Below are 72,089 nucleotides of genomic sequence, written 5' to 3'. Positions count from 1 at the left end.
AAGCTTTTTCACGCAGTGAGTGGTTCGGGTCTGGAATGCACTGCCTGGAAGTGTGGTGGAGGCAGGTCCAATCGAGGCATTCAAGAGAGCATTAGATGGTTATTTGAACAGAAACAATGTGCAAGGCTATGGGGAAAAGGCAGGAGAATGGCACTATGTCATGATGCTTATTCGGAGAGCCAGCACAGACACGATGGGCTGAATGGCCTCCTTCTGCACTGTAACAAATCTGATTCTGTGCATGCGAGATGTGTGTGGTGTTTGTTTGTTTGTGTTGAGTGCCGGGCATCCGTTTGTGTTTGTTTGAGCGTGGATGTACTGTGTATTTGTGCTGTTTATGTGCTGGGTGCCTCTGTTTATGCTGCATATGCATGTGCTGCATTTGGACAGTGTGCAGTTGACACTTGCCTAGCCTGCCCAGATTCACATGGGGAAAACTGATTGATCAGGCAAAATACTCTAGGGATAAAAGCAAAATACTGTAGATGCTGGAAATCTGAAATAAGAACAGAAAATGCTGGAAAAACTCAGCAGGTCTGGCTGCATCTGTGGAGAGAGAAACAGAGTTAACATTTTGTGTCAGTATGAGTCATATGGACACAAAACATTAACTCTGTTTCTCTCTCCACAGATGCTGTCAGACCTGCTGAGCTTTTGCAACATTTTCTGTCCTTATTTGAGATTCTCTAAGGAATTTGGCAGCCACTGAGCAGGGCTTTCTGCTTATTAAAGAAAGAAAACTGATTCACGGAAATGGAAAATGATTCTGCATTTTGCACTTTGTGTCAACATTAAGCATTGTAATAGCGGATGTAAGATACAAAATAATATCTGCCACTGTAACAGTCCTTGACTCTTGCCTCAGAACAGTAGCTGAAATGCATCAGTAAATTTTCCATTTTTCAATCCAGCTTCTCTAACTGAGCCTGTCAATTTAGTACAAATTCATGGTGATAGGGAATATTTTTATCCTGGGCTAACTAGGGTTTGGATTATGATTGGCGTGTTTATTTCTTGCAGGACATCTGCAGCCAGCAAAGAGAGGGAGAATTTATTTCATTCTCTTTCAACGAGCTCCTCGAGATGAAAGCCTCACATTTTAACACAACGCACCACTCAGTGAAGGAAACCATTTGGCTGTTTGTATCATCTGTATTGATTTCTGCCAACTGAATGAATATTTGAAAACTGTAGTACGTTAATGCTAATCTCTTTAGGATACATATTTCATCCTGTTTACTTCCCAGATCAGTGAGTGGCCATTGATAACACTACATCACACATGCTGCTCTCCAAACAAATAGGATCAGCAGAAAATTTGTATCTTAATAAGGGCTTGAGCCTTAGGCATTTAAATAGGGAAAATACATCGATTTCTAATGGCTAGTTTTCTTTTCTGTTATCAGCTCAAATTTCTTCAACAAACACACGCATGTAAGTAATAAATATGTGTGTATCTATGTATTATTTAGGAAGCGTAGGTGCTCTCAGGGCTTTCTTAAAGAGCACAAGCTTTGAGTGCATTTGACAAACCTTACAGACAAATGTAGTAAATGCAGATAAATACATTTAGGGTGAGGAGGGCTAAGTGACAGGTCTGGGTTGGCCTGTGATTAGGGGCATGCTGGAGGTTTGTGAGATCGGGAAAACGTGTTACACTAGGTTACAATACTATCAGGTCCCTGACTGTGCAATGTTAGGTCCATCTCCTCAGCGATTCCAATTCAATGTGAGATGCAAGGGCGGCTGGAAGGCTGGCAAGTGGGAATGGGCCCATATCTTCTGGCGTTCCTTCAGATCCATGCTGAACCATCCACAGTAATATTTGTATTAGATTATTTATCTGTATCCTGTCATACTGTGTGGTTTATATGGGCTGTTTCTGCAACATAAGAGTAAATGCAGGTTTCATGATGACAGATGAAGTTCAAATAAGGCATATCTGGATTGTGATTTGCTGTGGCCTGAATTTGAAGTCCGTTGCGTGCATGACCCGGATGCATGTGAAATTGAGCGAAATGACACCAGGCAGGCGATTTCATTGTGCACATGCACAATATTGAGGTCAGTGGGCGCGCGTGGGAGTTGGAGCTGTGCCCGCTGACAATTAAAGGGCCAATTAAGGTCACTAAAAATCCTATTCTCTACAATTTTACATTGTCCATGTGATTTCGCGCTCGTTGCATGGGCAAAACAGGGAGGCGAGCAGCCTGTTTTTGACAAACTGTCATCCAAAGGCAGGATAAAAAGGGTGTGGAGCATTTTGAGTAGTGAGGAGTTTCGGAGATAGTTTGCTGCGGGTTGCTTATTGATACTTGACAGCTTTATCTCTGTTTTGAGCTTCAGTCTTTGCATTGCTAGCCTTCATTTCAGGACTCATTGGTGTTTCCAAGGCCCCTGGAGGATTTTTACTGATTGGACTCTTCCAGTCACCAGACAGCCTTCTGTTTCTCTGGGAATGGGGATTGTGGTCTCTGCTGGTGGCCCTTCCTCTGAGGAGGAAGAGAGGGGCTAGGCTGCCGGGGCTGCTGCCCCCTTACCAGATGTTTGCAATGATCTGTTCCATTGAACATGAAGTCTACTCAGTACCAGTACAATAAGGATTAAAGCTCCTCACGTCCAGCATGAGATACTGGTGTGCCCTGCATCTACAAAACAAGTGAAGCACACTCAAGTCATTAACAAAAAAGCAAACTTTATATGACTTGGCACTGACAGACAGGGAAGATAACATTACACGGTGTTAACAGTCACACCACTGAACAATTTAACAAATAATGGCAGTACAGAAGATCACCCATGAACAGACACTCTTCTGCTGATGGTGACTTAAATAAACGTTTGCAAGTACTGCGTCTTAGTGCTCCACCCCCTCCCCCACCTCCCCCTTGCTGCCAGTGGCATTGGAGGCAGCAATGCTGACTCAGGTGTCATGTCAGCCCTGATGATCTTGGCAGTGGTCCTCTGGCCAGCGGAGCCTGTACAGCCACTGCCTGTGAGGGTGCGTCCAGTGCCATGGCTGGACATTCCTTAGACATTGTGGCCTCATCAGATGCCACGGTCACTGGCAGAGGGGAGGAAGAGCGGCTGCTGCCATCCAGAGCACCCTGTGAACCCACAGAGACGATACGAAGCTCGTGCACCAGTGTGAGGTCAGTCTGGACGTCCCTGCTCGCCATTGATGGACGGGCACCTAGCAGAGATACTAGGTGCCTTATCCATCTCTCACATTGGCAGTGACCATGTGAGGTCAGTGCCCGTGTGAGGGCTGCAGGACTGAGTGCAACTCCCGAGACCACTGACTCTGTTCCTGGAGCTGCCTCTCCATGAGAGTGCCACTCTCTCAATGGAGGAGGCGGTGCGCTTGGAGCTGAGGGTCAAAGGAGTACTCATGGTCTGCATGGAATCCTCCATCACAAAGATCATGGCACTCAAACCCTCAGGAATCTCTGCCAGATCCTCCTGTCCATATCGCTGGACATCCAGCATCTGCTGCCTAATAGGCGACTCCAGAGGCTCATCATCTGTCTCGGACTCAGCATGGTCCTGGTATCCAGCAGTCCTCCAACTGGCAGCATCCTGGGCACTCTCTGCCTCCACCAGCTCCTCAGGTGAGTGTGCTGTGACATCCCCACTGTGCACAGACATTGTAGTCAATGATCTAATGCCCATCGAGAGGGAGTTTGTAACTGTGATGGTGCCTGGTGCGGAGAGGGGGTGTGGTGCAGGTGCCTCTGACGGGCACTGGTCCTCTGGTGTCAAGGGAGATTCCTCAGGGTCCTGCAATCATTTGCTAGGTGGCGATTCTAGGGGAGAAAAACAACATGTCAGTAGTATAAGTCATCACACTGTCACTGTGCATGTTAGGTGGGCTGGTGAGACAATGGAGACCTGCATCATGGTGCCATCAACTTCCAATAAACAATGGGAACTCCAGGTTTGTGGTTTCCATTTCAGACGAGATGACACAACATTGTTTAAACATTCCAACACTCTCACATCTGTGCACTGCACCCTTACCTTTGTCAGAGACTCTTGCCTCTCCATGACTGGTGAACCGAGTTGGGCATCAGTGCTCCATCTGCAGGGCATCCATCTCATACCTCGCCAGGATCATCAGGATTGAGGGCCTCTGCCTGTCCTTGACCTTTCAATGGTGTTATAGCTTTTCCTCTCTTGAAAGGACTGAGGAACATTGGTTAGCCCACCACCCTCTATCTTCAGCACCATTGCAGCCTGGCCAGCCACACCTGAGGAACACTTTGAAGGGCACATCCGAGTTGTGGCCCTCGAGCCGCAAAGCAAGCAGCCAGAGCTCAGCACCTTGGCAGGCACCAATGTCAGTGGCAGTTGGCACTCAGACTCTTACACCCCTGAGCACCTTGAGGGGACACTTCTCCACACAGATCCATGCCAACTCGGTACTCATCATTGCCGAGAACAGCAGATCATTGAACCTTTGATGGCGCTGCACACATGTGCACTGACCTGGGCTGCCAACTCTACCCATGCATTCTTGGTAAGGTGCAGTGGCCTCCTCTTGCCATCCCTGGGTATCGAGATGTCCCGCCTGGCACTGACTTCCTCTACAAGCATTTCCAGGCAATCATCTGAGAACCACCAGACTTACCCTCCCACCTGCCATGCCCAGCAGCTGCAGATGCCATTTCTGTTCCACACAAATCTTTCTTCACCAACCTTGACAGCTCCCTCTGTGTCCCCCGGCAGCCTTCAAGAATCTGCCTCTGCTGCTTTTGAATCCCCCACCAGGTTGCCATCGGACCCGGTGCCCAACAGGCTCCCCCTTCCCCCCCTCCCCCTCCCCTCAGCCAGCCTTTGCGGAAAGACGCATCTCACATTGGGTGGGCCTTAATTGGCCGCTCGCCATGAAATCTGGGCTCACCGACTTCATGTGTGAAATTCAGTCCTGTGTTTATATACGATGCATTGAGTGGGGCCTGTTTTACAGTATCTTTAATAGCTGGATGGGAAAAATGTTTTAATTTCAGTTGTTACAGATATACCAACAAGAGAACAAATATCCTGAGCTATTGTCAGAGAATGTTGATCCCAGCTTCAGTAATCAACACTGGTCCCGAATCAGGGGGCAAAATTTTACAGCCCCTCCCCACTCGGGGATCTTACGGCCCCTCCCACCAGCGGGATCTTACAGTACCTCCTACCGGTGGGATCTTACAGCCCCTCCCACTAGGGGGATCTTATGGCCCCTCCCACTGAGGGGATCTTACAGCCCCTCCCACCAGGGGGATCTTATGGCCCCTCCCACCGAGGGGATCTTACAGCCCCTCCCACCGGGGGGATCTTACAGTCCCATCAAAGTCAATGGATTTTTGAATGGCTGGTGGCATTTTCCAGCCTTGTCCCCACGGTGTCTGAGGCGCACACGGACTGTAAGTCAGTCAGGAGAGCAGCAATGGTTGAGCGCAGGTAATTCTCAACCTGGGGTCTGTGGTCCTTTAGGAGTCCACAAGAGGGCTTCAAGGATGTGACAATGTGTAGGTAAAAAATAATGCATTTTATTTTCCCTAACGCAACATGGTGGCAGCCACTCTGAATTCAGCAGAGTCCCATGGTCTGCATGTATTATAGTCTGCTCACTGGCTAGTGGATGGCAAGTGGAAGCTATTACTAGCAGTGCAATTTGTGAAGAAAGGCTCATCATTATAAAGCAGTGCATGGAGGTGAAGGACACATCGAGAGAGACAGACAGTGACGTGCTGTCATATCCTACCAACTCACCTGGAGACAGTAAGGCCGTGGCCTCTAGTTAAGTGACAGTTCCCCTCTGGGGTGACTGGGGTGGGGGGGGGGTGGGGTTGATGTTGACAGGTTGCAGCCATGGCCCCTTCCTCACCTGCTCCGTGGATCTGGTCTTTGCCACAGGCTCTGCCTTTCCCCCCTCAGAGTCTCATAGGCTTATACAGTGGGATTTTCTACACCCACCCATTGCCACGATCTTCCAGTCCCCTCGCAAGTCAACAAACCTCTGGCTGAGGCTCTGCCTCGCCCTCCCTCGCCATTGGCTTATAGACGCCTACAGCACAGAGGGAGGCCATTCAGCCCATTGTGTCTGCGCCGGTCAACAAAGATCTGACTGCACTAATCCCATTTTCCAGTGCTTGGCCATAGCCCTGGAGGCTATGCAAGTGAATATCTAAATACTTCATAAATGGTACAAGAGTTTCTGACTCAACCACCCTTTCAGGCAGTGAGCTCCAGACTCCTCCCACCTTCTGGTTGAAAAAATTCCTCCTTAACTCCCCTCTTAGTCTTCTACTTCTTACCTTAAATCTATGCCCTCTGACTGTTGACCCCTCCACTAATGGAAAATGTTCCTTACTATCCACCCTATCTATGCCCCTCATAACCTTATCCACCTCTATCAGGTCCCCTCTCAACCTTCGCTGCTCCAAGGAAAACAACCCCAGCCTATCCAATCTTTCCTCATAGCTCCGACCCTCCAGCCCAGGCAGCATCCTGGTAAATCTCCTCTGCACCCTCTCCAGTGCAATCACATCCTTCCTATAATGTGGTGACCAGAACTGCACGCAGTACTCCAGTTGTGACCTAACCAGCGTTTTATACAGTTCCAGCATAACCTCCCTGCTCTTGTATTCTATGCTTTGGCTAATAAAGGCAAATATCCCATATGCCTTCTTAACCTTATCTCCCTGCCCTGCCACCTTCAGGGATCTATGGATGTGCACATCATGGTCCCTCTGGTCTTCAGTACTTTCCAGTGTCCTACCATTCATAGTGTAATCCCTTGCCTTGTTAGCCCTCCCCAAGTGCATTACTTCACACTTTTCTGGCTTGAATTCCATTTGCCGCTGCTGTGCCCACCTGACCAGTCCATTACCTCCTGCAGTTTATGACTATCCTCCTCACTATTTACCACCCTACCAATTTTCGTGTCACCCGCGAACTTCTTGATCATACCCCCTACATTTAAGTCCAAATCATTTATCTACAACACAAACAACAAGGGCCCCAGCACCGAGCCCTGCAGAACCCAGCTGGAAACAGACTTCCAGTCACAGAAACGTCCCTCTATCATCACCCTCTGCTTCCTGCCTCTCAGCCAATTTTGGATCCAGTGTGCCACTTTGCCTTGGATCCCATGGGCTCTTAACTTTCTTAACCAGTCTGCCATGAGGGACCTTATCAAAAGCCTTACTAAAGTCCATTTAGACCACATCAAATGCATTACCCTCATCAACACTCCTGGTTACCTCCTCAAAAATTTTGATCAAATTTGTCGAACATGACCTTCCCTTAACAAATCCATGCTGACTATCCCTGATTAATCCATGGGCAAGATTTACCCCCATCGATGGGGAAGTTGAAATGCGCGTGCGCGAAGGCGCGCCTCTGATCAGCGCCCCCGATTGGGGGTGTGCCGCCATTTTACATGGGCGGGCCAATTAAGGCCCACCCAGTGTGATGTCTGCAGGGAAGCGTTATGTGCTCCCTGTGTGGGCAGGGGAGGGGGGGTGGTGGTGGTGGAATCCCTAAACCTGAGAGTGCACTTTTTCTCATATGTGCACAAAAGAGCGAATCATCTCCCTGAGGCTAAGTGACATCCAGAGTTCTCTGGACTTGGTCCGCTCCTTTGTCTTCACAGGAACATATTTGCCCTGTACTCTTGCCATTTCATTCTTGAATGTCTCCCACTGATCTGACATAGTTTTACCTGCAAGTAGCTGCTCCCAGTCCACTTGGGCCAAATTGCACCTCATCTTAGTAAAATTTACCCTTCCCCAGTTTAGAACTTTTATTCCCAGCCCAACCTTATCCTTTTCCATAACTATCCTAAATCTAACTGAGTTGTGGTCACTATCTCCAAATTGTTCCCCTACTGATATGCCTTCCACCTGCCCAGGCTCATATCCAAATATTAGGTCCAGAACTGCCCCCTCCCTTGTTGGGCTTTCTACGTACTGGCTAAAAAAGTTCTCCTGGATGCAACTTAAAAGTTTTGCTCCCTCCCTACCTTGCACACTAAACTATCCCAGTTAATACCTCGGTAGTTAAAATCCCCTATTATTACTGCCCTATTATTCTTACACTTCTCTGAAATTTGATACATATTTGATCCTCTATCTCTCCCTGACTGTTTGGGGGCCTATAGTACACACCCAATGGTGTCTTCGTCCCTTTTGTGTTTTTTTTTTCTACCCACATGGCTTCATTTGATGGTCCTTCCAAGATATCGTCCTTCCTCACTGCTATAATTCATTCCTTGATCAATATTGTAATTCCCCCTCCTCTTCTAATTCCATCTCTATCTCGTCTAAATCCCCTATAACCAGGAATGTTAAGCTGCTAATCCTGTCTTTCTTTTAGCCAAGTCTCGATATGATATCATACTCCCACATGCCTATCTGTGCCTTCAGCTTGTGTGTCTTATTCCTCAGGCTCCTTGCATTAAAATATACTCCATTTAGCCTTGCTAAACTCACTTCTTTCTTATCTAGACTTTGTTTCCTCTGCCTACCAGACTCATTTACTAGCATTTTAACTTCTAATTCCATCTCAGCTTCTCTCCCCTCTGGACTACTTTTCAGGATCCCACCCCCTGCCGATTTAGTTTAAATCCGACCCAACAGCATTAGACAAACCTCCCCACGTGTCCTGCTGGTGGGCTTGCTTTTTAGTTAGTTAACTGCTGTGGACACTCCAATAACCTGTGAGGTGGGTGGTTGGGTCTGACACCTCATTGTGCAGTAAGTGCCACCATTGGACTGGGAATTAATAGAGTGTAGATTTGCAATGTTACTTATCAGATTGCCCACTTTACAGTGAAGTAAAAAGCAAATTCCTGGAACAAGGGTGTTTTAAAAAATATATTTTGATTCTTTAGATGTGGGCAAAGGGCTGACATTTATGCTCATCTGTAGTTGGTGCATGCTTATTACATGCCGTAGGGACAGAAATTAACACATTCTCAAGCTATTTAATCAACTCTCCCTTTATGTAAGGTATAATAGAGCTATTTCAATGAGAACAGGATAAATGACAACAAACAGGAAAAATAATTTTAAAAACATAAAATAAATACCAGATGTAGATAAATTTTTAATTTGACAGTCAGCTTCAAAACAACAAGCTTCACAGGCGGAGGCTGAGCGTCAACTCGCAGACACTTCCTCCTACCTCTCCCTGGACCATGACCCCACCACTGAACATCAAGCCACTGTTTCCAGGACTGTCACTGACCTCATCTCCTCTGGGGATCTCCCTCCCACAGCTTCCAACCTGATAGTTGCCCAACCTCGGACGGCCCGCTTCTATCTCCTACCCAAAATCCACAAACAGAACTGCCCCGGTAGACCGATCGTCTCAGCTTGCTCCTGCCCCACAGAACTCATTTCTCGTTATCTTGACTCCCTTCTCTCTCCCCTTGTCCAGTCCCTTCCCACCTACATCCGTGATTCCTCTGACACCTTACGTCACATCAACAATTTCCAGTTCCCTGGCCCCTACCGCTTCCTCTTCACCATGGACGTCCAATCCCTCTACACCTCCATCCCCCACCAGGATGGTCTGAGGGCCCTTAGCTTCTTCCTCGAACAGAGGCCCGAACAATCCCCATCCACCACTACTCTCCTCCGTCTGGCTGAACTTGTTCTCACGCTGAACAATTTCTCCTTCAACTCCTCTCACTTCCTCCAAATAAAAGGTGTGGCTATGGGTACCCGCATGGGCCCCAGCTATGCCTGTCTCTTTATGGGGTATGTGGAACATTCCTTGTTGCAGTCCTACTCCGGCCCCCTTCCACAACTCTTTCTCCGGTACATCGATGATTACTTTGGTGCTGCTTCATGCTCTCGTCAGGACTTGGAAAAATTTATTAATTTTGCTTCCAATCTCCACCCCTCCATCATTTTCACGTGGTCCATCTCTGACACTTCCCTTCCCTTCCTTGACCTCTCTGTCTCAATCTCTGGTGATAGACTGTCCACCAATATCCATTACAAACCCACCGACACCCACAGCTATCTCGACTACAGCTCCTCACACCCCACTTCCTGTAAGGACTCCATCCCATTCTCTCAGTTCCTTCGCCTCCGTCGCATCTGTTCCGATGATGCTACATTCAAAAACAGTTCCTCTGACATGTCCTCCTTCTTCCTTAACCGAGGTTTTCCACCCACGGTCGTTGACAGGGCCCTCAACCGTGTCCGGCCCATCTCCCGCGCATCCGCCCTCACTCCTTCTCCTCCCTCCCAGAAACATGATAGGGTCCCCCTTGTCCTCACTTATCACCCCACCAGCCTCCGCATTCAAAGGATCATCCTCCGCCATTTCCGCCAACTCCAGCATGATGCCACTACCAAACACATCTTCCCTTCACCCCCCTTATCGGCATTCCGTAGGGATCGCTCCCTCCGGGACACCCTGGTCCACTCCTCCATCACCCCCTACTCCTCAACCCCCTCCTATGGCACAACCCCTTGCCCACGCAAAAGATGCAACACCTGCCCCTTCACTTCCTCTCTCCTCACCGTCCAAGGACCCAAACACTCCTTTCAAGTGAAGCAGCATTTCACTTGCATTTCTCCCAACTTAGTCTACTGCATTCGTTGCTCCCAGTGTGGTCTCCTCTACATTGGAGAGACCAAACATAAACTGGGCGACCGCTTTGCAGAACACCTGCGGTCTGTCCGCAAGAATGACCCAAACCTCCCTGTCGCTTGCCATTTTAACACTCCACCCTGCTCTCTTGCCCACATGTCTGTCCTTGGCTTGCTGCATTGTTCCAGTGAAGCCCAACGCAAACTGGAGGAACAACACCTCATCTTCCGACTAGGGACTTTACAGCCTTCCGGACTGAATATTGAATTCAACAACTTTAGGTCGTGAGTCCCCTCCCCCATCCCCACCCCCTTTCTGTTTCCCCCTTCTTTTTTTTTCCCAATAAATTATAAAGATTTTCCTTTTCCCACCTATTTCCATTATATAAAATAAAAAAAAACCCACTAGAGCTATACCTTGAGTGCCCTACCATCCATTCTTAATTAGCACATTCGTTTAGATAATATCACCAACTTTAACTTTAACACCTATGTGTTCTATTGTACTATTGTTGTTGACATCTTTTGATGATCTGCTTCTATCACTGCTTGTTTGTCGCTACAACCACACCAACCCCCTCCACCTCTCTGTCTCTCTATCTCTCCGCCCCCCACACACACACCTTAAACCAGCTTATATTTCAGCTCTTTCCTGGACTCGAACTCAAGTTCTGTCGAAGGGTCATGAGGACTCGAAACGTCAACTCTTTTCTTCTCCGCCGATGCTGCCAGACCTGCTGAGTTTTTCCAGGTAATTCTGTTTTTGTTTAAGTTTCACAGGTTGATGATATAGAACTCGTTCATCGAGTTTAACCATCAGAGTAGATGAACACCGAGGAGGTGGAGTTGTGAGTAAAAAAACATAAAGTCAACACTAACTCTACAAAATTAAGCAAATATGAAGACAGCCACTTTAATTTTGGTTTTATTTACACTGGAAGTGGATGTGTGCCTTATCCACAGCATATAATTTGTGCATAAGTAGTGTCTGAAAGAATCTTTGAAATTCTCCAGATTTAAAAGACATTTAGTTACCAAGTATGAATTATATAAGGGCAAGCAATGTTTGTTTTTTTGAGAATATAAGAGCATAAGAAATAGCAGGTCTTGAACCTGCTCCTTCATTCAATATGATCATGACTGATCTTCTGCCTCAACTTGTCTTTTCTACCTATTCCCCATTTCCCTTAATGATTCCCTGAGAGATCAAAAGTGTAGCTATCATTAGAGAGCAAGCTGCCATGTCACTCCCCAGCCCAGATTGATGGTTCACCCCATGTATAACTAACTTTTATACGGAATAAACTCTTGGAATGTTTTACAGGAAGTGTGTGGATTTTTTATAACATGGGAGGGGGGGGGTGCCTCAGGACCAAGATGGTTGAGAACCACTGGGTGAGGAAATTGTTCAGAACCCTAAATACGCTGCCAGATATTTTCCTGCTCGGTCCTTTTTCAAAAGACATTGATCAGTTCAGAGACACAGTGATAATGATTACATCTCAATGCCATCCAATTTCAATGCTTTTGCTAGCTATAAACATGAGTGGTCTGTTGCCTCCTCAGGGGCAGGGGCTTCTAAGGAAATCTCCGTACAATGCAGAGGCACAGCATTGCACACTCCACCTCTCCGATTTGCACTATCAAATATATACTTCCAGTGTAAAGTCGGAGAAAATTAGCCTAGATGAATCTTTTGTCAATGCAGCTAATTGAGAGAGTGAAGAAGCTGAGATGCAATGCGAAAATCAGAACAGGCAGTTTGTGCTGAAAATTGGCAGCACTGTGAAAAGGCAGAGACTTCATCAGCCTAAACAAAATCAGAAGAGCAGATAATTCAGCATCGGGAACTTGGCTGCAATCACTCTGAGGACAACTAATTAAGGTAGAGTGACATTGAATCACTTCACAGTTTTTAAATATTGAGTCATGGATTGTGGCTATCACTGGAAAGAGCAGCATTTATTGCCTATCTCTAGTAGAAGGTGCTGAAGTCATTTGATACGTACTAAATAGATTACTAGAACACTTCAGAGTGGTAGTTTGGAGTCAATCACATCAGAGTGTGGCTGGAGTCACAGTCAGGCCAAACCGAGTAACGATGGCAGATATTCTTCCCTAAAAGACACAAGTGAACCTGGTGGGTCATTACCAGTTTGTTTATTTCCAGATTTTGTAAACTGAAATGAAATTTTTAAACTGCCATAATGACATTTCTTCCATGTTCCCTGGATTGTTAATTCAGGTCTTCAGGTTACTAGTCCAACATGGCAACTAGACGACGGAAACATGTGTATCATTCATAGTACCATCAGGGGCTACCTTGGGTAGAGTGGGCCAACAGTAATTGAAGTATCATCACAAATAGTCCCAGGGCTATTATTATAGCTAGCAAATAGTCCCAGTTTAACATAGACTGCTTGAAACAAGGCCTCTAGGAATGTTTTCAAACATTTATTAACAATATAAAACTATTTACATAGAAATAGATAAGCACGAGACTCCTGCCAGAACCATCTCTTTCTGAGCTTTAGTCACATGTGGTCTGACATCACTGATGATGTATATTAGCTATTAGCACAAAAGCTATTGACCCTTTATACTACATTTCCCCCGAGTCTTTAATGCTACTATTAAGCATTTACACATTATCCTACAACCCTCTCCAACCGCCCACCCCACCCCCCCCCCCACCACCCCACCCACACCACACAATCTCTTGTGGCAATGGTATTAATTTCCAACTATGTTGCTGGGTCTCTTGGAGGGCATATGGGGTGTATGCTCGCCATATTCTCCCTGAAACACAGTTAAATCAGTAGACTTCTGGCTCGCTGTAGACAATTGAGGAATGGACATTCTCACTACTTCCTTTTCTTTATGGAACTCCCTTTTGACATTAAGCTACTAGCTGCTCCTTCTCAAAGGACTAAGACTTTGTCACCTTCTCCTGATGTTTGTCCAGCTATAATAGGTCTGCAATCTTCTAATCCAGCAAATCCATTGCTTAGCAAAAGTATCAGCTGCTTAAACATGTTTGATGATTCCTGTCCCTGGGATGAAATGCTGAGTGATTCTGATGTCACATTCATGAATGAATCAGATGGATAAACAGGAGAATGAAGATAATTCTCAAGCAAGGTTGATGGTACTGAAGGAGTTCATGTAATATGCACATATTCTGCTCTCACGCCAGTATGTTTCTTCCTGTCACCTCAACACCTCAGGCGCTTTGGCAATCAAATAAACATCTGGGGTAGAGCTGGACTTCACCTCAGTTTCTGTTGCTAGGCAGTGTTTGACCTGATTAGGTTGTTGTTCTATTGTTTCTCTTCCTTGTACATCTGAAATGTGTGTGAAATCAGTAGGTGGGGTTTCAGCAATTACTACATCTTCAGTTTGGAGATCAGGTTTTCCTAAATCAGGTTTATTTGCTGGGCATTCTGGGAGCTTATTTTGTTCCATTTTTATCTTCAGGCAAGTCAGTTCCTGCATCAGGTTTTTCTATGTCACTGGTATCCCCACCAGAATAGTTTTTTAAAATTCATTGATGGGATGTGGGTGTCACTGGCTAAGCCAGCGTTTATTGCCCATCCCTAATTGCCCTTGGGAAGGTGGTGGTGAGCTGCCTTCTTGAATTGCTGCAGCCCATGTTGTGTAGCTCCACCCACAGTGGTGTTAGAGAGAGAGTTCCAGGTGGATTGATATCCTGGTCGCCTTTCTCAGTGTCATTGAGTGTATTTAAGACTGAGATAGATAGGTTCTTGATTGGTAAGGGGATCAAAGGTTACGGGGAGAAGGTGGGAGAATGGGGTTGAGAAACTTATCAGCCATGATTGAATGGCGGAGCAGACTCGATGGGCCGATTGGCCTAATTTCTGCTCCTATGTCTTGTGGTCTTATGGTCTGGTGGCCTTGGCTGACAGCTTTGCACACACATTGCTGCCTGCTGCCCTTGTCTCTATGACCATTAATTACATGGACCAACTCCCCTAGCTTACCAAGAAACTTGTCCTAATCTTAGGTCATGCTTCAATTAGGTGATCCCCTACATTCTCCCTGAAGGAAAAGGCACATGAGCTGCCTTGTCATGGAGAAAGTGTCTGTGCTACATCAGAAGCTCCTGATAAAATGATCTTAGGGTCTCGGATTGTGCTATGAGATCACTGTTCTACATCTTCTTCCACATAGTTTTAATTATAAGATTAGTGTGTTGAATCACCGCCATAACTTTCCTTCTTGCTAGGCTCATCTCCCAGTCAATTCTGTCCGGCTCCTCCCTCATGCCTCTGTAGTTGCCTTTATTCAACTGTAATACTGTTACATCGGATTCCAGCTTTTTCCTCTCAAATTGCAGGGTAAATTCTATCAAATTATGGTCACTTCCTCCTAAGGGTTCCTTCACCTTAAGCTCCCTTATCAAATCTGCCTCATTACACATCACTAAATCTAGAATTGCCTGTTCCCTAGTGGCTCCACCACAAGCTGCTCCAAAAAGCCATCTCGTAGACATTCCACAAATTCCTTTTCTTGGGATCCACTACCAACCTGATTTTCCCGGTCTATCTGCATATTGAAATCCCACATGATCACTGTAACCTTGCCTTTCTTACACGCCTTTTCTATCTCCTGGCGTATCTTGTGCCCCACATCCTGACTACTGTTTGGAGGCCTGTACGTAACCCCCATTATGGTTTTTTTTACCTTTGCGGTTCCTCAACTCTACCCACACAGATTCTACATCATCTGACCCTATGTCATTTCTTGATATCGATTTAATTTCATTTCCTACTAACAGAGCAACCCCGCCCCCTCTGCCAACCTGCCTATCTTTTCGATAGGATGTATATCCTTGGATATTTAGCTCCCAGTCCTGATCCCCTTGCAGCCATGTCTCCGTGATGCCCACCACATCATACCTGCCATTTTCAATCTGCGCCACAAGCTCATTTACCTTATTTCGTATACTGTGTGTATTCAGATACAACACCTTCAGTCCTGTATTTCCTGTCCCCTTTCTCATTGTCGTCTCTTTATCTGATGTGGTTGAAGTTAGATTCCTAGCCCTTTCCAAACACTCTGTCCTATTGTGTGTTCTGGAGACTTTAATAGCCTCTTCTGGGCTCTCCTTTCTTTTCAGTTTTTTCATAATTTTCCATGAAGTTGAATCTACCCCTGACACGCTAACCTGCTGCTTTGTTTCCCATTAGTCATACTTATTGGAGTTTTACCCTTCCCTCACCCCCCACCCCACTTTCTAGTTTTATGACATTTATGCAATAAAGCAATTCACCTGAAAAGCAAACAGGGAAGTTGATGCTAGTCATGCAACATGATGATGTCCCAATTCCCATCATGTCCACGACCATATGAACATAAAATGCAGCAGGTGATTATTGCAAGAAAACCATTTCCATGAAATTCTTTAACTGGAAAAATTTACTGGTATTCTTCTGGGGACAAGGACAAGAAGTCAGATACGATCTCAGAGGCAACATGCAAGAGACACCAGTGAATAACTATACTCTTGAAAACTAAAATAACATGATCAGCAAAGACTCAAAAACATGCTTTGATCAGTAATATTTTCTCTTTTTAAATTTGCCTTTAAAATAAAATTCATTTCAGGTAACTGTGAAGAAGTAATGAATACACTAAATAATCTACATTTTTATGGGAAGTTATCTGGGCCAATTAGTTTACTGGGCACAAGTTTATTCACAAGTTTAATTGCATGAGAGATTCCTCTGTGTCTTGAAATGTCAAATGCATATTTCAGGGAAAAAAATAATAGCCACTTGGACGAGCATGGAGTAATAAAGGACAGCAGTGTGGATTCGTTAAGTAAATTCATTTTTGACCAACTCGATTGAGTTTTTTGATGAGATAACAGAGAGGGAGGATGAGGGCAGTGTAGCTGGACTTTTCAAGGACATTTGGTAAAGTATCACATATTAGACTTGTTAGCATAATTGAAGCTTGTTGAATAAAAGTGCAATAGCATCATGGATTAGCTAGTCGAGCATTTGGGATCCTAGGCTTTATAAATTGACGGGTGAGTACAAAGGGCAGGAAGTTGTGCTAAGCCGATATAAAACACAGTCCCGCCTGTGGAGGGAATCATCATGGGCAGGACAGCAAATCTGACAGGCCAGCCAAAGGTCCATTGACTTCAGGCGGTGGAACCAGAAAACCCTGCCCATATTTTTGGTCCCAGCTGGGGTATTATGTCCATAGTGGGCAAGACATGGGAAGGACATGAATATTCTGGAGAGGGTATAGGAGAGATTTACTAGAACGGTTTCAGAGAAAAGGAATTGCAATTATGTGGACTGGAGAAGCTGACATTGTTTTCCTTAGATCAGAGGAGAGTAAGAGGTTTGATAGAAGTGTCTAAAATCATGATGGGTTTAGGTAGCATAAACAAAATCAGCTATTTCCAGTGGCTGAAGGGTAACTAGAGGGCAACACACCAGAGGCAACATGGGGAAAAGCTTTGTTATGCAATAAACTGTTGGGATTTGGAGAGCACTGCTTAATAGTCTACATAAATTCAGTAGTAGCCTTCAAAAGGAAATTGGATAAATATTTGATGGAGAAAAATTGCAGAGATATGGAGAAAGAATGGGGGAGTGGGATTAACTGGATTTATCTTTGAAAGGGAGACCAGACTTGATGGGTCGAATGACCTCCTCCTGTGCTATACTGTTCTATTATTCATTTCCACCTTGTAGACACGTGTCAGATTATCCTCAGAGCCAAGCTATTTGATATAGAAATCAGGTGTCAAAAGTAACTGAAGCCTACCAGAATTTCCTGAAGTCAGCTGCTCACACTCTGTCTCTGTAAAGCAATATTCCTGAAATAATATTCCAGTCTGTAAAGTATATCCAAAAATACACTTTATTTATAAAATTTGTAAAGGTACATTGAAATACAATTCAAATGTGGCAGTAATCATGGTGAGGTATAAATATAGTGAGATATCTCCAGTTAAGTACACTTTAGGTTACCTCACTCCACTTACAATGTAGATTGCACCCATATTTATAAAACATTTAAACAGTTTCTGATATAAATGGCCTGAGGTGTTCCTGCTCCTTTGTGTAGTATGGTGTGAGGGCCCTAAACAAACACCAAGGCGTAACTTGGCTGGTTATATGAAGGCCCCTCCCTGTCAGATCCTTTATGCATACCCAACACCTCAGGACAACCACACCTTGTCCTTGAGGATTGTAGTGGGAAAGAAACCATCACCTCCCTCTTGGAATGTGCATTGCGAAGGACATCTGAGACGACAAGCATTGTTTCTTTCTGCTGCACTTCAAACTGAGCAGCTCCATAATGCTCTATGGATGCACATTGAGACAAACACCGACTGCTGCTCGAAGGCCTTTCCCTATTGAGGTTTTGAGGTGGCTGCCCCAAACTTCAGTGTGTTTATCAGCGCGTAGTCGTAAAACTCACATACCAGTCTGCAAAACTCGGTTGTGACAGCTACTTGCACTGGAACAGCAGCAAGTTTCAGGCTGATTAAAGAATATCTTTCAGTAAGTTGAAGGCCTTTGAGCAGCAGTCGGTGTTTGTCTCAATGTGCATCCATAGAGCATTATGGAGCTGCTCAGTTTGAAGTGCAGCAGAAAGAAACAATGCTTATTGTCTCAGATGTCCTTCGCAATGCACATTCCAGGAGGGAGGTGATGGTTTCTTTCCCACTACAATCCTCAAGGACAAGGTGTGGTTGTCCTGAGGTGTTGGGTATGCATAAAGGATCTGACAGGGAGGGGCCTTCATATAACCAGCCAAGCTACGCCTTGGTGTTTGTTTGAGAATTCTGGCAGTGAGGCATTCTGCCAATTGACCTAGACAGTCTGCTTGGGGAACAAGCTGACAGGATCCATCATCTTTTGCATGGTAATTACATTGCAGCTACATGCAGACTACTGCCTGAGTGACTTGAAATCGAAGGTGTTACTCCATGCAAACCTTTCACCAAGGGATGGATGGTACGGTAGCATGTAACTGAGTAGAGTACTCTGAGATAACATGGCCAGAGCCGTCCCCAGTAACACTGTGGGTAGTTAGAGGACAGAAGTTGCCATGCCTGCTGGCGCCAGCCTTTCACAGCAGCATGAGAGGACAATATGGCGAGAAGGCCAAAAACCAATTTCACAATGTCGTAAAAGCAGTTTGTGACCATCTGCTCTGCCTGTCAATGGCAAGCCGCATGTCAGGAGCCTCATTGTAATACATTTTCATATCATTATAAGGCCAGCCCGCCGGAATCATCCCCCACACTGGACCGTCCACCAACCTCAGTGGGAAGATACATCTGTGCAGAACACGTCCTGACAATTGAGACGTGCAGAAGTCGGGACTTACCACCAGGGCCTTGCTCGCAATGACATCCGAGGAGCAGAAGGTGCTGGAGACGGACAGCAACAGGATCTTAGAGGAACGTCCATGGCACACGGGGTGGATCCTCATGGACGTGGCTCTGTCAGGAAGCAGCCCACAGAAGGTGGAAAGTCACCGTTGAGGGTCTGCTCACAACGGATGATGGTCCAGGGGGCGGAGAGAAAGGTCCAGCTGTGTTTGGGAGAGGAAGATGCACCGGGGGCTGGGAGAGGAAGGTCTAGGATCAACTGGGAGAGGAAGAAGTGTCAGGGAGGGAAGGGGGGGGTTAGGTTGGGAGGAGAAATGAAGGTGTCGGGGGGGGAGACGTTGGAGGGGAGGGACTATGGGGGGGAGAAGGGGGTAAAGGGGAGAAGACGGCAACTGGGGAGGTAGATGTAAAGTGGGTGGAAGGGGTAAGGGAAGGAGTTTGGAGGAGGGAAGGAGTGTGGAGAGAGGAAGGAGTCCAGGGAGAAGAAGGAGTCTGGGGGGGAGAAAGGAGTCAGGAAGGAGGGAGGAGTAAGGGTGGAGGAAGAAGTAAGGGTGTCTAAAGGAGTCAGGAAGGAGTGCAGAGAGGGCAGGGGTCCAGGGGGTGTAAGGAATGTGGAGAGGGGAGTAAAGGTGGAGGAAGAAGTAGGGGTGAAGGAAGGAGTCGGGAAGGGAGAAGAGGTAAGGCTGGAGGAAGAAGTAAGGGCATCTGAAGGATTCAGGAAGGGTCAAGGAGTAAGGGGACATGGAAATTCGGGGTTGGGGGAGTGGGTTTTGCGAAGGAGTTTTGGGGGGAGGGGAAGGAGTTCCAAGGGGGGAAGAAGTCTGGATGGGGGATGTCCAGGTAAAGGTGCAAGGGAGGGCTCTGATGAATCCATGGCTGTCTCCTGGGGAACGAACAGGGTGGGCAGGGTATGGGGGAATGGTGGGAATGACTGAGGGCAGAGTGAGGGGGTAGGGTGGGAGGGTGATGGTTTGACGGTGTAGGTAGGAGGGGTGGCGGGGGTGTTTGGTGGGAAGGAGGAGGTCGGGGAGGTCAATGTGTATGGGGCTGGGAATTTCAGGAGGAAGGGAATGTTCATGTTCACCAGGACGTCCCTGAAAGCAGAGAGTTGGGCTGGTAGGTCACAGGGGGGGAGGTGGAAGGTGCTGCAGGGGGTGGGGGGAAAGGAAATGGGTGACTGGGGGAGGGGAAAGGACAGGGGAGTGAAAGAAAAGCTGTTGCACTACCATGCTGGCTAAAGCGAAAGTGAAACAGGAGTCGTGGTGGGTGAGGTCAGGTGCTGTATGGGAGTCTGACCAGTGGGTGGGCGGAGATGCAGCTCAGCTCAGATGGACAACTGAAAGTGAACCCCAGCAGGCAGCATCGAATATGCCCAGGACATTGAGATGAGTGTGTTGGGGGAAGGATCCGCGTATGTGGGAAAGGCTCCAAAAAGCCCTGCCACTCACACACTCTCCGTCCAGAATCACTTATGGGCCGGCTGTGTGCAGCTGATCCGCTAGTGGAGGCAGTGCGGGGGAGGACTGGCAACACCTGTCAATGGAGCTGAAAGATCCCATTACACATTGCTCAGGGAAAGTGAATATATTTCCAGATTATCAATTGACAAAATCTGTTCACCCATAGAACCAACTGTGATCAGAATTTCTAAACTTTTGAACGCCTTAGATTCTTAGCAGCTGCCCTGACATCTGTAGCAGGGGCAGAGACAGTGGATACAATGGTTGGCCCTGTAGCCTCTGATGCCTTTGGCGTGGGTCCTCCGGAGAGCCAAGACCTTGGGGGCCTTGCTTTGGCTGTCCTCCTCTGGGCCAGCTGCTCCCTCTGCGGTGACACAGGACGAGGTTGAGGGGGTCACAGGCAAAGGGGACTCAGAGGGAGTGGACAGCCTCTGAGATTCCTGAGTGGCTGACCCAGGGGTGTCCAGCTGCTGCTCCTCCTCCCTTCGGGTGTCCAGGGGCCCCGGCCTGATTCCTTGAGGAGGAGGGGCTCCTGGGGGGGATGTCGAGAATCCCCGTTTTCCTCTTGTGTCGCTACTGCAAGAACACACCTGTGGCTACTGCGATGTAGTGCAGGTTTGTACACATCTCCGCCCTCTGGTGGACCAGGGTCCCCGTGGCACCTGTCATCCCCCTGATGGAGGCCTCCATACACTCACATGGGCACCACTTCATCAGAGAGCAGGCAGATCCACTCCTCCAACTCGTGTGCCACTCTGTTGAGGGTTTCCAACAGTTTTATATGATGTTCCCCTGCCTTCTGCTGACCCTCCAGGATGAGTGGGAAGGCTAAATCCAGGGGCTCATCATCTGACTCAGGCCTCACAGATGCCTCTTCCCCATCAGTCCTCCGAGTGCCAGGGAGCTAGGCTGCACCTGCCTCCTCCTCCTGCTGTGGACACGTGTCTGTGTGGTGACCATCAGATTGTGAACCCGAGCCTGCTCTAGATCGAGGTCCCACCGAGGTGTGTGTCTCTGCGCTGGTGCAGGGTGTGGGTAAGCGCTGTGTTGGGTCTTCCAGGCTGCTTTTTTCCAGCTCTTCAAGGGAGGAGGTGTCCTCTTGGCTGGAGGTGAGGATGTGGATGGAGCTGAGGGACTGGCTGGCTGAGGGTGTCGGTGCAGAGCTCCCTGTGAACCAAAGTAGAGATAATTAGTGCATGGCAGCAGAGTCAAAAGCAGGAGAGAGAGAGAGAGAACTCACAGCTGTGTTGAGAGAGGGATGATGTGGTGCAGGATCCTCACCAGGGTGTTCACTACTGACCTCACTGTCACCACAGCCACGGTCCATGTCCTCACCAGTCAGTGCGATGGCACACTCCTCAAAGTGAGTGAGGGGCCTAATCTGGGCCACTCCACCCCCAGTCTGGGACCTCTCCCTGCTGCTGTGAGCCAGCTTCTCCTGCATGGAAACAGCTGGAGAGAGTGTGAGCAGGACACATGGCACCGAGGGGAATGTTTGTGTGGTGAACGGAGCCATGGACAGGATGAGGACACAAGCTCCAGGGGGTATGAGCCTGATGGAGATGTGAGGGTGTGTGTGAGGGTTAGTGGTGTTGTCCCTTGAGCTGTGAGATCCCTGTGGGTGTGGGATAGGTTTGTGAGTGTGTGAGTTGAGAGAGATGAGAACAGTGACTTACCCTGGCGGAATGAATGAGACCATTCATCCTGTTCCGACACTGGGTGACTGTCCTCTTTTGCAGGGCGTTGGCGCTGACCACCACTGCCACCGCTTCCCATGCTGGATTGGAGACACTGCTGCCCCTCCTGCGGCCAGAGCGAGGATCTCCACAATGTCCAAAATGCACTCAAGTGACGCGTCTTTAATGCAGAAAGCTGCAGTCTTCTTGCCCTTTGGGGCCATATCTTCTTTGCAGCAATTGTGGACCAGAAGCACTGAGAGGCGTGTGTGTGTGTGGTTGCATTTTAAACATGGTGCCTGCAGTGATGAAGCAGCGAGGTGACAGTGTGGTGGGCGAATGAGAGCCTGTGTGTTTTCCGGGAATGCATAATCCATGCAGCTGGATTGGGACAATACAGCATGAGAAGCTGCCATTGCGGCTGACGGGTAAAGCGTTATCTCTACCACCTGCTACTGCTCTTAATGCAAATCAGGGACCATTGTGCCCAGAATCTCAGTGCGCAGTGACACTTGCCTCAGGTGAGTGCAATGGAACTATCAGGCTCTGTGTATAATAAGCAGCCAATCTGAAACTGCCTGTTTTGTGCCACTGCCCAAAGCAAATTTCTCTCTCTTTGTTTGTGTTCTGCAGGTCTAGGCACAGCTTGTCAACACGGTATACAAAGGCGACCATCAAGATAAGGGAGTGTCATAACTATCCAGTTCATGGTTCTTATTAATATTTTGAAATATTTTTTGGTTTTGGGAAGATTAAAGTTGCAAGGGGAAGGTAATTTAAGTGCTGGGGCTTTAGAAGTTGCCAGAACATCTCAAGAAACAGCAGTTCAAAGGATGACCCATGTTTGTTTAGTTAGGCCAGAATGGAAAGGTGTTATAAAACAGCAGCTCAGTTTGTTTAGCTAGAAAGCTGGAGACAGGGTGTCTGAGCTGTATTATCTAGAACAAAAACAAAAATACCTGGAAAAACTCAGCAGGTCTGGCAGCATCTGCAGAGAGGGACACAGTTAACGTTTCGAGTCCGCATGACTCTTCAACAGAACTAAGGAAAAAAAGTTTGAAGGGTCATGCGGACTCGAAACGTTAACTATGTTCCTCTCCGCAGATGCTGTCAGACCCGCTGAGTTTTTCCAGGTATTTTTGTTTTGGTTTTTGTTTTGGATTTCCAGCATCCGCAGTTCTTTGCTTTTATCTCTGTATTATCTAGTCTTTGTTAGAGAGGTGAATTATTCATGCTGACCTCAGGGTCAAGACGTATGGTTTTGAAGCTAAAAAGTTAATTAATGCAAATATCTATCAGACGTCTCAACTAACCTCGGTTGCCATAGAGATGAGTGATTCAGGGTGGAGCCTTGGTTGGAATTCTGGGAAGTTGTGGGATGTTTTCTAGAAGGTTTTTTGCATTCGAGCAAAAAGCAGCAGGTTGGTGGGTGTGAGCCTTAAGTCCAGCAGGTGGAGGAAGAGCTAAAAAGCTGTTAAGGGCTAAAAAAGCAATTGTAAACCCGAAGCAAAAAGGTGTTCAGAAATCAGGAGCATTTCTGAGGTGGGGGTATAAGCCAGAGTGAAGCCCATGCTTGAGGTGGAGGCTGGTGGAAGGACTCCAAAAAAGCTCATACCTCAGAGGATAGCAAGGCCATTGAGGAGAATCGAAGTGAAGTCCTGGGGACTGTGGCACCTTGGTTTGGCCCGAGGGAGTGAAGGAACTGTTAAGAGCTTGATAATCAATCGAAGTGCTTCTGGGCAAAGTCATAAGGAATAGGGAGATGTTAAATTGAGAATTTTAGTTTAAAGTACACGTGATTGCATTTAATTATGGTTTTTGATGTGAAGTATTTCATCCAAAATGATTTATTTTGTAGTGCTTGCTTTATTTGTTTCTTGTACAGTAAAATATATTTGTTTTAAACTGTGGAATCTTCTGAAGGAATTTCTTTCTTTTAGTTAATCACTGGGTGTTTGAATTTCTTTTTAAACAGGGTCACAACTGGAGACATTGGGCTAGATTTTCCCAGAAGGGCACTAAGTGCAGCAGTGGGCGGGTAAAATGGAGTCCTAACCACCGATAAAAATGGTGGGTTTTCTCGCCGTATCTTCCCGAGCCCACCTCTTATATATCCACTCCCGTGAAACCCGCTGTTTCCGTGGTGGGCAGGCTGTCATTCGTCCGCTCACCATCACCCCGATATTGCATCACTCCGACCACCATCTTTAAAAGGCAGCCCCCAGCACAGTGCTCATCGCCACCAGCTCACCACCGCTGCCCGGGAGACACGGCCAGCAAAGGTAAAGAGACTGCAGCCCCCCACCCCCCACTTCAACGACGGGTCCCTCGAGCAACTGCTGGATGCTGTGGAGGATCGCTGGAATGTGCTGTACCCCCCGCTCTGGCCACACGATGGGCAGCAACGTCACCCAGCCCAGCTTGGCAGGCAGTGTTAGCAATGGTCAGCACGAATGCCCAGCAGAGGAGGACAGACACCCAGTGCTGCAAAAAGATGAACCATCTCCTCCATTCCACCAGGGTAAGTCACTCTTCTCATCACTCCCAACTCTCACACTCACAAACCCAGCACACACCCACAGGGCCCTCACTCACTGCCAGTGCAAGGGACATCACCATTCACTCTCTCACACACACACACACACACACACACACACACACACACACACACACACACACACACACACACCATCATTGTCCTCATCCCGTCCATGGGACCACTCACCACCCACACAGACCAGGCACACTTATCATCTGGCCTGATAGGCGACCCAATACACTCTCCCCATCTCTATCCATGCAGGACAAACTGGCTCACAACAGGAGGGAAAGGTCACAGACAGGTGGAGGGATGCTGGAGATCAAAGTTCTGACAGAATTTGAAAACAGAGCCATCCAGCTGGACGGTGATGACCGGGACTGGTCCTGTACTGACAGTGAGGTCAGCACTGCTCTACCAAGTGAGGATCCAGCAGTGCAACATCCATCAGACAACCATGCTGTGAGTGATGTGTCCTGTTTCACAGGCACTGCCAGGCACTAATTATCTCTCCTTACTTTCACAGGCACATTTGCCAAACAGCCAACAGAATCCATGACCCAGGAACTCCAAGCAAGCCCCAAAGAAACCTCTGAAGAGGAATCTGGAGACACCCTCCCTGAAGTCCCATCACAGCATCACCCACACCCTCCCCCAGCACAGAGACACACATCTCGGTGGGACCGAACTTTAGAGTAGCCTCGGGATCACAATCTGCTGAGCACATCGCACTGTCTGATCCACAGCAGGTGGAGGCAGGGACTTCCCAGGTCCCCGGCACTCGGAGGACTGCTGGAGGCCAGAACGTTGCTGAGTCCGAGTCAGATGAGGAGCCTCTGGTCTCGGTTATATCACAGTTGCTGGAGCTGCAAAGTCAAGCTCGGGAACATCAGGAAGGGATGTCTGCTGCACTCCTCAGATTGCAAGGCACGATGGAGGAGTCCGTCCGTCTTCACTCAGAGGTGATAGCGCCAGCATTCAATGTACCGAGGTCAACTCTGGCAAGATGGGGGCCACAATGGAGACCTTGGTCCAGGATGTCACTCCTGCACTGCTGCGTGGATTTAACTCCATCACTGATGCCATAGTTGGCCTCCAACAGTGTGTACGTGAGGCAGTGCTGGGCAGCTCGATCTCACTCCAGCTACCCCTTCTCCTCACGGAGTCAGCCAGGGGCCCTCGGGCACCCATAGGGAGGAGGATCAGCAGGTGCACACTCCGAGGCCATCCATCCTGGTGACTCTGGGAGTGACTGACTCATCCGTATCCCCTCTTCCTGTAACCTCAGCAGCTGCAACTCCACAGGCCGAGGAGGGTGTCACTGCCACACAACAGGACCCCGAAAGCAGGCCGGGACCCTCCAGAGGACGCCTGCCAAGGTCATCACAGACAGGGGGTCACAGTCAGCAGGCTGCCCCCACCTCCACTGTGGATGTCCGGGGAGCACCAAGACATAGCGTCAGGGTTAGGAAAGTTAGGTAAAAGTAGTTGCACAGCCTAGGCACAGATATTGATCACTTGTACATACTGTTCTCTATTGTCAATAAACTCCTAAGAATGTCTCCCTGCCTGTGGCTCCTTGTTCTGATGAGCAGTGTTCTTGTCACTCAGATGTGAAACCTTTCTGCACAAGATAAAGACAGGTGTCTCAGTCCAGGGCCTCTTCCCTGTGTCTGTGCAGCCTTCAGACCACAGTGATGGTCCAGCCTCACACTCCCTGGACACATTACTGATGCCTGCACCTCGATGGTGCTGGTCATTGCTGCCAGAATGTAGTGGGCAGGTACCACAGAGTTCCCTCATTCTCTCTGTGTGCTCTCAGCATCTTTAAGGTGGGGCTGGCCCCCATCTCACCAGCATCTGTGACCAGTGAGGCTGTGTACCAGCTCCTGAAGGGCTGAGGTGCTGAAGACGGACACAGCATCAGATGCGTCTAAAGTTTCATGGCTGCGTCTCTGTGATGGCCCTGCAGGAATGGCAGGCGGTGTCTATAGACCCTGGGTGTCACTAGGTGCCGACCAGCCAAAGCTCGCTGTCACTCCTTGGCAGTGTGTGTGGGAGCCCCTGCTACCCCTTCTTCCTGAGGTTGCTGCTCCTGCCTTTGTGCAGCCAGGAGCCTCAGTCACTCTCTCCTCCATCTTCTACAGTTTCTACAGGCCATCAGACACACAGCTAGGTCACCAGGATCCATGATCCTGACATGGTCCTCCTGCAGCATGAAAGAGAGAGAGACGTGGTTATCATGGCTGTACTTAGCACCTTCCCTGTCCCTGTGTGACTGCCCCTTAATGTTTCCCAGAGAGCGCTGGTCACCCCTCGGATGGCCAGAGGTGAGTGTGCTGCATGGCTGCCCTGTCAACCTGCGACATGGGGGACACTGGTCCAAACCGGGATGCTGAGATTGCAAGGGGCTGTGAGCACCTCCAGCAGTGACTGCTACATGGCCAGCGTTGGCGAGGAGATTGTACAACGTGTGCAGTCCAACTGCTCCGCGGTCCAATAAAGTGATGGAGGACTCGAAGTCTGTGCCGGGGGTATGGGGGAGGGGTAAGGTACGGAGCACTTGTTGGCCCTTTGGTGCCTCTGGGTTGTTTGCATGGGTGGGCAGGCTAGGAGCCCAACCCCAATCATCTCACTGTGGCTGCGCCTGATCTGTCTCGGTTACAGAGACATGGTCAGTTTATACAAGTGTCCCTAATGTGTGGTCACTCCCCTCACTTACCCTGCCCCCCCACCCCGATTGCCCGTGCCAGGGGTGCAGTGCCAGGGTAGCACTTGACCACCCACCCTGCTCAGTAGTCACATTCAAGGCTGGCCAGCACTTGCCCCCAGACAGTCCCCACCCTCAGCAGTCGCCTGTGAGGCCGGGCATCAGTCTCCACCCACCCCCCCACCCCCCCAACCCCCACCCGGCTCCCCTGAGGCCTGTAAACAGCGGGTGAGCTGTGGAGAATGCTGCTGCTCACTCACCTCAGTTCCCCCAAAGTGAAGGCCGCCAAGTACCCGTTACCTCTGTGCTGGTGTGGAACACGTCGGTGTGCTTTCCCGCCAGTGTGGACGGACGATAGGGTTCCCAGAGCCTGGCGGGCTGGCCTGTTAATTATATGCGGATGTATTACAATTGGCTCCCGCTGACCGATGGTGGCAACGTGGCCGCCCTCGGTGAGCTGAGAGGAAGATTGCGACCTGACTTCAGGTTCCTGTGAAGTGGGTCCCACAATATTCTCCACGCAGGCGGCCTGTCACACCCACTGCCAGCGAGCTCGGAGAATCCCACCCACTGGAACAAACCTCTACAGAAGGCATGTTGGCTTCACAATACTTTAACTATCAGGTTAAAGGGTAATATCCTGTCCTGTGTTATGCCCTCCCACACACATATCTTTAAGAGCGGTGAGCTTCATACCAGAGGATTCCATCTCCTTATGGAAATTACTTCTTGACGAACCTGAGTAAAGAACATAGGATAAAGATCAAATTGCGTCAATCAGTAATGCACATTCCCGGCTCCTCACCCACCACTCAATGAGAGAGGGCCTGAAATCTGGAATGAGCAATGCCATTCGTTTAAGACTGGTGGAACAATCCATAATGAATTTTCATTAGATAACAAGTTGGGTGTCTTAGCCAGCAAGGAGGTTTGAAGAATGACCATTCAATTATGTCCCTTGGATCAAGCAAGGAGGAGGACTGAATCACAGAGCACAATTTATTGATTATGAAGATGTTCTGGGAGATGGATTATCCCGCTCTTCTGATTGAAGAGGGTAACATGGTGGGAATTCAATTTGAAAAAATAGTTGGAAAGAAATCACCCAAAGTAAAATCAAACACGAATGCTGTACTTGTATAGAGCTGGATATTGGTTATATAACAGATCATGTATACTGAGTAAAAACAAAAATAGCTGGAAAAACTCAGCAGGTCTGACAGCGTTTCAGAGTCCGTATACGGCCTCGAAACATAAACTCTGTCTTAAACAAAAAATAAAAAATACCTGGAAAAACTCAGCAGGTCTGGCAGCATCGGCAGAGAAGAGCACAGTTGACATTTCGAGTCCTCATGACCCTTCAACAGAACTAAGTAAAAATAGGAGAGGGGTGAAATATAACAAGGCAGAAGAGAGATATGAAAATCCTGACGGAGAGTAGAACAAAACTTCTTCAAGGGAGGCGTTTCTTGAAGAGAAATGGCAGTCAATTAAATACAGAGATAGAGACAAAAAAAACTCTGTCTTCCTCGCCACAGATGCTGTCAGACCTGCTAAGTTTTTCCAGCTATTTTTTGTTTTTGTTTCAGATTTCCAGCATCCGCTGTATTTTGTTTTTATGTATACTGACTACATGGTCCCTATTCATTCAGGTCTGAAACATTTGCCATGTCTTGAGGAGATCTCTAGGGGCTGAATCACTCCATTCTATTCTAGGCGATATTGCCAAAATTCCATCCTGACACCTCTTACTTTCAAAAAAACATCTGCCAGTGACTCCTAATCTTCTAGACGAGATCCTGGTATAATGCCTGTAATTATTGTTAACAGTTCTCATCTCCTATAATAGACTAAGCTATGTATGACGAAAGGGCCTTTCTCAAATCATAAGACTTCTACTCACTGCAAATTCTATTAATTAATTATCTCACAACTTCACAATGTCGATCATTGAGAGTAAACCAGACCATCGGTTACAATGATTTTGACAGTCCATCAGATAAGAGGAAGTTAACTGCTTATCATGATCAAAGCACGTGGAAGTGTGTTCTTTGATCTGTAAATGTATGCCAGCAGATTGAAACGCTTCACTTTTGTTTCAGAAGGCATCTATTGAGGCATATATAGTGTATGTATGAATGGCAAATGGGAACTACACTGAAATCAGTGGTTTGTACTGCAAAAAAGTGCATGCAGTCCCACACAATGCAATTCATCACTGTCTCATCAGAAGAATTGCAGACTTCATAGAATTTTCTAGAGGTGCAGGAATTATGCAAATGCCAGGTAACAGCATTATTAAAGTAGGGACTCATGCACCAGACAGGATGTAAACTGTACACATTACTGACTCACTTTGGCAAGCGAGATGCACTTTAGCAATTTTACAAGATTACAATGTTAAACATTGCCCTTGCCAAACATATAACCAAATTGGACTAAGAATTACATCATGTAGAATTGCCCTTGAATAATTTTTCATTTTAAAAGGTTACCGCATAATGTGCTTAATGATTAGAGTTCTATTATTTCTTTATTAACCTGATTTATACAGGATTGTGAAGTTTTCAGCCTTTTCCCCATTATGATGCAACAATGGCTACATTTCAAAAATACTTCATTGGCTGTAAGGCACTCTGGGATAACCTGAGATTACAACTTGCTCTATGTAAATGTAAATTCTTTCTTAGTTGTAAATAATAAAGCTCCAGTGAGCTTCTTTTCCTGATCCTGTGGTGAAGGAATGAGCTAATACTATTAATTAATATAAACATTTACAAACAACCCCAAAGGCTTCATGGAAATGTTGTTGCACTGCCTGAAGCAGTATTGAGCCACACAGAGACGGCAGTGTCAGCTCTGTGGTCTCACTACAGCCACGATGCCCAGCCTTACTCCACTGACATCTCCTGTTTGAATTTGTTGAACATTAGTTTTATATCTAATCAGAACATCACTGAGGCTAGTGTGAGGGAGTGAGGTATAGTGAGGCCAGTGGTCAGAAAGAGGAATGGCATTAAGGCCAGTGGTCAGGAAGATTAATGGCACTGGAAAAGCCAGTAGCCAAGGCAACATTGGCAATAGTTGGAACAGTGATCAAGACAGTAGCAACGGTGAGACCAATGGAGAGGCAGATTGGTGACACCTGTGAGGCAAGCAGCCAAGGAGAGTGATGACAGCAGTAAGGGCAGTGGTCAATGATAGTGATGACACCAGTGAGGCCATTGGAGAGCGAGAGTGATGACAGCGATGAGGACAATGGTATGGAGGTCAGTGATTACTGGGATCAGCAGTGAGGCTGATAGGCAGGAGTTATAGTTTTATCAGGAGCGCCAGACCTAAATCCAGACAATACAGATTGAAGGACAACGTTTTATTGACAGTATTTGATCTATTGCCTAGTTCTCTGACTCTGCCCTCTTCTCCCTCGCTGACAGAATGGTAAAGCTGACCACTGCTGAAACAAAATGAACTGTTGTGAGCTCCATCACTCTGTTTGAAACAGGAAAATGCACAACATTATGTCTGGTCCAAACTTCTATCAAACCAATGCATCTTAGTCTGTTCCATTTCAGTGTCATTGGAAATACAACTAGGTTTGAAGTTCATTACCTTGTAGCAATGTGGTTCTGCACCTTTTTTAACATAATGCATTTATTTAGTAAAAGGTACTTATCCAATTCCAAAGGAACATTTTGTTCCCTTTGATAAGGCTTTGGAACATATAATCTGGTCTTATTACGATGAGATGCATGTGTTCTTCATTAGTGTGAATGTTATGGTTTAACTGTGTATTTAGATTAGGCATAGCCTGAAGAACATTCCAAGGATTTTTTTTTAAACATTCAGTCTCCAGTGATATCCTTTATAGTTTCCATGGTACACACAGCTGCAACAAGAGAAAACTCTAAAGTGATTTGGTGGAAATTTACAGAAAGATACATTTAGTAGTTTATATATTCTTTAAATAAAGTTGGCCCATAGCAAACATTTTTGAAGTGGTACACCTCAGTTACAGAATATCATTTTTGCACTTACTTCCTCAGTTCTGGAGTTCTTCTCTCCCTTTTCAAGTCTCCATTTATGCCTTGGACTAGGTTTTCCCTTCAGTTATTTTTCTTGTTTCTACCCCCTTTGTACTTACTTGATTTTCCATTTGGATTTAATAACTTAACAGCTTTTGTTTACAAAATCACATAGTATTTATTTCATCTGTCTCAGCGACCTGCCACCATCAATTACAGCATCCAATTGGTATTTAAATGAATTCAGGATTTTTTTCCTTGACTGTGCTCAGAAGTCCACTCCATGTCTGAGGACCTTTATGATATCAGTCCTGATTTTGCCTAGCTTGAACTTGTGGCTTTTTGTCCTTCTCTTGCAATTTAATTCACTGGATTTACCTTCTCCATATCATTTCCTATGTTGAAAGCCTCCGTGAGATCACCTTTCATATTCCTTTGTTCATGGTGGAAAAGTGCAAACTTCTCTAGTTGTTACCATCCCCCTCTCCTCTCTCCAGCATGTTCATGTTTTATTGAGGTACATTTCATGCTAACGTGCACCGTTTGCCACATTAGTTAACACTGAGGTATAGGCATCTGCATATGAGCAAATGGTAAAAGCCCTTTGCATTTGTAAAAAAGGGTGCCTAGCATCCGGTTCAGGACCCCTCCCCAAAATTGGGCTGCCCCAAATGCAGTCAGCACTGGGCCTGTTGCTTTCAGGATAACCATGTCTACTGCATGTGGTCTGACCTTTAAAGGGACCACTGGAGGCTGCCATTGGTGAGGGAAGGTCTTTAAAAAAAATTGCTTGGCTGAATGTGGATTGATTCTCCAGGCTCCACAGAATCCCAAAGATGTTGCTGGGCCCTGCTTACTTCCTTTCCAATCTCTCCTTCCTGGCATGCAGAACAGCATGCAAGGAGCACATCTTAGAGCAGGTCATTTTCCATCATAGCAGCGTTGGTAGTGTTTTTTAATTTGTTATTTGAGATGTGGGTGACACTGGCCAGGCAGTATTTTATTGAATTAAGTTTCACAATGTGTCAGCAAGGGATTTAGAGCTCTTAACTACTGGATAGCTAGTCCAGTACCATTAACACTAGGCTATCAGGCCTAGTGTTCTGCTAACACAAAAACAGAATTACCTGGAAAAACTCAGCAGGTCTGGCAGCATCGGCGGAGAAGAAAAGAGTTGACGTTTCGAGTCCTCATGACCCTTCGACAGAACTTTCTGTCGAAGGGTCATGAGGACTCGAAACGTCAACTCTTTTCTCCTCCGCCGATGCTGCCAGACCTGCTGAGTTTTTCCAGGTAATTCTGTTTTTGTTTTGGATTTCCAGCATCCGCAGTTTTTTTGTTTTTATCTAGTGTTCTGCTATGCTATTTCAAGAGTCATCTCTCATATAACTCCATTCAAAACTGTCCACGTTTTTCTAAGCTTTCCCCAGACATTACATTGTTTTCTTAGTAACAACAACTGGCACTTATATAGTGCCTTTAACACAAAAAAAGCAGAGACATGAGGTGAAAAACAGATGCAGAGGCAAAGAAAGAGATTGGTTAGGGACTTGGTTAGGAAGTAAGAGTCAGACAGTATAGATTATAGGCAGGTACTCAGATTGGGAGGATATGACTACTGGTATTTCCGAGGGATATGTACTGGAGCCTCAGCTTTTCACTATATATATGCCTTGGATAAAAGTATAAGAGGCACATACGAAAGATTGCTGACAGCATCAAGTTAGGTGGCACAGTGTAGATCGGAGCAGAAAGTTGTAAAAGAACATTGATAAAGTGACTGGGCAAAATTATGAGAGATGGGGCTGGATTTTGCAGGGTAGTGGGGATGGGGGTGACCCTAAGTCGTCAGTCTGCCTTCCCGAAGCCCGGCTACCGCACAGCGATGTTACACTGGGGGCAGCTTTATTTGATTTAGAGTGGGACTTCCTCCCCCATCTGGGAGGAAGCCCCTCCATAGTTTCAGCAACGTTAGAATTGAGAAGTCGCAACTGCTGCAATTATAGGCAGTCCCCAGAGAAGACATGTGATGGATCCCAGGCTTCAGGTAAGTCCGGGGATTTCAGACCCCAGCAAGGGGGTAGGTGGGAAAGTGTGGGGAGGCTGGGTTTTAGAGGCTAGGGGATGAGGTTTATAGGTGGGCTTTGGTCTTGGGAGAGTGGGTGCCTCTGATGGGCACAGGGCATCCCCCTAAGGAGGTAACCCTCTTCCTGCCCAGGGTGCCCAACTCTCGGGGGAAAAAAATTAAGGGACACTGGCATTGTGGACGGCAAGTCTGAGAGGGGATGTTGCTGAAACAGTGAGGCCTCAGCACCTGTGACGGCAGGAGGGAGGGGGGGGGGTCAGCAAAACACTGAGACCTCAGCACCTGTGACAGCAGGAGGGAGGGGGGGGGGGGTCAGCGGGACCTGCGAGGACATCAGGAAACGAGCATGTGATAAAATTGTGGATCAAAATTACGGGACAAACAATGTCCCAGCAGCAAGCAGCCAGGGAGATGGGACAGAAGTCTCCAATACAGGATGGTCCCGTAAGTAAATCGGCCACCTAAGGGTCTTAGAAGGTCCACGAGCAGATGGGCTGCCTGACACCTTTCCCACACACTGCAATATGGGAGACAGGTCAGGGTTGGGCAGGAATGCAGTGGGCTGGCCACCTGCTTTATTTTATAGGGCTCCCCCCTCCCCCTGTCCACGTATGTCAGTGAGGGCTATAAAACTATGGAGTTCAATGTAGCAAAGTGTAAGGCCATCCACTTTGGACCTAGGGAAAATAGGGAAAGGTATGAGAAGGTAAGAACTGGAGGAGCAGAGAAATTTGCAGGTTAAATTAAGTAAAACGCTAGAAGCTACTGGACAGGCAATCAAAAATTATATAAATGGCCCAAGGAGGCTGGAATACAAAGCAGTGGAAGTAATGTCACATAATAAAAACAGAAAATTGTGGAAATATTTAATGGGTCTGACAGTATCTATGGACAGTATCTATGGACAGAGAAACAGGATTAACATTTCAGTCCAAGGACACTTTCAGCAGGTGGGTGCTACCCCACCTGGCTGGATATTGGTGGAGAGGGGTTAGAGAAGGTTGGTGTGGTCAGCTGTGTCAGTGGCTGCAGCCAGGTTGAGCGTGAGTAGGGATGGTTTACTGAGTGTCCTGGTAGAGCCTGAGACAGTAGCTAAGTGAAAGGGGTTAGTAGTGACTGGAAAGGGTTTAAATTATGGATGTTTTTTCCTTTCCCTGGTTCAGTGGCACCGATCGAGTACAACTGCATTGCCCTAGGCCAGCGATGTCAGGACAAATACAGGGCAAGAATGAGATCGCAGAATCACAGAATTGTTACAGTGCAGAAGGAGGACATTTGGCCCATCATGTCTGCACTGGCTCTCTGGATGAGCATTTCACCTAGTGCCGTTCTCCTGCCTCCACCCCCCCCAACCTTGTAGATTGTTTCTTTTCAAATAATCATCAAATTCCCTCTCGAATGCCTCGATTGAACCTGCCTCCACCCCACGCTCAGGCAGTGCATTCCAGACCTTACCCACTCGCCGTGTGAGCAAGTGTTTCCTCCTATCGCTTCTTGCTTCTTCTGCCAATTATTTTAAACCTGTGCCCTCTTGTTCTCCATTCTTTCACCAGTGGGGACACTTCCTCCCCATCTGCTCTGTCCAGACCCCCTCATGATTTTGAATACCTCCACCAAACCTCCTGGACAGTTTGGGCACAGTTCAGATGGCGCATTCAGCCAGTGAACTCTCAGTGAAACCCACACCCACTTTGCGCTTTCAGAAGAACCGTTTGGTTCGCCTTCGACAAAGAAGATGAGGCAGGACAGCTCAGAAACCAAAAGAAGTGTCAACGAAACTACATCTCCCAGCAGACCAAAGCATCTGACGCAACCTGGCAGTGGGGTGGAGGAGAAAGACAATGAGGTCAGAAATGAGTTACTGGTAGGAGTGGCTCTGGTGGACAAGGGGGTTGGGCTGGGAGGAAAGGCAAGTCGAACAGACTGTTCCCAGCTCCTTGTTGGTCATGCATGTTTGGTCGTATTTTTGCACGTAGGCGGGTCTACACTGAGGCTGCGTTAATATGTTTACAGAGTGGGGAGGTTATAAAGCCCCGTGAGTCAAAGCTGGTCCTTGTAGATTAGCACTAGGCTGCTGGCTGGCTAGTGAAAGGAGTGTTGTGCGGGTAAGTCGCAGTGTCTGTCTTGTGTAAGGACGGGGAGAATGCAAAAATGATATCCAAAAAAAAAAACCCCTAAAATCCAAGGACAGGGCAAATGTTTTTAAAACGCTGGCTCGGAATTGACTGGGAATAGAGCCGCTGGTGCTCTGCTTGGAGATGGCAGGGTTTGTGCAGCGACATGTTTGGGTGTGGAAAGCGCTCTGTGCAAAGTTGCTGCTCGCAAAGTGGGGGGGTGGGAAAGGTGCGAAGAAATCTGGACATTAGTGTTAGGGTGGATTAGTGAGGCGCAGGGAAGATCTGTCTCTGTCTGGGATGTAGGCGATGGGATGGGGTTGGGATCCGCATCGCTTCGATGGCTTCAGCCGGTGACACATTTCATTCTCTTCAATTTCAGGCCATATACACTGAGACAATAGCGGGATCCAATCTTCAAGGAATCTCTTCATATCTGAGACTTGTTTTGTGGATTTTTTTTTTAAAATTGTTACCAGCACTGTGAAGGAAAATGGTTCAGAACAAGATTGCAGAGTTGAAAGGTTTCCACCGCTCCTTCAAGGTAAAAGCAATTCCTTTGCCGCAGTCTGCTCTCTCTCTCTCTCTCCTTTCCTCCAATAAGCTTAAAGCTGACATCCAGAAAAGAAAAGGCAAAATGTGTTTTGTTTCAGCATTTTAAATGCAAAGGGAGGTTTCATATCCAGGCATTTTGCAAGTGTAACCTTGGTCTGTAACGCCCTGGAAACTGAGCACAGAATCTAACCAGGGAGCCTTTGCCTTTCCAGCCACTGCAGTAATTATTGGGCATGTTATTTTTCTGAAGCTCATTACTGGCCGAGTTAAAGTATTTTGGTTTGGAAACGGCTCCATTTTGTGAGTTGGCTGATGAAATAATCAAGTAGGCGGTCTCTGTAACAGAGCGAGTTTCTTACATAAGCCAAGGGCTCAATGCAGAAAATGGTATAGTAAGTCCGTTATGGAAGCTTTTCAGCCTCTGTATAAATTAGACTTCGTTTGTTAGCTATCTGCTCACCCTGTATACATTATTTTGTAGGGGCAGACTCCTTTTGATGATTATTGTGATGACACTGGACCATCTCATATTGAGAAGGTGTTTAATTTTGACTGTCCAACTAGACCTGGTAGGTCATCACTGAAAGTATTACCTTCAATTGTTAACATGCAACCCAATATTAAGTTGTGCAATTTTTTCCATTCCAGCGTAAGCTGACATGAGAAATGTAAATGTCCTCATTTATTGTAGACATGCCCTCGAGTCTGCCCATTGACATCCCAGATGCCAAAAAACGGAATAAGAAGAAGAAAAGGTGTCGGGCCACAGACAGTTTCAGTGGCAAATTTGAAGGTAAAGCTTCTTGATGTTGACTTGAATGACGTAACAATCTGTTTCAGGATGAACTATGTAACTGCAGACTGAATTCCAGTACCATGTCCTAGAACAAAACTTTTGGTTTTCCTTGGCTTGTTAAAAGTAGGTGCACATTTATGTCCCACTATTGAAAATGTGGGTAGGAAGTGGTTTAAAATGATGTTAGTTGGTCAGATTTATAACTGGTACAAACAGCAATCTGTAAGCAGAAGGCCAAGGTTGGTAGGATCAGGATTTGTTGGATACACCTGAAATGGAGATTCAAGGTGTGGGATCTTATTTCACAAGAAATTATGATATGGTCCCCGAAGTAGTAACTTTAAATAGGAGAAAGTCAAAATTGTACTTAATACAAATGCTGGGTGACACCCAGCAAATTAAGTAATTCCAAGTGATAGAATGGGGCAACTGTCCTCAAGACTATAGAATTGCTTTACATATACATGCTGAAGTTGCCAATTTGAATTTCAGTAGGGTTGGTTTTACATGTTTGTGTAAACTATAATCATTCCTACATTCTGTTCTTTAATTTGAGTGACTTTGCTTTCACAAGACTGTATTAAATGGAGGATTGTGCCAACTGTGTTTGGACCAGTGTTACAAACTGCCTCTTTTTGCAGATGTTTACAAACTAAATGGCGAGATGTTGGGAGAGGGATCTTTTGCCAGAGTACAGACCTGTGGAAATCTAATCACCAACAAAGAATATGCTGTGAAGGTAAGTGAAACACACTCTCATTTGAAATGTAGCTTGCATCACCCAGGAGATGATTGAGCATTTTGGAGGAGCTTACATTGGACAGTGCTGCTTTGGAATTTTCCCATCCTGTCCTGTCCTGCTAGAAAATTTCAGTTGCTTGCCTCAGTTCCAAACAATTAGACTGTGAGACTGGCTAACTATTGCCCATGATTAGACAGGAGGCGTCAGGAAAATAGCTTCAAATGTGGATCTTAAGATTTAAAATCGTGATCTTCTACAGATACTTCAGTGCAAATGAAGTTGAATAAGGCTGATCTTTGCAGGTGACCACGTTAGTTAATCTTTGATTCTTTGGAGAATGGGATTGGTAGTGAAAATTGTATATCAAAGGCACAAATCTCAGGAATTGAATTTGTACCCAGCTGGAGTTATTGTATTATGAGACCTCCCAGTCATTAGAGTGGATGCCTTGAAGAGCAATTAAATTGACGCTTGTAAATGGTTACACTAGAGAAGGTTCAGGTGATCTTCAAAAGGTAATAAAGATCTTAAGCAATTATCTATACCCTTTAACATTGCCATGGATTCTGCATCTCACAGCCTCAATACTAGAAGAGGAAGGAAATAAATGGTATGAATGTGTGTAATATACTGCCAAGTGAGGCAGCTGGCTGAGCTGATTGTATCAATGTATTCAAGTTGGTGAATAATTGGATGGAGGGGTATGAGAAATATCTTGGGATGTGGGACTGGCCAGATCACACTCTGTGTGGCCTTTTGTGGTCTAGTTGCTATATTCTTGAACTCGTATGTATTGGTGGTTGGAATAATAATTAGACAATGTGGTTACTGCATTCTGAATTCCAGCCCTGTTTGCTATTTTCTCTTCAGTTTTTACTTTTGTTCCTTTCTGTACCTGACAGTTGCCAATTTGGAGGAGATTAAACTTTGAGAAGGAACTTGTTCTGCACCACTAAAATGTGCCTTTTGTTAGTCTGATCACATATCTCCCAGTCTTCTGGGTCCAATGTAAATCATGCAATGATTTTCAGAATTTGCCGATTCATAGTGGAGTTGTGTTTTTATAAATGCTGATAGTGGGATGGAAGGAAGCAATGACTTTTGCTGCTGCTCATTTAGAAGTACAAATCTTTAATTCACAAACTGAGACTACGCAGGCAGAGTTAGATGTGCGTTTTAGGTGAAGGCGAAATTCCTGATGTGAATGGAGCACTCTCAAAGGTGGGGTTGAAGGAGTTTGTGCAGCAGACGTGCTTCATCCCTCCCCTTTCCCTTTGCTCCTTAACTCAGGCTAATGGGAAAAGAAGCAAAAGTGACATGAGGAGAAACTTTTTTGCACATCAAGTGCTTAGGAATGTACTGCCTGAGTGTGTGGTGGAGGCAGTTTCAAATGAAGCATTCAAAAGGGATTGAGACTGTTAACTGGAAATGAAGAATGTGCAGGGTTATTGGGAGAAGACTAGGGGAATGGTACTAGGTGAGTTGCTCATTTGATGAGCCGGAGCAGATACAATGGGATAAATGGCCTCCTTCCGCACCTTAACAATTGTGTTCCTGTGATTTTGAGGTTGCTGTTAGAAATAGCTAAAATTGCTTTGGAGGAACAACATGTCGCCTATGGATATAGGCAGTTCCTTCTGCTATGGTTTGGCTTTAAATTGGACAATGTGTAAAGAAGGGGATATAGAAACTGTAGGTTTCTTGATTTGGAATTTGACCGACACTATAGTGTGTTTCCATAACATTGCGCGTTAAAGCATGTACTGGAGCTGCAGAATTTGGAAATATGAGCTGCCTTTTCTGTTGTACCTTGTGGGGTGATGAGGCCTTTGGCTCCTGACTCTTGGGGCATTTGCCCGCAGTTCCAGTATAAAATCTAACCGCAAAGCTGCCAACCAGATAGAGATTTTCTTTGGAACTGTATATTACAAACCAAGCCGGACTTGGTGAGCTTACTGTGTGATGCTTGTGTCCTGGGAGTTGGAAGCCTTAGCACCCCCAATAAACAATATGGAATCGGTCAGAGAGAGTGCTGAAGCATCCAGACCTTGATTTGGGGCTGGATAGTGTGGTTCCTTTCTATTTTGTTAGTAATCTGAACTTTCTTTATTGGAGAGGGTGGGGACAGTCTAGAGATTTTGGTTGATGTGCAGCTGGCAGTGGGGACATTATGTTCAGAACTAAACAAAGCCTTTGACAGTAGAGGAGGGGAAGGAATGGGGGATGGGACACTGCAGCACTGCTGTGGGTGTTTGCAAACTTTTCTCTAAGCAGCTGTTTTTAATTTGAGCTTGCAATGATCTGTAAAGAGCTTTTGTCTGAATTGCATTCCTAGTGTGAAGAATTTACCAAATGGCTTGCATTGAGGAGGGATTTAAAAATAAAACAGAATTTTTCTTTGTGTTCAAGAAAACTGGCTGCATTTAATTTTGAGGTGTGATTTGAAGTTTCTTTTTTTTTCTTCCTCTTCTCAATTCTACAATTTCCAGATGTGCTTTTTCTCTTTATTTTGGTTTGAACATTGTTATAGCTCTTTGAGCTTTGAGATAAAGGTGAAACTGGATTACTTGCTCCTTACGCTATGCTCTCATGGTACATACTGTACAAAAACATTGACCCTGGGTGGGACTTAATATTGGCAACAGTGTTTTTCCTGAGGAGGTTAACCCTTGCTCAGCCAGAAGTCAAACTACTTACTGAAAATGTGTTGTGATCTCGATAAAGGGAAGACTCCTGCTGTAAGGAAAGGGCCTAGGAGAACTTAGTACAGTGTTTGCAATCTCTTTTGGTGTTGTGTGCTTTCCAGTTGTATTTGTAAATATCCACACACAATTACACAAAGTAAAAAATAGTACATCTGGGGGGAAAAAAGACACTTATGCTGTTGTAATAAGCAATTACATTCATGCAAGTTTCTTGGATTTTGCTGAGTACCTTTTGACCAGCCTGTTGGACACTGGTTGGAAAAGATATGTGAAGCAGAAATATTAAAATAGTATTTTGAACTAATAGGCAAACGCCCAAAAGATTAATTTGAATGCTAAAAGTTTATAATGAGGCAGTGTGGCCATCCAGCCACAACATCACCAAGCTGCAAAAGGACTTTGTCCCTGTGGATACTGAAGAACTGGCTTGTTTGCTCCGTTGCAGATTATTGAGAAGAGACCAGGCCACAGTCGCAGTCGTGTGTTCCGCGAGGTGGAGATGCTCTATCAATGTCAGGGACACAGGTACAACATGGTTGTCTGTTAATCCGAAGAGAAGCGTGAGATATTTAATGTGCAAGCACTCTGTACCTGCTGACAGGATCGTTTTTAGTCCATCAGGTGATTGCTGTAAATAGATAATCCTGATGTAAGACTAGGAAATGGCTTTGTTTCAACAAAGCTTAAACACTGCATCAGCAGTACAATTATTTCTGTTACACTGCACTTTGATCTTGCTGTTGAAACGCATTCCCTGCATTTTTATTTAAAAGAGCCAGCAACTTTGCATTGTATCAAAATTCATTGCAAAGTGATGTGGGGGTGTCTGAATTGTATCTGGAACATTAGATACTGTCGATGGTCGTGGCTCCAGATTGGTTATGCTATTGTCTCAATTTGTAGAATAACCATTTATATCATCTATCTTAGGAACATTCTTGAGCTGATTGAATTCTTTGAAGATGAGGACAAGTTCTACTTGGTTTTTGAAAAAATGAAAGGAGGTATGAACCTTAGCTAATTGGATACTGGATATTTGTAGACAGTAAGCACAAATGACTGAATATAAACACACCCCTAGAACTAGTTATGAGAAAGACTTGCTATGTTGCATGACTCTTGCAATGTTCTAAAAGATCAACTATTTTCCATTTTATTCGTGATTTACCTCGAGCTTTTCAAAGTTTTTGGGTGTTTTAGTATTTGCAGGAATGCAAAATCGCTCTGAGGAATCCTTGCCCCAATTTTTGAATGGCAACTTCAACTGTACAAGGGAAAACACTGTCACCATTATCAAAAATGTCTGTTTATACAGCAACAGGTGAAGAAATGTGCTAGAAAGTCAAATACAGAGAGAAAATGTAGAGATTACGTTCAAAGAAATCTAATGACCTTGAGTTTAAAGCCCCTGCATTTCACTCGAGCTGGTTTTGGTTTGATCAAAATCAGCAAAAAATTTCGATGAAACACATGAGTTTAGCTGCAGAAAATGTCCATTTGTAGGAAATCCAATTGCACCCATTTTTATAGGAGGCAGAGGATTCATTGAGGTATATGAAGAAGTTGTTAGTATTTGACAATATTTTTTTTGTCTTACGTTATGAACCACAATTGGAATCTATCCTTACATGAACAGCACGTAATGGGTACTGATTGTGAGTTAACTGCCCATTTATCAACAGCTCATTTTGAAAGGTGCATTTACTAATGCCTGCATTCTGGATATTGCATTTCCCTTTACGATTTTACACAGGGTGTCTGTCTGATAAGTGGGGTATCCTAACTGGACTTTTCTTTATCTTTCCAGGCTCTGTATTAACGCACATCCACAGACGAAAGCACTTCAATGAACGGGAAGCCAGTGTTGTTGTCCATGAGATAGCGAGTGCCCTGGATTTTCTTCATAATAAAGGTAATGAACTGACCAGTCGTGAGAATTTTTTTTGTCTATAGTAACACTACAATTAGTACAGAACAAGGTGCATTGGACACTGAAAGCCTCTTAGCCTTTTAATGCTCAAAAATGCTATTTACTATTTGGGTTCTTTTATCTATACCTATTTTATTAAAGCCTAATGAAGATTTTTCCCACCCCCAACCTTCACCACCCTTAAAAGTAGGGCTCTTATTGATATACATTTCCATGGCTGTTGTTCACATTATGCAAGTTGCCATCCTTCACATGTAAAACAAACAATGAGTGTTGGCTGACAGTGGGAGGGTTACAGCCAAACTCCATCCATCGCCATCCAATGTCTACATGAGTTTCCAATGGGAGTTGCTGAATAGTGACCAGGAGCAGGTACCTCCTCTCTACCTTTCACCCCTTTGTCAAGTGCTGAGGCCAATTACCATGGCCTCATCCTCCCCCATCTGAGATTTGCCAACTAAGGACAGACTGGACTTTTGTCATATAAAGTGGTGTTAAAAGGGTAAAACTAGAAATTTGCCCAGATTAATGGCATCAACATACATGTTTCATACTCAAAACGATTTCTGACTAGCGGTAGAATTTATAGTTCTGAACTAAAAATGGATCGGATTTAATTTCACAAGAGGAACTTCTGTGTTTCAGGCATGGCTCACCGAGATCTGAAACCAGAGAACATCTTGTGTGAGAATCCAGAGCAGGTAGGCACTGCTTCAGTGTTTGTGAACTGGAAATAATACTGGTTTAAAAACTGTACTAGCAGATGAAGCCATGTCAGTACATCAGCTTTATTCGAGACATGTATTGGTCAGTCTGGCATGGTCCCTTTTGGGAGCATGACTAAGCAGGAAGCATGAACTTGAAGGAAATTTCCCAACCAGACGGAACATTGATGGATGGTGTGCTACCAAAATGGTTTCCAAATGCTTCCTAGTGACAGTCTTGTTTGCTTCTCCTGAGACATTGCATCTTTGCAATTATCTACATTGAAGTTTGCACGACGTTGTCCCCTTTCCTGAACTGACATCATTGCTATAGCTGATGAAGACAGATCCAAGCTTATCTGAAATAAACAGAAAACTGCATTGCTGGAAATAACCAATAGTGCAGTCAGCATCTGTAAAGAAGCAGTTTACCTTATTAGGACATTATAAAGCAAAATTTAAAAGTGGAGGTTATGGGTTAGCATGTTGAAACATCAGTTGTGACTAGAATTGAATAAAATAGAACTGATTCCATTAGTAGGCTAACCTGTAATTTCCCTCATTTACCCTAAATGTTCTCTCCTGATTTTTAAGATAAGTTTTTAGGGAAGCTGGCCATCTTTTGACATCTTGCCCAACTGACCACTGAGTGTGAACTAGTGTTTACTGACCAGACAAGGGAGTGCTTTCTCAGTGCCCCCACACACAGTTTCCAGACGTAATCCCTAGATAGCAACTAGGGATGGGAACCCTGGCTTTCTACCATCTTCCCTGCCCCCTCCATACCACAGGGGTGTTGGAGCCAAGGGTAAAGCTATTAACCAATCAACACAACACACATTGAGGAGCAATCCTGACCCCTCTGGTTCACTGTTACATCAGTCCCTTTACCCACTGGCCGATTGGCAGAGCTTGGCCTATAATATTTTTAAACCATTAACCGTGGCCACATTAGCAAGCTAATCATATGAACACCATCAAGCTGCACAAAAAAGGCATTCAAAGAGGAATAAGGAGCACTTGTTTAATCAGAATTCTGAGCTGAACTGGGTTTGTGTTTAGTGAATCATTTAATGGTTGGTGCATCTGTTTTTATTCTTCTAGCTCTCCCCAGTCAAGATCTGTGACTTTGACTTGGGAAGTGGAATAAAATTGAATGGTGACTGCTCCCCCATCTCGACCCCTGAACTTCTGACACCGGTAAGAAGCAGGTTTAATTCGAACTGTTGGATGGATTACATTTGGAGCCTGCACTTGCCTCATTGCTGTGAAATCTATAGCTATTAAAAACCTGAAATTCTGCCACAGACTGCAGATAACTTAATTGTGTGTTAGGCATCCATTTACTCTGAGATCATTTTAATCTTATGGCCCTTAATTGCTAATTTATCCTATTGCCTTTTGCATTGGTGAGCCTTCACATTCCCCTAGAGCCCATTTGTGCAATTCTGCTTAGGAACTCACTTCTTCATGTTCATTCTCTTTCCATGTGCCCCTGGGCTTTCATATTTTACCACCCCTGTACAATGTTCCACTTGAGAACTAACAATTTATCCAATAAAGGGAAAAGGAAGTGATGGGATGCAAAAGCAGTGAACTCAGAGTCAGACCCTCAAAATACCTCAGATACTGTCCAGGGCTTTTAGATCCTCAGTTACTGCAGATATCATTCAGGGCTTTGCAACTGGCTTCTTAAAATAGTCCCCCTCCAGCCCAGTTTTGGACTTTTTTTTGTGGGGGGTGGGGGGAGGACTTGGAGAAAACCATTTCATGCAGTTTAATCAAGAGAATGGTGATTTACCTTTTTATGTACAGGTTTCATGATTTAAAACATAATTTTGGTTTTCTTAAGCCAGGTGGATTGATAAAGCTAAGGTGTACTCATTATAACTCTAAGGCTTGTTGCTAAGTGCTTTTACTTCACACTATTACTGCAATTGTATAATGCTACCTGTAACCTGAGTGGGGGCCTGATCTGCTGACCTAGGTGAAACAGACTGAGACTGGTAGCCTTTCACTTGGAATCATTTTGAACCTTAAATTCAGATTTACTTTTGGTCTTGGTGTGAACCTGAAGCCACTTCTCACTATTAAACTTGTAGTGTGAATGTACCATTCGGTTGCATTTTTTTAAAAATGAATTGGAATATTGGGGGTTTTGGGATTGTGTCCTTGCAGCTTTTATTTTGTTGTTGAGCTATTAATCTTTGTCAGCTACAGCCTGGTCCTTCAATGTCACTGAACTTGTGAACTTTCCATGGTTTGCATGTTGCTATAAGGTTCTGTTTTGGCACAGTTAAAGCTCAAGGTCGGCATGTTCTAGCCAACAAATACCTTCCTAGAAAGATTTCCAGTACTTTTCTTGGGATCACAAGCTGAATGTTGTTTTGAGTATATCGATTGGGGGGTGGGGGAGGAAGGCGATATACCTCATCAGTGTATGAAATATAATCGTGTGCAAAACCATTGATATGTAAGAGCTTGCATATTTGCAATAAATTTTGGGGCTTATTTATTTGAGATTAGTTTCAGGCAAACCATTTGCACCTTTGTAAAAGAAATGAGGGTCTGAAATAAAGTGTGTATTTCTCACATTAGGCAAACTACATAGGTGCAAATTGTAATTATCATTACTAGATATCTGTAAAAATGTTGGAAATTATATGCATATCCCCAACATTCTTTACTTGGAAATCCCATTGCCAAATTTCTTAAATTGAAATTTAACTTTTTGGTGAATTTAATGTCACCTACCTGAGAGCTATAGTTGTGCCTTTTTTGCCACTGGGTTTCATTGGAAATAGGAAATTACTTCTATTGTATTAATGATCTCGAAAATAGGAAAATTACTTGTTATGAGAGAAATATTTGCAACTTAGAATATGTACTTTTACTGTTTTGTGAACTTGCACAACAGTGTTTCAAAATTCTTACTCTCACGGTTAGGGACTGAAAGGAATGTTTTATGTGAGTGCACATCTTTACACTCATGAAGTTCTCTCTTGTGCTGTGACCTGGCAGTGCAGTTTGTCTGAACTGTGGATGTATTCAGTGATTTGTAAGGCTTTTATTTCAGAAAGCCCTTTTCTTTATGTTTATTGCAATATTGGTTTCTCGAAGGATAACCCCCGAACAGATGGGCTTTACTGGTCCCTCTCCTGCAGTGACTGCAAACATTTTGAGATATTGGTCAAACTGTTTCTGGTCTGATATTGGTCCCTATTGAAGTAATTACTGTGAACAAAAGCTGTTGTCATTTTGAAACCACCAAGCATAGAATTACAACATGAAAACCAGCTGTTTGACCTATCCCTATGGTGTTTATCTTCTGCACAAGCAGTACCTGATTAGGTGCATCTGCCCAGCTCCCTATTCCCCTTCATCAATCTGCATATGTTTAAAAGCAGACTCGCAATTACAAACTTACATTTGCTTTCTTTAGTTCAGTTAGAATTTCAATGCAGAAGTAGAGAGTTTTTTTTTTTACCTTGCATATCAAAGGGGCCTGAATTCTATTTTGTAGTCATGTGCCACCTGTCATTTTACACCTGTAAAACCATAGCGCTGTCAGCCAATTTTTAAACAGTTGGCTTTGAGATTTGTTTAAAGGGTTTTTTCTAATTTAGCTTGTCGTGTACTCTTGTGCATGTCACACGAGACTGCTACGCCTCCCAGAAATTAAATACATACCTCCACAAGAAATGGCTGTAAAAAAATTTTTTTTAAAAATCATTTCATGCATTGTAATGCTGCCAGGCATATTTTGGTCTTGTGTAGTTTACAAACCATAAGTGTTTGTGTTAAATAATTGCTGGACTTTGTTTTTGCAAATATTTACAAAGGCTTGAGCAGGAAGAAAAATGAGAATGAATGATGTGAGAATCTTGTTTGACCGTTTTAACGTAATGGCCAATGGATCTCACAAAAATCAGTGTAAACTCTAGGGCTTTTGGTTTAGTCTGTGTTGTGCTTACATTTCATCACGTGTTACTTTGCTGTGAGTAAAGTTCCACCCAGCTCAGCAGATCTGATGCAATTGGTGGAAATGAGGGTGTTTCACAGAGAAAGGGCAAAGGGCACTTCAGCTCTCTGTACAAAATGGAGCTGGCAAGCTAGATTGTGGTGGAGGAGGGTCTAAGTGCCTGCGCCTAGGACTTGTTTCTTTTAGCTGAGAGGCCAGAATAGGATGTGTAATTATTTTTTAGTTAACCCTTTGTTGATTTTTTTTTTTGAATCAGCGAAGTACAAAGCGTTAGTCCTGTGTAGTTTTTGGAGTTATGTTTAGTGACGTGGGTCTGTCTGAGCAAAGGGCTTCAGTATCTTTCAGGCTTTGTTTACAGAATATGATTTTCACTTGTTTGTATGTGATACTGACCTAATGTAACCCCGTCTTTGCTCAGAAAATACTGAGATTGGGAAAGGTGTCTGGAGCAACTGTCTCATGATAGCTTACAGTTAAAATGATTTCTGCTTTCCAATTGATTCCCACTCAAAGTGGCTCAAATTTTAAATTGTTAGCCTTTCCTTTGAAGCTTTACATGTTCATTTCTCTCCCTATCCCTGTATCTTTCCTCAGCCTTGCAGACCCCATTTGTCTTAAACTGCCTGTTCCTGTGACCTGATCTTTATGCTCTCCTCACCACCGTCAGCTGTGCCTTGTGCCAACAAGCTCCTGTTTTCTGCCAAACCCTCCCTAAATCTAGGGTTTGCACCTCCCTCTCCTGGACCCTCACCGGGAATCCTTCCATTCCTCTAATGTTTCCACCTTTTGGCTTGAGGTCCTGCAGTCCTTGCACCACTCAGAAATACTTCATGATGTTTTACTATATTAAGAACTCTAAATAAATGCAAGTTATTGTTGAACAATGCGTTTAAGTCTGAAATTCAGCTTTTCAGGATTCCTGGGGGTAAGAGCAGATAGTTCCTTCAGTTCCTCTCTAGTGGGAGATTGGAAACAAGCAAAGGCAGTACTTAGAAATTGAATGTTTACCACTTGCTTTCATGGGTCCATCCACAGCTACACAAGAAATTCAACACTAGAACAGAGCTGTCCACTTTGTTAGTGCTCCTGTCACTGGATTCAGTGTTTGGCCTGGTGGCTGCTGTATATACCTTCAGGATACTCCATAAGCTCACCAAACTTGCTTTGTCAGCCCCTCTCAAAGTCTTGTCTACCAGAGGACTGTCATGAGAACACAATCACCTCCATGTCGCGCACCTGACTTGCATATATGTTGGCTAATATATGGGATTTCCAACTTGCGACCAGTTTGGGAGCAGCATCACCTCATAAAACGGAGAACAAAAAGATTGTAGACCTCGGAGTCTGATTGCCCTCGAGTCAGACCCCAGTGTAAAATTCCCACAGATGCTTCATCAGTTTATTTTAAGGATAAATTAGTTCCAAGTAAATTGAAAGGTAGGTGGGGCCTGTATCAGGTGTCATGGTGTGACTGATTACAGGCTTTGGAAAGTCCCATTACAGCTAGTGAGTGACTTGCAGATGGCAAGCCTGAGTTGCATCATCTTTATGATTGATCTGTAAAGCCTTTGGGTTTATTGCTGTATACATCTATCACTGAGTATCTTAAATATAATTGCTTGCTGAGTATTAACTATAGAACCCCCAGTATAAAACTCTTTCACTTGTTTCTTTGAATTTGTTTACAGCTCATAAATTTTTAAATCTAATCTAGAATACTGAGGTCATAGATAAGAGTGGTTTATGTTCTTGTGACCATGTTAGACAGACACTTTGCATATGGTCCTGTTGGACAGAATTCTGTGGTGTCTAATTGAGTATAGGTGATATTCTGTATGTAGAATTTCTTTTTTTTATATTTGTGGTTTTAGATTAACTTAAACTGCACGGATGAAATATTTAAAGAAGCAAGTGTGTATGTGGGATGTGAAAGAGTCTAAAAGCTTTGATCGCTTTTTAATTGAGCAAGATGAACCATTTGACTCTGGCCTATTAGATAATGTGGTTTGGTTTTGCAGCTTGTTTCTTTCAGGGGCTATCCAGTTAGCGGAATTGGCAGGCAGCTGGTTAATTGAATGTCTGATTGGCAGCTTCCTGAAAGGACAGCAAGCAGTGCTTAGTTGGAAATTGCACTTGACACGGATGAAGTTGTCTTTGAAGCTGGAAATAGAGCTGCCAGTTCCTTTTAAACTGCAAAACATGTCTTCCCTTCTCCACTAACCACCTCATTGTGAGTTTGCTATGAAAAACATATCTCCATTCAAATGTCAGAGCTACCTTCGTTCTATGCACTTATCTCCAAACGCAGAAACTTTTAAAGAGAAAAACCCTTTAGAATGTAATGATGCGACTGTTTGATCACAGTTCATCCTCCTGACTTGCTCTCGTAAAGCATAAGGATGGACGTGGTGAGGGAGAAGGGAATGTTCTCAAGTAGGAAGGTCTGCAGATGCAGCCTCTGCAAAGTTGCTCATATATTCTAATGGTGTAGTCAGAGGTCTAGCTGCTTTTTGCTCCAAGAATTATGCAGTTGGGGAAAATAGGAACAGCAAGTAATAGTGTGAAACAGCTTTTCTGGGGATGAAGTGGTTCTGTAACTTACAAGTTACTTTCAAGGGCAACCCTGTGAATGCTAAATAATGTTCATGTTGTTCAGGTACAATGAGGCAAACATGGACAGAAGAGTTGGCAATGATGCTCTGTCCCGAAAAAGTATTTAGCCTAAACACTGTTTCTCACCAAAAACAAATTCTGCGATCTAAATGTAAAACAACCTTTGAAATTAAAATAAGATGGCATTTCAGCATAAGATTCAGCACTGAATTATCTCATCTAATTCCTGTGATTTTTTTTTTTAAACATATTTAGTGTGGGTCTGCAGAGTACATGGCACCAGAAGTTGTGGAGGCATTTAATGAAGAGGCAACGATATATGATAAGCGTTGTGACCTCTGGAGTTTGGGTGTTATATTGTACATCATGCTCAGTGGATATCCGCCCTTTGTAGGAAACTGTGGTACTGACTGTGGTTGGGACCGAGGGGAGGCCTGTCTTTCCTGTCAGGTGAGTGACCTACATTTTCTTCCAAGTTTAAATATTTTTTTGTTCCAGATTGAAACTTTGCCTCATGCACCTCAAACGTACAGGTGGTGTAATTCACAGAAGAATCAATCCATAATAATGTGCAGTTCTTGCACTGGGAGTAGATGGGCTGCAAAGGGGTGACAAGTGCTAGATGCTGAAGTGCCATCTGTAATTAGATGATCACAGTGCCGATCTGGAGCTCTATCAAATGTCTCCATTAAAACACAAGGCTATTAGTGAGTATGCTTGTATGTGTCCTGAGGTTAATGGGTACTGGCTTTGTGCTACTTTTTGGAATGAGGGAAGAGCAAGGCATAATATATTTTTATATTATATTCTCCTGAAGGCAATCCTGCTGGGGTATAGCTCCATGGGCACTGGTATCCCTTTGCTGCAACAAAACAGGCTATGTTAATGCCACACTTTGAATTCTGCCCTTGGCACTTCAGAGGTAGAGAGTCAGGGGGATGGTGTTTTGGGGCAACGAACCTGAATATTACAAAGGCATAAATGTACATTTCACTGGTAGATGGACCGAGCTAAGGTTGGAAGTGATAGATATTATGGAGGGGGAAATTTGTAATGAATAGCTTATGGAAACAGAAACTTGCTTCAGGGTTGAATTGGTCATTAAAGCTGCAAACAGTTTGGGTTAAGGCTGAGACCGTGGCTGGAGTGGTTGAGTCAGTGGCAAGGCACTGAGTTTATGGCGGGGGCTGAAGACGGCAGCTGTAGAAATTTGAGGTTCTTCAGGATTGAATATCTGAGACATTGGATGAAGTGGATATCAACTAATTGGCCATTCTCCATGTATGAGCTTTCACTCTGAACATTGGAAGGATATTCAATCTGGAGGCATCACAGCTGGGCACAGTCATATCTTTAGCTGACTTCCACATGCTCTCTTGCTGCAGAATCACCCCCCCCCCTAACTTGGCCTCTGAATAATGACAATTTTTGTCTTTCCTGTGATCAATAACTCAGCACAAGAAAAGTGGCTACTTTCCACTCTGCCTTTTGCAGACCCTCTGTTGGAAGTGGATATGTGTATAATGGCTGCATAGGCCTCAGCATGTCTGTGTGGGCCATCAGTTTTGTGTTCTAACCTATATGCCTGCTCCTTATCCATAGTCATGACCTACCCAGACAGGAACTGGGTGTTGTAAAGTTGGCTAGGATGTATTGGAAACCACCTCCTGATACATTCAGGGCAAGTAACTGAGACCAGAGCCAGTGTTACATAATCACTTTCTGAACTGGTTTCACAAAATTCATCTTGCTAAGAATATCTGGCTTTAAAAGTGAAATCCTACACCGTTAGCAATGTAGAGAAGCTGATGTCATTTTCATTTCCACCTTGTGTTCACCAGCTGTGTCTGTATGTGTGTGTGTGTGCATGTGTAAGATTTGTTTAGTTTGGTTTTATGTCAGCAGATTTGCTCAGTTTGACAAGAGGTCTCTGTTAATAATGGCAAGTGATCATTACCATATTTAATTGTGTATTGATAACATTGTCAGCCAATACGTCCGAAGGGGTGGGGTCTTAACGCAGGACTTGAAGCATTTGCCTCAAAACAGAAAAATGTCATCTATCTGAAAAGGGTCTCCAGGAACTGCAACAAACAGAATTCCCCAAATTCTCTCCATTAAAAGCAGGGTGATTTCTGCAGGAAAATGCAGGGAGTGCAGGGCACTTACAGCAGTGCACTGTTACGCATTTAAATTACCGGGATCAATCTCCAGGTCTTGCTGTTCATCTCCATTCTGGTTGAGGAAAGTGCTTGCACTATATGCAGCCATTTTGAACCCATTATCTTCTCAATCAGAGATGCAAGTGTTGCTAACTGAACTAAGCTGGCTCTGAGGATTGTTCTAGAATTTCCCAGCTAGGGAATGTGATCTTTTGCTGTAGGACAGGGTTTCGGAAACTGGCAAGATGAAATTCTGGAGTTGTTCCGACTGAATGTTAACAGCTGCAAGGCCTCTTTTAAATATCTGCATCTTGTGATTAGTGAACTAAATGGCTGATGCTTGAGGCCTGATTCCTACTCCAGAAAACCAATGAAAAGCTGGGTTTAAAAAACAATGTGACCCCATCCCCCTGCTTTCACAGGGTCTACCTCTACCCCCTTCCCCCCACACACACACTCAGCTCCCACTGAGGAGTGACAGCAATTTCAAAGCCTCGAATTGGGACCCCAGTAGGAAAAGGTTTGGGAAGCTTGTGGGATTCTTTCTCAATCACTTCCAGTGGTGCCAATTATGTAACTTCAACTTCTACTTAACTGTCACAACTTTGTCCAATTTCAGGGTATGGCTTTCCTTTTGAAGTTTACCAGCAATAGCTGATTTGGCCCCATCTGAGCTTCTAGTGGAAAAGGCATTGCAGGGTTAGTGCCCCAACATTATCACACATGAGGGTTCTACCCCATGGCATTATAGTAGTTTGGGGAGGGAAATGGGTGACTTTTCATTAACAGTACAGGTACAACACTAAATTTAAGTGTGTTTTTTTTTCCCTGTGTATTGTCTGAAGGAGCTTCCAGTCACTAGCTCCTGGGGCCACTCTGTAAGCAGTTACCAGAGGGACAACTGAAAGTTGAAAGATGTTTTAGTGAAACATGTGCCTATCTTTTAAGGCTGTGTGTCAAAGAAGCTTTGAAATTCAAGACTTAAGTTAGCAGTACATTGTTGCATTAAACTGGAACGAATACACTCAAATTGACAATAGCTGAACCAATATTTTTTTAAAAATAATTTAACACTTAGTTTGGTCCATTGTTAAACGCTGAGCTAAGTGGGGAGGTCTGCTTACCTGTCGGGAATGGATTTAAGTGGGTTTAAGGTTTGAACTGCAGTAAAGTTAATTTCCTTTCTTTCTGAAAAGCTACATTTGTTAGAACAGAGGAGACTACAGAAGAGATTGAGGCCTTAGTGTGATGGGAGGATTGGGAAATGGAAACAGACTACTTCCAGTCACTGAAGGGCCTAAAATAGAGGGGTATAAATACATGATTAAATGTAAGAGATTTGGGACAGGGAGCAGGGGAAAGTTTTTGAGTTGGGGAAGCTGTGGGATGCTCTGCTGTGATAGACGCCAGCCATGTCAGCACTTCCAAATACGATAGGTGGTTGAAGATGAGAATAAAAGCACATGGAGTTAGGGCAGGTATATGTAATTATGGGGAGGTCTTGTGGCGCAGTGGACTAGTGTCCTTGTCCCTAAACCAGAAGCTCTGTATTCGAGTCCTACCCCAAGACTTGATGGCCAAGGACAGCATAGCCATAATGTGGCCATACAGGTTGAGTATCAACTTGTAAATCCTTCCAACACAAGCCAATGGGAGGCAGTAAGAATGAGAGAGATTCCTAGTCAGCCCATGTGATGGGAAAAACATTGGAGCCTCTGCCTTCACTATCCATTGTTCCAGACTGTGCAGGTTGCCACAGCAACTCTGACTCTCTGAATGAACTGTAATACACTGCCACCATGTTAAATTATGGCTACTGATCATGTGGAAAATAAACCCAATATGGGCTAGTTGGGCTGAACAACTTGTTTTGGTGTTGGAACAATGTAGAAACTGTAACGAAGGTCTTATAATTAAGCAACTACTCTTGTGTTAAAGAATTTTGATGACTTCTATTTGCAGAATAACCTATTTCAGAGCATTCAAGAAGGAAAGTACGAGTTCCCTGACAAAGACTGGGCTCACATCTCTTTTGGCGCAAAGGATCTCATCACGAAACTCTTAGTCAGAGATGCCAAGAAGAGGCTGAGTGCGGCACAAGTGCTGGAGCACCCATGGGTGCAAGGGGTATGCTTTGTTACAAATTGAGATTTGTAAAGACCCAAACTTTTATTTTAAGTGCTGCATTTTGAAACTGCTGCTTTTGTTTTTTAAATACTGTATATGTATTGATTGTTCTATCCTTTTGCTTTTAGCATGCACCAGAGAATACCCTTCCAACACCACGCCTTCTCCAGAGGTACATCTACAAACCTCATCCTGAGCTCGAGTGTGCTGTTTAAATGCATTAAGCTGTTTCAAATGGGACATTTGAGGGTGTGTTTAATCACTGCTGACCTCCATCAAGCTGCAAAGGGGCAGGCTCAAACCTACTTCTAGCAACAAAAGGCAAAAAGAACATCTACGTTGTTGCTTGTGCAGTTCGGGAGTCATTTCAAAAGAAATGAAACTCTACCCTAAATATTCAAGCTTTTCATTGCTGCAAAACAGCAACAATCTGGGTCAACGTTGTTTGAATTTATATTAAAAATTTTAATGAGATAACTTTGATTAAAAATGTAACCCTGAGCTTTTCAATCATAATGTACCTTCATGGACTGTTCCACAATTCATTTGTTTGTGAAGGGGTTGCAGCTTGTGAAACTAAAGCCACTGAAAACAAAGGATTGTGAATGGATTAGCTAGCAGTGAAAACTGAGGCGTTCAGTCTTTGGAGCCTGTTATTGTGTGTGTTGCGCTTTGGTTAAATCTGTGTTGACTCTTTGTTCTGTCCTGTCCCCTCAGGAACAGCAGTGCCAAAGATCTCACATTCTTTGCAGCTGAAGCAATCGCAGTAAACAGGCAGCTGACTCAGCATGAAGAAAATCAGGACGAGGAGAATCAGCCAATCCTCATCAAAGCTACCTCATGTTCCATGCGACTGTCTCCACCCTCAGAATCTAAATTGGCCAAACGGAGGCAGAAGACGAGTGCAATCAAAGCAGCCAATCAGCAGTTGTTGCCACCCTTAGTCCTGGTTGACAATTGTGCGTGACATCATTTCTTCCCTCAAGCACATAGCAACTAAACCCAGAACCTTCTATTGGCTGGCTTCCAAGTCTGGCAATGTTACAATACTGCTTCACATAAGAGAGAACTGTTTACAGCATTTGAAACCTGCATGGGATAAGTATGCAAATCTGAGATACTAAGAGTCAGATAACTGAGAAAGGGCAAAAATTTAAACAACGACTTTTAGTCTCTTTACCAAAGGAATGTTTTTAAGAGCAGGTTTTAAACTTATTTTGTACTGTGATCACCTTCATGACAACTATAGTTTAGTTTTAGCTGCTTTTATACTGGTATCAGTTTGGGCCACTGGTTTTGAAGTGCGGCGTCTCCACACAATAAAAACCTTCCAGATTCTTTTTCCAATAAGGTCTTCCTGCTCACTGGCCCAAGTGCATTCAGCAGGCTTGCGTGGGGGTTGCCATTGGCTGCAGAAGACCTGCATTTCAGAAGCCAATGGCAAAACAACCCACTATAAAAAGCAGCAATTTATTTTGCATTTTTCAGATACATGCAGGCTTGCTCCTAGTCTCCAGTATAAAAAAAAAATCAGGGCTACTTTTTGCATACCAGATTTTTGAGAAGACCGAGAGAGATTTTGTATATTCTGTTGTTTTTTTTAAACTCTAGTTGTACACCTATTTTCCTCTGATATCAATGTGACTTTTTTTTTTAAACCTCACCCTTCTGATCAGCATGTCCTAGAAAAAGTTGTTTCCTTAATTTCTGCCAAGTTCATAAATGTAAGTATATTCTGCATTTATTTTGAGTCTTTGGGAAAATCTGTAGCAGGACTTCATTAGTTCAGGAAAGATGACAATATGATGGGTGGGGGGAGAAGAACAAGAATTTGACTGAGAAAAAGGCATTCCAGATACAAAAATGCGAGTAGTCTTTCTCTAAGATTGTGTGAAATCTTCTTAAAAAAAAAAAAAATTTCTTTGAAAAAAGTGTGTTTATGTCTGTTTTTAAAATGTGTATGGATGGAGTCTGAAAGTGCCACATCCTGATTTTGAAGCTATTGAAAATTGGGTGCTCTCCATGTTTCTGTAATATAGGCAGGTTAGGCCTGGCCTTTTGTGTTAATGTGGTGGTTATGTTCAAAGCCATTGAATGTATATGTTAAGCTTTTCACTGTATTGCAGAAGTAGAGCACACAAGCGATGCAGACATTTGAAACCTGTTTCAAAATGTTCAATGAAATGAGTGTACGCTGCATTTCTGTCTGGGGGCATGGCAACAACACCACCTTTCTGTAAGCTCTACTGCCCTGTATCAGTCAGGTTGGGCAATGACCAGCTATTACAGGGCTATCTGTACTGTTCCTTTTGTGGGTTGTTTAAATTGAACTTGCACAAATGGCCCCTGCATCAGGGACAGAGCTACTAGTTCCACCACAGAGGAATGTGTATCAATCCACTGCCATCTTTCATGGAACATTTTTATATTAATATACAATGTACTTGGAACTTAATTAGTTAAAAGGTATGGGTCGGATCTGGTTGTTACTTTTCTTTTTAAAAAAAAAAAAGTGGCTCCCACAGAGGCTGAGGGGAAGATCTTTGTACTGAACAGGAAACTACCAGTTTGATTCGCAGTTTATGCTAAATTAGTCGCTTTCGACCAACCCAGTGAGATGCAATTGGTCACTGGCTACTGCAAGGGTTTCCTGCCCTGATCGGTATGCAGCAGAAAATGTGTGGGTCCGTGTTGAGGACAGGAAGAGGTTTGGCAGTGACATCTTGCGATGTAGCTTTCACAAGTGAATAAGCACTTCACTGTGGTGCAGAGGGCAACTTCTTGTTGGAAATGTAATCCAGCATAGGTACCAATGTCTGTGGTGGGGGTGGATGGTGAGGGATGAAATCCAAATTATTTCCTTTATGTTAAATGTTTTGCGTATAACTGCTCACACTTAAACTAAGCACTTACTGATGGATGAGTGTCCTTTTCTGACTGTACTTGCTGTTAAGATCGGATCCTACTCAAAGTGGATCGTGTATTGAAATCCCCTTTTGGCTGTAACTTCACCGATCTTGTGGTTAGAAGTTTGCCTTTCTTCTAAAGGTTAGATAACATCTGTGCAAAAATATTGCATGGGGGGCAACTTTGTTGAAGTGAATGATTCTGGCTTTAAAATTGCCTACAGGATAGGCTGGGAGTTCACACCTTGCAAATCGTCCAGCCAACAGCAAATCATTTCGGTTGTGGGATCCCTTTGGATGTGAAAATGTTCAAGATGAATCTCAAAAACCTTCAAATAACATGATTTTGCTCTGAAGGGTTATTTTGTTGGGTGAATTAGTAGGTGTAACTTATACAGGGATCAAACTGCACCCATTGCAAATTTTTTTTAAAATTATGTCTCCATTTAATGCAAGTTCACTGTTGGTTCCATTGCCCAATCCAACAACTTTCTGAAACAGTATTATCAGCAACAGTATGGTACTTTATAATGAAAAGCTGGTAGTACAAGAAGCCAATTTAAATTGTCGAGTACATTGCTATTACGTTTGCTGAATAAGACATGTGTTCTTGTTGTCTTATACTAAGACTACTTGAATTTTGTATGCATTGCATCATCTCATTCGAATGCTACCTTGTGCTGGATGGCAGCACAGCTTGGTTTAGTTAAACATAGGCCATAATCGAGCACTGTTGGTATATTAGCTAGCTCCTAAGGGGCATGAAGCGAAAGCACTTTACACACCAGGTGACTGATGAGGCTCACTCTAAATCTTCTTACTGTTGTTGCCAGGATTTTTGTATTGTTTTATAAAAATTTTAATAAATGCTTTGAACTTATTGCTTTAGCGTGGTCTTTAACAAAATGCAAATCAACATTTTGTGCGGTGGTGGGGGGGGGTAGTAAATATTCTTTCTTGTCCCACTCAAATGTATCTCTTGTCCAGTTAGGTTTTGGCATTGTGGTGGCATCCATGCAGTAATCAGTGCCAGAATTTCCCAGTAACAAAGTGAGCTGGTGCAAGGGCGAAATAAAAGAAACATACATTTATATAACAACTTTCACACCATAAGATGTCACAAGAAAGAACTTCTGAAGTGTAGTTTTTTTTTTCCTGCAATACTGTCAAACGCTGCACAGCAAGTCCCCACAATCACCAATGAAATGTGTCCGGATAATTTTAGGTGTTGCATTATTGTGCTATTACACTATTATGCAGTATTACATTACCAGATGCATACACATACACATACAAGTACTTGGTGTCAACAGAAAGTTTAGTGTCTAGGTATTTTTAAACGTCCAATTTTCCTTTTAAGCTCCAAACTCATTGTTCGAACTCTTCAAACAATGCATCAACTCTTCAAACAATGCATCAACTCTTCAAACAATGCATCAACTCTTCAAACAATGCATCAACTCTTCAAACAATGCATCAACTCTTCAAACAATGCATCAACTCTTCAAACAATGCATCAACTCTTCAAACAATGCATCAACTCTTCAAACAATGCATCAACTCTTCAAACAATGCATCAACTCTTCAAACAATGCATCAACTCTTCAAACAATGCATCAACTCTTCAAACAATGCATCAACTCTTCAAACAATGCATCAACTCTTCAAACAATGCATCAACTCTTCAAACAATGCATCAACTCTTCAAACAATGCATCAACTCTTCAAACAATGCATCAACTCTTCAAACAATGCATCAACTCTTCAAACAATGCATCAACTCTTCAAACAATGCATCAACTCTTCAAACAATGCATCAACTCTTCAAACAATGCATCAACTCTTCAAACAATGCATCAACTCTTCAAACAATGCATCAACTCTTCAAACAATGCATCAACTCTTCAAACAATGCATCAACTCTTCAAACAATGCATCAACTCTTCAAACAATGCATCAACTCTTCAAACAATGCATCAACTCTTCAAACAATGCATCAACTCTTCAAACAATGCATCAACTCTTCAAACAATGCATCAACTCTTCAAACAATGCATCAACTCTTCAAACAATGCATCAACTCTTCAAACAATGCATCAACTCTAACAACTCTTCAAACAATGCATCAACTCTTCAAACAATGCATCAACTCTTCAAACAATGCATCAACTCTTCAAACAATGCATCAACTCTTCAAACAATGCATCAACTCTTCAAACAATGCATCAACTCTTCAAACAATGCATCAACTCTTCAAACAATGCATCAACTCTTCAAACAATGCATCAACTCTTCAAACAATGCATCAACTCTTCAAACAATGCATCAACTCTTCAAACAATGCATCAACTCTTCAAACAATGCATCAACTCTTCAAACAATGCATCAACTCTTCAAACAATGCATCAACAAACAGATTTTCTCTTCTAGCGGTATGTATAATCCGTAGGTTAAATGGTTGTAATAATTGACTCCACCTGAAAAGCCTTGCACTTTTGTCTCAATTTGCCCAAAAACTTAAGGATTGTCTGTATTAACAATTGTTTCTGATGAATTGTTTGCAACATAGCATTGCAGCATTTTGAAATTTAACACCAAACCCAAAGTCTCTTTTTTGATCTTTGAATATTTTCTCTGTTGTACATCAGCTTCTGTGAAAAATGCCCTATCGGTTTTTTCAATGTGTGTCATCATCTTGTAACAGTCCAGCCCCAATGCCTATATCACTTGCATCAATGACCAACTTGAATTGCTTGGCATAATTGGGTACTGCAAAAATTGGTGTAGTTAATACAGTTTTCAAACACTCCAGTATCCATTGAAACTAGTTTTTTAATAATTAAGTCAGTGGAGCAACCATACAAATTTCCTGTAAAACCCACCATGCCCAGAAATCTCAAAACTGCTTGTTTTGTTGTAGTTAGGTATTTTACTCCTGTTTCTGAATAAGATTTCTGATATAACTGTTTAACTAAAAATCATTTTTCTGCAAACCACTAACATCTGAGTTAAACATTTCAGGTGAATTTTCCTGTATTCCTCCTTCCTGAACAACGTTATCAAATAGTGCCAGATAATTAGATTTCGACACCACCTTCTTGCCTTTGAACTGCCTGTTTGTTTGTCATGTTCTTCCCTGTGAGCCTTTGATTTCATTACAACCCATTCAGGAAACAATCCAGGATGTTCTTTATGTAACACCTCTGTTGAAAACACTTCTACAGGCTGCTCAGCTATCATAGGCATCACCCACATTTGCGATCCAGCTATATCATTACCCAGAATAAATTGACCCCTTTAATGGGCAATTGTTCACCATTTCAACTATAACTTCACCTGCCCTCCATTTGCTCTCTAAGTTTATCTTCCATAATGGAATAGATTTAGCATCTCCATGAGCCCCACTTATTATTACCTGCTCCTGCAATACTCCCTTTGAACAACAAATATCACTACCCCACACTACTAAGGGATGACTGGCCTCTGTGTGTCTCAAATTTTTCACATCTGTATCTACTCCACCCTGTACACATGGAAAGACTTTCCCTTCACACACAAAGTCTTTAAACATTTCTGCAACCTGCTCCTCAGGATTTTCTTGAGTAAACCGTGAACACGTTCCCACTTCTTCACCTTTCATTGATTCTCCCTGTTTCACCTGTACACAAACCACTGGTTTCTCCTGTGCCTGAACCTCAGAACCCACAGTACCTTTACCTCCAGAGCTTTTCTGTATCCAAACAATTCCAACAGATTTTTCCTGCTATCTCCAACACACTGACTTTGTGTGCCCCACTTTATTACAATGAAAATGCCTCAATTTTTGAATGTTCCTTCTACCTTTAACACCTTCCTTTTTATTCAGAGAAAAAACTTCCTGGGAACTTCCGGCTACTCTTTCTCTTCCCTGGCTACCTACCTTCCTTTCACCTTCCCACTTTTTATTCTTTTCCAATTTGAAAGGGTGACAAAAAAAGGTTCTGCTCTATGAACTAACATAATCACCAGCTCTCTGCTGCTTGTCTTACAAAATCAACCCTTTGTTCTCCCACATGAGTTCTCACTACCAAAGGGATTGAATCTTTAAATTCTTTCAAAAGAATTACTTCCCTAAGAGCTGCATATGTTGTTTCTATTTTTAATGCCTGTATCGACCAGTCAAAATTACTTGTTTTACTCTTTAAAACGCAGTGTAAGTTTGCCCAGGCTGTTTTCTCATATTCCTAAATTTCTGCCTGTGTGCTTCAGGAACCAACTCATATGCACTCAAAATAGCTTTTTTCACCACAACATAATTCACCAACATTTCTTCTGACAGCGAAGTGTATACCTCATGCCCTACCTAACAACTTAAACTGTAATAATAACATCCAGTTTTCCTATGGCCATTTCATCTGTTTAGCTAGCCTCTCAAATGAAATAAAGAATGCTTCAATATCTGTTTCCCCAAACTTTGGAAGAGTTTGTACAAATTTAAACATATCCCCACTGGGTTCTACTTTAGGGATAATTCCTTCCTCACCTACTGGCATCTCTTTTTTAACTGCCAACATTTTCAATCTGAATTCTCTTTTTCCCTTTCCTCCTCTAGATTCACAATTTCTAATTCCCTTCTAAAAGCCATTTCTCTGCCCTTCACTTCAAATTTAAGCCTTTTCAGTTTCTTTGCTTGTTCAAATTCAAGTGTCTTCATTTGTAACTGAAGTCTCACTGCCTCCAGCTGTGACTCACTAGTGTCAGGTATCACTTCCAACTGTAGATGCTGTGCTATACTTTTAGTTATATCTGATTTCCTAGGCCATGCAGGTAACCCCAATTTTAACTTAACTGTCAACTCTGTTAACTTAGTTTTGGTTATTTTTTTCCAACCCAAACTCTTCTACCCCAAGACAAGTCTTAGCAATTACCAAAGCCATATTGCAGTCTTACCACTTCTAAAATATCTCACCAACGCCTAGGGGAAGAATTTGTGTCACATGAGCTGGGACAAGTTTATGTATTATAATAAAAGTTTTTATTTAATTTATAAACCCTTCATGAAACCTCATCCTGCCCGTTGATGAAGTTTCATGAGAAACGCCTGGGCTCTTCGCCTGCCCACCAACCTTGAGGTTGGATGGACAGCCCAGACAACCAGTTTAATTAGGTGATAAATGTCCTTGATAGGCCTTTGACAGTTTGGCGGGTGCACAGCCAACTCCAGTGTGCCCCTGCCGAACTGAAGATTGGAATGATGCGCGGTGATGTCGGGACACACGTCTGACATCACAGGGTGTCGTTTTACAGGTTGGCATGCAGGGCCCACCCTCACGCCAACTGGAAGATTCTGGCCCTGAATTCAAAATGCTTCTCGTACTCATAACATTAAGATTCACCAATTCCAAACCAATCAAGGAATTAGAATTTTTTTTAGCCCATAGAGCCCCCAATTATTATGACCCAGCAGTTGGTAAAGCTGAATTATTTAAAAACCCCAGAGGGAAAATTTAAACTGCTGTCATAACCTACATTTTTAAGTGGTATGTTTGAGATGCGACTCTAAATTCAGGAATCAGAGAACATCAGTTCTTGAGAGGTTTTATATTAAACTAAATTAAACATTTTAATAAGTTGCAACACATTAAGCACATACACATGGCTACAAATTACCACTGTCATAACATTTAACAAATTCCCAAACTAATCTCCATTAAAGCAACAGCAACCCATAGACTTTCAGCAGATACCAGGCAACACATTTTCACCTTACAAATTCAGAATTAGGCTCCTTTCACTTTGATTCCTGTGGATACAGTTGAAGGCTTAGAGCTGCTCTGATCTTACATTGCCTCTGCTCTGCACACACAAAACTGCTATCGGGAATGTAAATTCTCATTGTAGCACCAGGCTCTTTGAACTCCACCTATTCTAACAATAAAACCTCCTTCATAGTACCAATTTTATTAGTAACGTAAACATATTGCTTGGTATCTACCAGCGAGATGCCAGATTTCACTTGCCTTCTTGAATGTCTATTCAACAAATTGTAAATGTACCCTACCTCTCATGTCTCAAAACTAGTATTTATCAAAGCGCACAAACTAGCTGGCTTTAATCCAGTTAAAACATGCACAGACACACCCACAGACTAAACCGCTATTTGAAAAAATAATTTCCAACACTATATACATTAATAGCTTCATGACATTTCTGACATGGGAATTGCACCCACAACCTTCTAACTCTAAAGGAAGAGTGCTATCACGGAGCTGTGGTTTAACACCTGAAAAGGCAATAGATTTGGCTGGTTATATATGCAGACATGTTTCATCTCAGTAACTTGTATTGGAAAAGCCAGTCAAAAACGAATATAATGCTACACATTACGTTTACAGCATCTCACAATTTTGTCCATGGCTCCTCAAGAGTCTGCATTTATAAATGACAGTTCTGAACCATGGCCTTGTCAAGCACAGGAAACTAATAAAATGGTGTTAACCACATTAGAGCTGACCATGCCCAGCATGCAGGAGTTTGTACAAAGTTGTAGAGGAGTTAATGACAAAATTGACATACAGATGTGAGTGAATTTTGATGACAATGATGACTGGTTTGCATTACTTACTGGTAAATGATGTATTTTATTGTTGATGCATTTGGTTTGTAGTTCTTGTGTAGCTTAAAGCTTTTACAATGTTGGTAAATCTCAAGTGAGACCAGTGATGAGAAGCATTGTTTCCTGACCTTTTCTGAAAGTGGTCATTCATGCAGGCGATATGAGTTTGAGTAGTGGAAGCTTATTTGAAGTTTTGCTCAGGTGATATTTCTTCATACAGGAGCCTATTTGGTCTTTAGTTGGTAGATCATGGCCCATAACGTCAGATCTCTGGGCTGTCATACCCGGGGCAGGTGGGGGGAACCCCAAAGATGTGCTGGGGACCGCCCACCCCCTCTGCCCCCGCCGGAAGTCCTCACATAAGGATAGCAGGGTAATTACCTGGGAAGTTCAAACTTTGGCAATTACCCTGCATTGGAAATCATCCAAAACTGATTTAAACCGCAGATGTCAGATGGTTCTGACTGTGTCTTACAGGAATGGTTACGCAGGAAAAGTTCCAAGAATTAAAAGCACTTCTAACTCCTGGGTGACTATAGGACTGATGACCACCCCTCCCCCACCCCATCTCCCAATGTCCTGTCCACTTACCTTACACATTTACCTTGTCACTGGCTTTTCAAAGTAGTTAGACCTTGAAACCTGGCTGCTTTTTGGCAGCTAGTGCCATATAAGAGGCGGCGTGGCTTCATTTCTCCCGATGCTGCTGGGCGTTCCTCAAGGCTTCAGGAACCTGCTGCACTGAACCTTCCTCACCTGGCGGAGGTGGGAAGATCGGGCGAGAAAGGTACGGCTGCATTTTAGTGCAAGTAAATAGGAGCAGAGTGGCAATCTGACTGCAATTGCTACTCCATGGAAGTTACAGCCCAATGTGTTATAGGAATATAGCCAAGCTCAGTCCTATTCTCTTCATGTGCATACTTTCAACAGGGGTTAGTGGATAGGCAGGAAGTTTGGATGGTATTCTTTTCCCTAGTGTAACTTTGTAACATCACACACTGTGGTTCCATTAAGACACAGAATACTAGAATACTGAACTATTGCCAGAGCTACCGACTCATTGCTGGAGAAATACTGGTGCAGACATTGTGATGCACAGATTGTCAGAAGTAATCATGAAAATAGCTGCAGATTAACTCATGGGTATTGCAATCCTTTGCATAATGGTTAAGGAGGAAATCACATAGGAAGCCTCATTCAAATCCCACCATATGTTGGCTTAACTCATTCATCTAGTAGCCGCTGTAACATCACCAGAGCTGAAGGCAACAAAGGAACATAACAAGGATGAGATTTGGGATGAAAAGGTTGTAGGACCATAAATAAAGATTTAGAGATGTACCTTTGCTAAAGAAATGGGCTGGTCATTTGTCCATTTTCTATACGGGACAATTCAATTTACAGCTGGTCTGTCCTTTGTCTGGTACCTTCTTATTCTTTCATGGGATATGGGTGTTGCTGGCTAGGCCAGCATTTGTTGCCCATTCCAAAATGCCCTTGAACCCAGTACCTTGCTAGGCCACTTCAGAGGGAAGTTAAGAGCCAACCACATTGCTGTGGGTCTGGAGTCACATGGAGGCCATTCAGGGTAAGGACAGTAGATTTCCTTCCCTAAAGGACAGTAGTGAATCTGATGGGTTTTTGTGACAATAGTAGTTTCATAGTCAGGTAATTCTGTTTTTGTTTTTGTTTATCAAGCAAAAATGTTTTGTTCCAGTGAATTATAAGAATTAAACAGCAAACAGCTGATCTCCAGTGTTAGGATGATATTCCTGGGAAGATGACACTAGAAGTTTGGTTTGTTTAATATTTTAGGGAGAATTTTGTTTGTAATTTACTTTTTGTTCCCCTTAAGCAAATATCAAAACTTAAATAAATTAAAAACTTTTCTGTGAGCGGACTCTCTGTTCTGCGGTGTGTAGTTTATCGATGATGTTTGATCTGGGCTTTACTGGGCAAGTGTGGTAAACTTCCGAGAAAGACCATGAGTCCGATCTTTTTTCAGCTGGTCTGGTATATTTGAGTTCTGTCAGTGGCCACCCTATAAAGAAATTGCAGCTGAATGCAAAAGGCATAAGACAGGATCTATAATCTTCCTTCTAGAGTAATTTGTATTAGAATATTTATTCTCATATTCCCTCTGGTTGGCATGTACTCTCGCTAGATGACACTCTGCCAATACTTTTAATGGAAATTGCTTGTTGCTGTGTTGAAAGGTCAACAGTTCATCTCAATTACCAAATCCTCAATGACCAACAGAACCAGATTAGTTGATCATTTCATGATTCATAATCATCCTCCGTGTTTATAAATGATCTTAACACAGATCAATAATCCTTCAGGTATTAAACTGTAACTTTTGATGATGCAGCTACTTAATCAGCAGGTTGCAGGCCTAGCTGCATTAGAAAGAAACTAAAAACACTTTTCACTTGTTTACACATGCATGAAACAATGATGCAATTAACATGAAAACCTCACTGGCACCTACTGCTCGTTAAAGATAACCTGGAGTTTTCTACATGACAAAGAATTTCCAAATAATTTTTTCTTGAAAACCTTCCTTTCAAAGCTTGCTCTTTGTAACTATTGTATGGTGTTATGTATTGTATGATTGTATGATGATAAATGTTACTAGTGTTCTCTGATTAAAATATCTACAGAAATATCTACATTGTGAGATGTTCAGTTTAATAATCCGTAATCTCCTCAGTCTTCAGAGCCGGTTCATGCAGAATAAAGAATCTTGCTTATTATAATAGGACTTATAAGGTGAATTTTAAAAGGGATGCTGCTCTCTACATTTGAAGAATTAACGTAATTAATATTAACAACTACAGTTTCATTAGATTCCGTGGGCACGCATTCAGAAGCTGCGTCCCATTTCTCTGAACACAAAATGGCTTCATTTTATCAGGGTATCATAAAATGTAAACCTTGTTGTGAACCAATACGAAGCTCCCTCTGCTGGTCAATGCTAATATTGGCTCTGTGCTTTGAACACCGCTGGACACTGCAGATAAAAGCATATTTTGCTAAAAAAAAATTTAAATAGCATTTAGCTTCAAAGCATTTGAAATTTAACTGAATGTGATTTTGCAGGGTGTGCCTAAAAATCTGATGTAATCACTAACTCTCTTTTTGCCCTTTAATTTTAAAACGTAATGGGCCTGAGCTTCCTCAGAGTGGCAATCAGCATCTCTGCCCCCAATTTCTTCCCTTAATTCTTTTTTTGGTCCTATCTTGCCCGACCTTCCGGTACAGGCTGGGTGAGACCCAGGCAGTGCCACGCGTTCTGGGGCCCAGTATCAAAGTGCAACTGAGTTGAAGGGGAGAATGGCCGCGCCCCCTTTTTATGGTACAAGCTGCCATAAACCAGGTAGGTTAAAGGCCCGTTAAAGTTTAAAGGTCCTTCACAGGCCAGGGTGAAGGTTGGTGTCCCGGGAAAGTGGATAGGATTTGGGGGTCGGCGGGGGAATCGGAGGTGTAGGGGGTGGCTGGGGGCTGGTGGAGTGTCGGAGGCTGGGGAGAAGGTCAGAGTTTGGGGGGTCGGATGTCAGGGTGTGGGTGGGGGGTGGGGGGGTGGTGGTGGGGGGGTTGGAGATCAGGGAGAGGTCGGAGAGGGGTGGTTGGGTGTTAAAGTTGGGGGGGGTGGTTTGGAGGTCGCAGGGGTTCCATGGGAATGCACGAGGGAACTAGGTCTTTTAAACTATTTGTTCAATTCAAAAAATGTGCAGTGTAGCTCTGTTGCTAGAAGTTACAGGTTTTCACAGGCAGGGATTTGGCCCCTGCCTGTCCAGGGATTGTACCTTTTTTGAATTAAAAGACTGGGGGAAAATAGTGTTCTGTACATTCTCCATGGCAAAGCCTCAGCCAATCAGAGTCAACTTGCCAACCAGTCAGCACCCTTTTCTCAATATAAATTGCTGCGCCCTTTGAAGTTTGGCGTTCTTGTGCCTGTCCTGCTGAGGGCAAGATAAAAAGCTCTGACAGCATGTCTCTTTTCTCAGTGACACTTTGGGCTGAATTTTGCCGTTGGCGAGCAGGGGGCAGGGCCTACTCACTGACCCGCAAAATGACGGGGGATGATGTCGAGCGGAACCCCCGATCTCACCCCGCCCCATTTAAATTTTCAGGAAGGTGGGGGCACAGCTAAATCAGCTGTGGGTCCACCGACCTGTCAATGGCCAATTGAGACCATTGACAAGATCATTAAAACAATGAAAGGACCTGCCCGTCCAACCTTAAGGCTGGTGGGTCGACCAGGAGACCCGGCGGCAACTAGAGAAAACATGAAACCTCATCCAGCGGCGGGACAAGGTTTCATGAAGGGATTGAAAAAGTTGGATAAAGTTTTAATGAAATTTTTTAACATGTCCCATCTCGTGTGACATTGTCACATGAGGGGGACATGTTAAGGAGTTTTTTTTTCTATTTTTCATGTTTATACAACTGTCAGCGATCTCCCTGAGGCAGCACTTAGCCTCAGGGAGATGTGCGCCTGCGTGAAAGAGCAGTCTCTCGCTTTTGGGGAATCCCCCCACCCGCACAGGGAGCGCACAGGGAGCGCATAGCGCTTCCCGCCGGGTGTCAAGCTGGGTGGGCCTTAATTGGCCCGCCCACTTAAAATGGCGGCGGGGCCCGCTTCTCCAGCGGGGATCAGCTCCCCGCCCGCCGGAGATATCTGATGCTTGACGTTCATCAAGTTGTAATTGAAGATCTATCTTTGTTGTGCTTGCTTCCACAAGTTCATCATTTAACCATTTCAAATCCTCCTTCAAGTGTTCCACTTGCTGTGAACAACATTCCAGCGTTCTCATCAATTCTTGTTTTGCCTTTCCAAACTCATGTGAAAGTTGGTTCTCTAGGCTGAATAATTTTTCTTCAGCAGAGCATAATTTCTCTGCCCTATCCTTCAAGCTCACGTTCTGTAATTGAACTTCTGCCAGTTGTGTCTGAGGCTCTTTGTGTTCTTTTGTAACAACTTTTGTGAGCTGATTTTCAGGAAATTGTTTTTCAGGGACCATAAAAAGAGGCTTTGCTCAGCACTGCTCAGACTGCACTGAGTGTAAAATAGGAGTTTTGTGAGTGAGGGAGTTTGGTGAAGGGGGAAGAAGGTGCTCCTTTGTCTACATTTTTCAGCCTCCAGTGGCTGGCTCTTACTTTGGTACAGAGGAAGAAGCTGATTGGTGATTAACTGGTAAGTTACTCTACTTATTCTAATTGTAATAGATAGTTTTTAAAGTTATGGTACAGCAGATCAGCTTGGCAAGTGGAATGTACAGCCTGTGGTCTGTGGGAAGTCATGGATGCACCACATGTCCTAGACGAACACATCTGCAGGAAGTATCACCGGCTACAGAAGATTGAGATCTGGGTTTTGGAACTCAAGCAGTGGCTGGAGTCACTGTTGTGCATCCGCAAGGCTGAGAAATATGTGGATAGCATGTCTGGGGGACAGTCACACTACATTCCAGGTTAGAAGCATGTGGACTGAGAGAGAATGGGTGACCGTCAGGCAGTCTAAGAGAACTATGCAGATAGTGCAGGAGTTCCCTGAGTCTATCTTGCTAATCAGTTTTCCATTTTGCATACTGATAAGGGCATTTTGCATACTGGTCAGGGAAGTGCAGCCGGAGGCAAGTCTGTGACACTACTGGTGGTTCAGGAAGGGAGGAAGAAGAGTTGGAAGAGCAATAGTGATAGGGGTTTTGAAAGTGAGGGGATCTGACAAGCGTTTCTGTTGCAGTAAACATGACTCTAGGATAGTGCCAGGGTTAGGGATGTCACGGAACAGCTGTAGAACATCCTTCTGGGGGAGTTGAACAGCCAGAGGTCATGGTCCACCTTGGTGCCAACGACATAGGTAGGAAGAGGGATGAGGTCCTGGATGCGGACGTTAGGGAGTTAGGGAGGAAATTAAAAAGCAAGACTTCAAGAGCAGCAATCTCAGGATTGCTCCCAGTGCCACTTTTTAAAAATATTTGTTCATGGGATGTGGGTGTCACTGGCTGGGCCAGCATTTATTACCCATCCCTAGTTGCCCTTGAGAAGGTGGTATGCTGCCTCCTTGAACCGCTGAGTCCATGTTGTCTGGGTACACCCACAGTGCTGTTAGGGAGGGAGTTCCAGGATTTTGACCCAGATAATGATCTAACGTGCTAATGAACATAGGAACAAGAGGACTGATCAATTGAACTCATGGCTGGAGAATTGGTGTAGGAGGGAGGGCATCAGATTTCTGAGGCATTGGGATGGGTTTTTGGGCAGGTGGGACCTGTACATGATGGACTGGTTACACCTTAACAGGACCAGGTCTAATATCCTCACAGGGAGATTTGCTAGCTCTGTTGGGGAGGGTTTGAACTAGCTTGTCAGGGGTATGAGAACCTGAGGGGTCGCTCAAATTGGAAGGAAGTAAAGCTGGTAACGGGAAGTGGAAAAGTAGCAAGTGAAACTAGAAGGCAGGAGAAATAAAGATGAACATCAACTTAGAATGCAGAATAGTGTCAAAAAGACAAAGTTAAGGGCACTCTACCTGAATATATGAAGCATTCACAACTAGGTCGATGATTTAAAGGCATAAATAGAGGTAAAAGGGTATATATAATTGCCATTACAGAAACATGGCTACAGAGTGACCAAGACTGGGAACTGAATATTCAAGGATCTTCGACACTTAGGAAGGACAGGCAAAAAGGGAACGTAGGTGGTGTTGCGCTGATAATAAGGGATGGGATCAGTACATTAGTAAGAGAGGATCTCAGATCAGAAGAACAAAATGTAAAATCTGTTTGGCTGGAGCTAAGAAACAGCAAAGGGTAGCAAACATTGGTAGGAGTAGTTTATCAGCCACCAAACAGTGGTAGTGTGGGGCTCGGTATTAATCAGGGGATTGGAGAGGCGTGTTGCATGGATAATACAGTAATCATGGGTGACTTCAATCTGCGTATAGACTGGGTAAACCTAATGAGTGCTAATGCTGACGATGAGTTTCTGGAGTGTGATAGGATGGTTTTCTAGAGCAAGTATGTTGAGGAACTGATGAGAGAACAGGCAATTTTAGATCTAGTATTATGTAACCAAAAAAAGACCAATTAATAAGCTTGTTGTAAAAGAAACTTTAGGGATGAGTGACCATAACATGATAGAATTTACTTAATCAGTTTTCATAAGTTACTCTGCTTTAATTAAAGAGGCCTAGTTGCTCCCATCTCACTTCATGACTGAAACTTCCTATCCTCATTGTCATAATAAATCTCTCTATACCTTCATGGCCTTGACCATCCTTCATAAAGTGGGGCACCAAAAGTGTAAACGTAGGGAAGTTTCTCTAATGGCAGGGAAGAAGCCATTGCAATGGTGGCCCTCACATGTACTTCCATCCTCCAAGAATAGTCTGCAAACCTCATCAGATTTAACAATATCATCTGATTTAAATAATGTAACTGCACTCCCTGTTCTTAGAAACAACACTTTCATACACTTCATTCTTTTTTCATGATTGCGATGTGGAATCATTTTTATTCCCAGTACAAGAAAATAAACCTTCGCCTGCATGCTTGTAATATTTAGTGTTTTTAAAAAAATTGTAGGGACAATGTATTGGCCTGGGTTCTGTGGTATTACTAACAGCTTGGCTAATAGCACTCACTGTTATTATGGTGTAAATTGAATGGAAACTTCTGGAATTGTTTTTAATTATTCTCTCACGGGATGTGGCTGTTGCTGGCTCGGCTAGGCCAGTATTTATTGCTCATCCCTAACTCTGGAAATCCATGCTAAATCTGGAAATGTCTGTCTAATTTACCCCATTCCTCCACAAGCTGTGCTATACCGATACCTCACTGATAAATTCAACATTGAAATATATTCATGGGCGTGAAGTCGTGGTTCTTTCACACTAATTACTCACTAAACATGACAGAAAAAGTTAGTTAGGGCTGCTACATTCAGCCGCAAGAGAAATTTTAACAGTCTTAAATGCTGCCAAGCAGCCTCTCTGACATTCGGGAATTGTGGGGAGTCATGACTTCAGAATTTATTATTTCTGGCTCTTAAAAAAATGTAAATAACACTTTTTATTTTTTCTTTCTGTCTCTTTAATTTCTCTCTCCCTTATTTCCATCTTTCCTTCTCTTTGTTTCACTCTCTGTGCATGATTTTATGATGAATTAAGTATTCTAATTTATACTTCCTGGTTTAGATTCTGTGTGGCTCAGTGGCGAATTTTCAATCTGATTGGCTTTGAAGGATCACACACACCAGCAATCCCCTTTACAGGGCACCACGCTGGACCAGATATCCAACACTAGCAAGTTGCTGCTGAAAATCCTGTGGCCAGCTGTGAGTGTAGTGGATGACAAGTGCTGACCCTTCACCACTGACCGCACAATCCAGGCCAACTGCATGTCCATTTGGAACTTATCTACTGCCTACACCCATATTTATTACCCATTACCAGTACAGTATAAGGTCCACAGAAAAATCAAATTAGCACTTCAGAATCTTAGGATTCCATTGTATTGTCAGTTCCACATCAATACGAACCACTTTCAGGTGAGCATAGACATATGTGGCAGCCAAACTTTTTTCTTATTCACTCATTGGTGAGCATCACCGGCATAATGTGAGGAAGAGATTAGCCACTTGACCTGAGCTTCCAGAATCCAAGACAG

General features: G+C 44.0%; 1 protein-coding gene across 2 annotated transcripts; it reads left to right on the top strand.

Moving 5' to 3' along the window:
* The first annotated feature begins 35,442 nt into the window (after nt 1–35,442).
* mknk2b (MAPK interacting serine/threonine kinase 2b) lies at nt 35,443–57,696 on the top strand. Of its 2 annotated transcripts, none has more exons than XM_041205307.1 (14): nt 35,443–35,585; nt 35,977–36,138; nt 36,631–36,718; nt 36,841–36,942; nt 37,587–37,684; nt 40,838–40,917; nt 41,323–41,396; nt 42,200–42,304; nt 42,968–43,023; nt 44,131–44,226; nt 49,877–50,071; nt 53,746–53,910; nt 54,039–54,082; nt 54,628–57,696. In XM_041205307.1, exons 2-14 carry the CDS (start codon nt 36,088–36,090, stop codon nt 54,875–54,877), a joined length of 1,404 nt encoding a protein of 467 aa, XP_041061241.1. In that variant the 5' UTR covers nt 35,443–35,585; nt 35,977–36,087; the 3' UTR covers nt 54,878–57,696. The 2 variants fall into 2 exon arrangements, with proteins under 2 accessions (XP_041061241.1, XP_041061242.1); XM_041205308.1 differs by lacking the exon at nt 35,443–35,585 and adding an exon at nt 35,613–35,746.
* The last annotated feature ends 14,393 nt before the right edge of the window (nt 57,697–72,089 follow it).

The sequence above is a fragment of the Carcharodon carcharias genome, chromosome 14 (genome assembly GCF_017639515.1).
Source record: "Carcharodon carcharias isolate sCarCar2 chromosome 14, sCarCar2.pri, whole genome shotgun sequence".
Lineage (NCBI taxonomy): Eukaryota > Metazoa > Chordata > Chondrichthyes > Lamniformes > Lamnidae > Carcharodon > Carcharodon carcharias.
The sequence above is the reverse complement of the archived record's forward strand: the minus strand, read 5'-3'. Positions and strand labels throughout refer to the sequence as shown.

Bases quoted from the DNA above. Each gene is read 5' to 3' on its own strand.
- mknk2b (XM_041205307.1), top strand. From the start codon at position 36,088: ATGGTTCAGAACAAGATTGCAGAGTTGAAAGGTTTCCACCGCTCCTTC. The intron at 43,024-44,130 runs GTAGGCACTGCT...TTATTCTTCTAG, and splicing joins TGTGTGAGAATCCAGAGCAG to CTCTCCCCAGTCAAGATCTG. The intron at 44,227-49,876 runs GTAAGAAGCAGG...AAACATATTTAG, and splicing joins CCCCTGAACTTCTGACACCG to TGTGGGTCTGCAGAGTACAT.